Source organism: Lepidochelys kempii, chromosome 8 (assembly GCF_965140265.1).
Source record: "Lepidochelys kempii isolate rLepKem1 chromosome 8, rLepKem1.hap2, whole genome shotgun sequence".
Taxonomy (NCBI): domain Eukaryota; kingdom Metazoa; phylum Chordata; order Testudines; family Cheloniidae; genus Lepidochelys; species Lepidochelys kempii.
The window spans coordinates 78135398-78193591 of NC_133263.1; the positions used below are offsets into that span (position 1 = coordinate 78135398).

At 42.2% G+C, this 58194-nt stretch overlaps 1 protein-coding gene across 1 annotated transcript; it reads right to left on the reverse strand.

The window, feature by feature from the left end:
• Positions 1–1207: 1207 nt before the first annotated feature.
• On the reverse strand, positions 1208–32792 carry LOC140916627 (calcium-activated chloride channel regulator 1-like). Its single transcript, XM_073358300.1, has 14 exons — positions 32643–32792; positions 30749–30889; positions 30124–30274; positions 28315–28432; positions 25370–25547; positions 19472–19699; positions 16448–16672; positions 15338–15515; positions 13725–13831; positions 9190–9420; positions 8359–8629; positions 7160–7324; positions 3728–3964; positions 1208–1706 (listed from the first exon to the last, which is right to left on the reverse strand). The coding sequence occupies exons 1-14, from the start codon at positions 32790–32792 to the stop codon at positions 1282–1284; spliced, it is 2805 nt and encodes a 934-aa protein (XP_073214401.1). The 3' UTR covers positions 1208–1281.
• Between the last annotated feature and the right edge of the window lie 25402 nt (positions 32793–58194).

The following is a 58194-nucleotide window of genomic DNA, read 5'->3' on the forward strand; positions in this document are numbered from 1 at the left end:
GAAGTAAGTGGGTGAAGGAATAAGCCCCCTAACAGTCTTCACTCATGATTTTCACTTAATATGTTTGTAAAAGCTAACATGGACATTCCCCAATGTTTGGTCCAGGCATGGTCCAAATGTGGTAACTACCTTGAGCTGTCAGTTAATTAAAATTATAAAAAATCTGAGTGTAGGCATAGCCATGTTGGTCAATATTACTAGATATACGTCAGTGGAAGCAGCAAGAAACCCCATAATGGACAATTATGAAATAATTTGCACATGGAAAACTTCCTCCTTAGCCCCTGTTAGTGATAAACTGATGACCTGAAGCATGAGGGTTTTTATATCTTATAAAATAATTTGATCCCATCTAATGTAACGATGGATGTTTTCATTATCCAAAGAATAGGCGATCTTTTCCCATTTCTGGAGCGTCACATCACAGATCGTGATATTGCAAATTGGGCTTGCAGGAGATGGGAAAAACCAATGAAAAGTCACCTGGTGAATAGCTTTTCCTCTTGGGTGCTACATGCTGTCGCTTCTGTCACATACTGTAGTAGGTGGAGTTTCTGCTACCTAGAAATTTAGTGTTTTCTCTTCTACTATTTTGCATTTGTTCTATCATTTAGAGTTGAAATGTTGCATGTGTGTTTGATGATTTTGTCAGGTAAAAAGTGTTTTCCATAAGATCATTTGTGGATAACACATGGCCCTGATCCACGAATACTTAAACACCTGCATTAGTCATAGGATGAGAGTTGAGTTATGCATGTACCTAAGCATTTGCAGACTCAGAACCAACAGATGTATACATTTATGTTTCCTACACATTGAATATAACTGAAAGGAATGTATGAAAAGCAAAGATTTCAGATCTAATTTCTTCTTAAATCCTCCTTTCCTGACTGCTAAGCAACTGGAAAACAAAATTAGAAAGATTTTTTTCCTACTTTTAAAAAAACAAAGCATAGAGTACCTAATGTTGCAGAACTCTTGCAAGATTAGAATTAAAGCATACAACTAGAATGTCATTTATATGCTACACTTTATAGTGATGTCTTCATTTACTCAGTACATACTTTTAAATTCACTGTTCAGTCTACATACATGTACTATAACATACTATACACTCATTGAAAGCAGATCAAAATACATCTAAATCCACATTTATTTTAAAGTCAATGACTTAATTTTCAAATCTATTACAAATTTGTTTTCCCTTATGTATTTTGAAAACAACAAATAGAACTAATTAGGATAAATACCTACTGAGCTTTCGTCTTACAATTAGTTCTGTTACATTCTGAGCGCAGGGCCTCCCTTTCCATTTTTCTTATATAAAATACAAACAGTTGTACTTACAACTATTAATACAACTATTACAGCCCCAGTAACAATTAATACTATTTTTGAAACATTGATACCATCACTGATAACATCAGGAGGAAGCGTACCAGGCAAGGATTCCTTTGGAGGAAGAAACAGAGCTGCTTGTGCTATATTAGACACCTCTGAGGTCAGGAAAGCATTATCAATGGCACGTATTGCAAAGTAGATTACGGTGCCATTTTCTATTGTGACACTTTCTGCTTTAAACTGAAATGATTCTTTGGTGCCGGCAGGGTTAGGTATCAGACTAGAGGTATTCACGGAAGTAGCATTCTCAAAGGTGTTTCTTAGGTCCAGAAGACTTTCACTCATTTTTATTATGTATCTGTCAGCTGGAAAAAGAGAGGTATGCAAGTAAGAATGTGTTAGTATGCCTATTATACTATCTGTAAATGTAAGGATAGTACAGGATTTGTAGAATAGTTTTGTATCTTTATAAGAACTCCAATGATACTCCATGACCAACCCGACCATTTTACCCACCCAAATTATTGATGGGCCTGCTTAATTGACTAACATCCTTTCTCTGAAGAGCTCTGGACAGAATTCCTGTTAGAACTTATCAGTTCCACATTTTAGTTGGGTCAACAGTCTACTGTTAACTGATGTGGGGCATTCCTCCCCTTCACGAGCACTAACCACATAATGTTCCCAGCACTCTTAGCTTCTGCTGGGCTGAGCAGCAAGAAACCAAAACCAGGAATTTGAGATGAGTCTTCCACATGGCAGTGCAGAGAACTTCCATTAAACTGCCCCCATCTATGCCTTACTCCCCCACGCTTTACACAAAAGTATTTATAGTACTAAAATAAAAACATAACTTTTGGATGAGAAATGAAAATAGGATTTCTTTCACTTGTCTCTAGGGAGTATCCAGGTCAAGTATAAGACCAAACAGTACATCTGAAAAACACAGCAGTACAGGGACCCTGCATCCTGGTCAACATTCCCTCTCTTAATGTGAGCAGGTTCTAAAGCATAGGCTGAGAGATAGAAAAATGCCTGCTCCATTTGCCAGCATAGTTAGTGTGTCAGGGATCTTGCTGCAAATGTGCCTGGCTTCCCACTGTCCACAGTTGTCATTTCAAGACTCTATGGTTCTGTTCTGCTAGTGGGTTTTCTAGTTCTTTGCTTGATTTGAGTTCTACTTCCTGCTCTGCATCTTCTTTTCTGTCCCTTCAGAGAGGGGGTAAGGGGTAGCATAAGAGTGCTATTCCAGCTCTACACCATCAGAGGATGCTCCTAACTGAGGTTATTCTTCTGTTGCTGGCTACTCTAGCTGTAGGGCTGTTTTGAGCCAGACGAGTAGTGAAAGTAGCCACATAGAAGAACCTAGGCCAGTGTTTTGGGGATTTAATGGAGTTGCTGGTTTGTTCCCTGGTGAGCTGGTTGGCAAGAGCTGTAGGTGTATGTAAAGATTTTAATCTGAAGCTGCTCTCTGTGTGACTGAAGGTTGTCTATCTTAACCTCTCTGGCTTGTGTTGATGTGCACACTATAACATAACCTGGTTACAACACACTTAAAATATATATTATAAACGAGACCTAGCTGTGTCCCCATAAATGGACTAAAGCCTTGGACTGTCCATGTTATAATTGGGACCCCTGACTTGTTTATAGTTGCAGTGTAGACAGTGGCTAAGCCTTGGAAGAGTCACTGGTGAGTGTGGTTTTTGATTTGTTTGCCTTTGTAAACTAGCATAAGGCTGGTTGGTATACAAGTTTTGCATTTTCTGTTGTACCAGGTTTGGGAGCACAGGCACTGACTTTTGGCTTTTCCAGGGGGTGCTCCACCGCCGCTCTGCCCCGAGGCCCCACCCTCACCCCATCTCTTGCCACCCCTACTTTGCCCCCTCCCCCAAGTCCGCACTTCTTCCCATCCTCTTCCCACTATACCCTGCCCCATCCCCTTCTCTTCCCACGACCCCTCCCCCTCGCCATCAAACAGCTGATCGGCAGCCAGCCCCGGGACCCTGCTGAACCACTGTGACTAGTGAGTGCTGAGCCTCCCCTATTTTTTCCATGGTGTTTGAGCCCGGAGCCGCCTCAGAGTTGGTGCCTATGTTTGGGAGTATTCCATGTTTCTTTAAACATTTTTTTTAAAGGATTAAGTGGGACTAATGTGAGTATCATATTGAACAGTGAATTTATTGGTTATTAAGTCCTGGTCTACACTAGGAAATTTTATAGAGAAAATCTAGAGTCGGTCAAGCCATAGCAATGGTCATATTTTTTGCAGATGGGAAAGACAGCTCTTTTCCTCACCTCTCCTTTGCTGGCTCTTCATATGTAATTTCAGATAACTGACAATAATTCATCACTTCCAGCTGACTAAAACAAAACTTCACCTTACCTTGTCCCACATCCAAGTCATTCCCAGGAGCTGTCCAAGACAAGTGAATGTTATCTTCTTCAAACTGAGCCTCGAGGTCAATAATTTTACAGGGTGGGAACACATCAGTAGTTCCTCCTGATGGAACATTCGCCACTACAAAAGAACCTCCTGTTGCAACTCTATTGAAACTTCCTAGCTTTGCTTGAATTTCATCATCACTAACTTCAGGTCTCGGGGCATTCATTTTGATTTCACCTGCCCCAAAAAAGAAAAAAATTGCTCATGCTATTTGAACATTACAAAACTCCAAATTGTAACACACTTTTTATCTAGCATCCTTCTCTCTTTAATCTACTTTTTTTGTTGGCCTATTCAAGCTTAGTGCAAAAATTAGCAAGGCTAAAAACCAAAGTGAACTTCAGGATCCTGCATCCTTGCACAAAACTAAGGCAGACCCCCAAAAGCAAACCAGATTTCAACGGCAGTTGAAAGTAGCAACAGTGCCTATTATCAGTTAGGGTATTTAAGGTATTGAGCAGGTGTCAGTGGGAAGTGGTTGTGATAAGGTAGCTTCCACCCATCTCCTCCTAGGTATTGCAGGCAGCATAAGAATTACAATCTTGTAGGAATTTCCTTATTTTTCTGAGTTTAAGTTGGAGACATTTTTTATGTAGACTTCTTTAATTCAGTATATTCTAATTTTCTAGGAATACAGAAAATTGTCCCTCTGTGTGCACACACACACATGTGCAAGAAAGAGGATATGACATGCAAAAGCTAACAATCTAAAATTAAGGTTGAGAAATCAGGCACTCAAAAGTCAAGAAATTCAAAAAGCTAAGTTTTCTATTACCATATTATATATATATATATACTCCTGAGGGAGCTCTGCATTACTGCATGCATGCATAATTAATGAGCCCCGCAGATTTTTAATTTTTTGTGCAGAAAAAGCTTCTGCCGAAATGTTGCTGCAGTTCTGCCTTTAGCCCACCAGAGGGTGCTGTGGTGATTGAACAAAGCAGCAGTTCACAGCCAGCTAAGGAAGAGAAAGCCTGCCTTATTTACAGTGCCTGTCAGGCCAGGTCAGGAGACAGACATGGGGAGATAGACAGCGTGGGGTGTTGGGGGGATCAGACAGGGGCTCATAAGGGCTAGTGGGGGAGGACAGACTGGGGCAGGGGCTGAATGGGAGTAGAGGCACAAGGCAACAGGAGGAAGGGGTGGAGGGAGGTGCAGGGCCACATGGTGAAGGGGTGCAGAACTACATAGGGACAGGGGGTGGCTGAGTGGGGGCTCAGAGACACTTGGGGACAGGGGATGGGTACAGGGACACAGGGACAGGGGAGTAGCTGGGTGGGGACATAGACACACATGGGACAGGGAAGGGGGTACAGAGCCACATAGGGACAGGGGGAGGGGGTGCAGGGCCACATGGGGATGGGGCGAGGGGTGTCTGAGTGGGGGTGGAGGGACACGTGGACAGGGGGTGCAAGGACACATGGGATGAAGGGACACATGGGGAAAGGGGCAGATATGCCTGACTGCATGGGAGAGGCTAGGGATCAGCCAGGGTCTGCATGGGGGAAGCTCCCTAACAATTCTTCCCCGCTCCCCGCCCCCCCAAACCCCCCGTGTTCCATACTTTTCCCACCCATACTCAACAACCCTCCAAGTTCACACCCAGGCTCCTTCCCAGCAATTTACTTCCCTGTTCTTCAGCTCCTCCATTACCCCTGACTCCCCCAAGCCTTTGCACTGCTTCTGAGGGGTGCAGGAAATATGGTTCTGTACTGTAGTTTAAATGAATTATTACTCAGTATTATTGCCTAGTAAGGAATCTACTTGTCAAAGATTCCCTGAATCTTTTTTGTTGTCTGTATTGTTACAGACATACTTGCTGACAGGTATTTTGAAATAAATGACCAAAAATAATTGAAACTGGTGTGATTATATTGTGTTATTTTGACAAATAAAATATGCAGAATTTTGCAGAATTTTAAAATATTGTGTGCAGAATTTTTAATTTTTTGTTGCTGAATTTTAAATTTTTTGGCACAGAATTCCCCAAGGAGTAATAATATATATATTTACCATCATATTGCACAATTTGCTGGGGTGGGTTTTTTTTTCACGGGCGGGGGGCATGTACTGGTACAAGAAGGTTAAGATGTATATTTAAAAAGGAAAACAGGAATAGGAAATACTACATTGTGCGAACACTGAGTGAACACTGAGGTATAAATCTTAACTGTTGGAACTTCCTGAGGTATTTGGGTGCCTAATATCTCACGCTTAGAGTGTGTTTCTTACTCAGTAGAGCAGGAAGTCTGTCTACCCAGAGTCAAATCTGCTGGATTAAATGGCAAAAAGCAAGTTACTATTTTTTTTCTCCAAACAAACCGTTGTTAACCAAGTTCCATTTGCAGAGCAAACTCTGTAACTAGTGCCTTCAAATTATGCCCCCAGTTACACTTGTGCAATCCCACTGAAGGCCAGAGGACTGCATAGATATACTGAGCATGGCATTTGGCCTGCAGACCCTGGTGACAATTCACAAGCCAGAAAGAACACAATTTGATTTTCAGATCCTAGGCTGAGTCTGCAGGGCTCTGAGTTGTTAACAGCACAGTTGTTCTTTGTAAATAGAACAATTTTCTTCTGGAGTGATTGAGAAAACAAGTGTAGAATTTGACAATACTATTTTTACAAAGTCACTTTTCAGAATAAAACTATATTTTAATGATGAATTAACTGTTTTCTTTGCATTTGATTTCTCTGGGGCCTCTAGATCAAAAGAGAAATGCAAAAGTAGTAGAAAGATGAAAAGATATACTAAGTCACAACACACTCGTAACAGACTCACTGTAAAAGTATCATTAACTGAAGCTCCATTGATTGAGAAGGCTTAAGCAGTAAGACCTGAATAGCAGTATCCATACCTGTGGTTTCTGGAACTGAGAATCTTTAACTCACATGCCTAATGGAAAGAGTCCTGAACAATGTGTCCAGAAAACCCAACAGAAGAACAGAAAAATTCTCATGTGGATGCATTAAACTGATAAATTTAAATTTCCTAACTTTGAAACGGATTCCCTAAAACCTCATTTTTAAGTCTCAGTGAAACATACAAATTTAAAATTTCTAACTTCAGCTGTTTTTTTATATGATTTTCAGTTCCAGGATCTTTGGCAACTCCCATGTGTTCCAAAGAGCACTTAATTATTATAATATATATTTTTTTATAAAATGTGGCACTATACCCATTGCTCAGATATAGCAAAAATGCTGTGGTTCCAGCTACTGTTTTCTAAAAGTATAAACAATAGTGGAAAAGATATATGTAACAAATGTTAAGGTTAAAAAGCTTTTTGTGAAGCTAAATGATCTCCCATTCACCCATATTGAGAGAGAGAGGAGAGAATTTTCTACTTCATAAATGTTTCTTACCATTTTCTATGTAGCCTGGAACATACAAGGCTCGGCTCTGCCTGCGGCCAAGTCTGACAGTCTTATTTCTCCCCTGGATATGCACTTTTAAGTTGTATCTACCATTTCCCTTGAAAGATGTAAAGTACTTTGAATAGATTCCATCATTCTTGGTAATATCAGCACCTTGACATACAAATATTAATAATTACCCATCCAAACAAGGTAGTTTTGTTAAGCAAGGGCATTTTTTGCTGTTCAGTTCATAAACACATAGGGTCTACACCTTCTTCTATTGAAATCAATAAGAGCTTTGATACGGACTTGGGTGAAAACAGGATCTGTCCCATTGTGTTGACATGAGCTCATTACTTATTTAGCTGGAGATAACAATGTAGCATTAAAACATGTTACTGTGTATTTACTGTTGTTTCCAATAGGCCAGCAGTTCTCAACTACTTCTTAGTAGTTCTCCATAGTAGTCTGATCTGTGGAGTCCTTCTTGGTGGTCTGCAGACTAACATACTTTGAGATTGAAGCAATGATGGAATGTGGGGAGGAGAGAGTCTACAGTTTGCATTACATGGTTCAGATAATGGAGAAGGTGGAGAACAATAGAATTATGCATTTGAATCACATCACCTCTGTAGGCACAATAGATTTGAAAAGGAGAATAATAATCCATGTAATTTATACTTTTGAAGGAGATGTTTTTAACATTAGCTATACTGTCTATATAGCATGTGACAAGCTGTAGAAACAGACTCTTGCTCTCCTGTTCTGCCACCCCCATCCCCTCTGCAGGGCAGACCTGTATGAACATAAGTTCAAATGGTGAATATGGCTGAATCAGACCCACAAGGCAATTGACCCCTTTCTGTCTTTGTGCTAGCTATTTGCATGATGAGTAACAGCACAGGAGAGGGAGAAGGCTCTGCACAACCATGACACTTCCCTTCTTCTTGGGCACAGTTTCTCTTTCTCCTCCTTCCTAACACACCCAACAGCGTAAGTGCACCAGCATGTCAGGGCACACATGCTGCACCAGTTTAGACCCAGTGCAGTTTATTCTCATCCTGAAGCTGTGGGGGAGACCAGAGTTACCATCTCCCTCCACTAGATGCCTCTTGTTCTGTGCTCATGGCATAGGCATGGCTGAACCAAAATGGGGAATGTATACATTTCTTGACAAAATGTAAGGAAAGTAATAATCAGATTACCTGAACCATCATCAAGGAGTTTGAGCTCCACTGCAGATCCAGTCTGTGGTTCAACAGTGGCCATCACGGTTGCACCAAGAACAGGCAAAAATCCTTGACTAACTTCTGCATAAATCACCATTGGATGAGGGAAGTTGTTTGTATCCTTATTCATGTGGGCTTTCACAGTCACTGGAGGCACAGTCAAAGATGCTGCTCGAGACGTTACTATCATTGATATGACTTGAGAAACTGTGTGGCTATTTTGAATCCAATATAACCAATCTCCCACCTGGAAATCAAATAGATATAAAAATATAATATAAAAACTTCATTAGTCTAAGGGCAGCTTTGTGTTTCCCTTAGTTAATTATTATCTTAGTTCAGGGGAGATTTCCCAAGGCAAACAGGGCAGTTAAGGTATTGCTACAGGACCACAGCTAAGGTATTTTGCATACCTTACTTGTGATTCTTCATGCTCTCAAATGTTTGGTTTCTTTTAAATTTAACCTTATATCTGAATTTGCTCAGTTTTAATGGTGGATGTTTGAGAATTATCACATTCTTGGAAGGATTAGAACCTGTATATTATAGATATGTACTCTCAAGCTTAATTTCCCCTGAATTCAATATTTTGTCTGGCCGTCTTGTGTACTTGGGATGTGTATAGTGCATAATAAAAAATTAGGAAGAGCACAGACAACCAACTTCCATGGCAAGTCAGTTGAGTTACAGGAAGGATAAAATTGGTTCATTAGGAATATATGTTTATAACTTCTAAAAAGAGAAGGTGCATTTTAGTCTATGAAAATGTTAACATATTTGAATAATAAAACAAAGTTTAGTTTTTACCTCTGCAGTGCCTGCTATATTCAGTCGAGCTGTTCGGAGGTTTAGATTACTAACTGTGAAGCCTGAAGTTCTATATTCTTTTCCTTTGGGGTCCCTCAGTAAAATGTCTGGTGGAGATGTGCTTTGATCCCATGTAACTACAAAGAAGGTGTCATTTCCCACAGTGCTATCTATAGTCACCGTACCATTCATCCACTGCTTGACTGCGACACTCCGAGCTGTACTTTCAAGCTATTAGACAAATAAAATATGTTTTACGGCAAGTTAGCAGATAAACACTTTAAATACCAGTAATTTCAAAGTGGTTCATTTTCCTCTTAAAGGGGAGAACAAATCAATATTTTGTCTATTCAGAGGGCACCTCGACTGGCTGGTGGACAACTGGCCCACTACTGGAAGAGGGGATAGAGGAGCATTAATGCTGTCACAGGCCTGTTGGCACCACGATGAGCAGGTCTCTGCTGTTCTGTGCAGAGCTGAGGGTTGTGCACAGGAGGCAGGAGCCTCCTGACACTGTGCCTCCACACATGGGGAACTAACAGGAGGATGAGGGCCACGTGGATTAGCCATTGAAGGGAGTGGAATGATGAAGGCCTGAGCACATTTTCAGTAATGCCCATTTGCAGAGTACAATTACTTAAGAATGTGAAAGTATAGTAACCAAGCATCTCCTTCCACTGTTATATGTGGTCTATCCACCTACCTATCAAATCACATCTGTGCAGGAGATTAGTGCTACATTTCCTCTCCAGCTCTAAGCCTGTTTCCAGAAAGATCGCACAACAAGAGAGCCATACAACCACACGTAGAGACAACAGAAAAGCAATGATAATTGAAGAGACAGAAATAATAAAACACAGCAAGAACAGAAACAAGATTTCCTTTACCAGCATTGGTATTGCACACGTGGGCCACCAGAATTTACAGATAAGCTATCAATATGAGTTTTATAGTGGCCCACTGGACTACTAGGCTGCCAGTAGATTTGCTCACTTCTCTTTTAGGGATTAGAAAAACTACAAATAGAAAAGTACCTTTTAATAAAATAACTTTCTGTTTAGAATAAAAATGGGAAGCTAGATACTGAAACGCTATTTCAAAGAGCATCCGAGCAGACATTTGAGAGTCAGGTGTTCAGACGGTACTCTAGTGATGAGATTGATATAAGTGCTTAGAAAGTGAGATAAACTGTCTTTTAATAGCAGCTGTTAATAGCCCAGAAAATAAAGAAACATTTTGTTTTCTTTCTCCTGAATAGAGGTGATAGTGGAGCTACAAAAACAGGAAACCTAATAATAATGGGGGATTTCAGCTCTCCCCATATTGGCTGGGAATGAGTCACCTCAGGATGGGATGCAAATATAAAATTTCTAGATATCATTAATGATTTCTTTTTGTAGCAGCTAGTCCAGGAACCCATAAAGGGAGATGCATGTCTTTAACTAGTCCTAAGTGGTTCACAGGATCTGGTCCACGAGGTGAATATAGCTGAACTGCCTGGCAGTAGCACCAATACTGTAATTAAATTTAACATTCTTGTAGGGGAGAAAATACCAGAGATACCCCCTCAGCAGCATTTAACTTTGAAAATGGGAACTAAACAAAAATGAGGAGGTTAAATGGAAATTAAAAGGAACAGTCAAAGGAATGAAATGCCTTCAAATTGCATGCAAACTTTTAAAAAACACAAAGATAGAGGCTCAAAAGAAATGTCTACCTCAAACAAAAAAAATGCTGTTAGTTTTTGTCCCTCTTGCTAGCTGCTCTTCACATTCTTTTTTGGCCTTCCCAATTATACTTCTGCACTTGATTTACAAGGGTTTGTTCTGTTCTATTTTCCTTAGTAGGATTTCACTTCCAATTTTTAAAACATGTCTTTTTGTTTCTAACCACATCTGTTTACTCCGCTGTTTAGTCATGATGGCAGTGTTTTGGTCCTCTTCCTGTTTTGTTTGAGTACATCAGAGGCGGGAAGCCTGCCAAACAATCACTGAAGCCACTGGATGATCAAAGTGCTAAAGGAGCACTCAAGAAAAACCAGACCTTTGTGGAGAAGCTAAATCCATTATTTGCATCAGTCTTCACTGCAGAGGATCTGAGCGAGGTACCCACACCTAAGCCATTCTTTTTAGGTGACAAATTTGAGGAACTATCCCAGACTGAGGTGCCAGTGTAGGAGTTTTTGGAACAAATAGATACATTAAACAGTAATAAGTCGCCAGGACCAGATGGTATTCACCCAAGAGTTCTTAAGGAACTCAAATATGAAATTGCAGAACTACTAACTGTGGTATGTAATCTATTGCTTAAACCAGCCTATATAAATATGACTGCTGGATAGCTAATGCAATGCTGAGTTTTTTAAAAAGCTCCAGAGGCGATCCTTGCAATTACAGGGCAGTAAGCCTAACTCCAGTACCAGGCAAATTGGTTGAAACTAGTAAAGAACAGAATTATCAGATTAATAGATGAATGTGATATGTTGGGCAAGAGTCAATATGGCTTCCGTAAAGGGGAATCATGTCTCACCAATCTACTGTATTAGTATTCTTTGAGGGGGTCAACAATTTTGACACAGTCTCCCACAGTATTCTTGCCAGTAAATTAAAGAAGTATGGACTGGATGAATGGACTATAAGGTGGATAGAAAGCTGGCTAGATTGTTGGGCTCAATGAGTAGTGATCAATGGCTCCATGTCTAGTTGACAGCTGGTATCAAGTGGAGTGCCCCAAGGGTCGGTCCTCGGGCCGGTTTTGTTCAATATCTTCATGAATGATCTGGAGGATGGTGTGGATTGCACCCTCAGCAAGTTTGCAGATGACACCAAACTGGGAGGAGAGGTAGATATGCTGGAGGGTAGGGATAGGATACAGAGGGACCTAGACAAATTGGAGGATTGGGCCAAAAGAAATCTGATGAGGTTCAACAAGGACAGGTGCAGAGACCTGCACTTAAGAAGGAAGAATCCCATGCACCGCTACAGACTAGGGACCGAATGGCTAGGCAGCAGTTCTGCAGAAAAGAACCTAGGGGTTACAGTGGACGAGAAACTGAATATGAGTCAACAGTGTGCCCTTGTTGCCAAGAAGGCCAATGGCATTTTGGGATGTATAAGTAGGGGCATTGCCAGCAGATCGAGGGACGTGATCGTTCCTCTCTATTTGACATTGGTGAGGCCTCATCTGGAGTACTGTGTCCAGTTTTGGGCCTCACACTACAAGAAGGATGTGGAAAAAGGATGTGGAAAACGTCCAGCGGAGGGCAACAAGAATGATTAGGGGTCTGGAACACATGACTTATGAGGAGAGGTTGAGGGAACTGGGATTGTTTAGTCTGCAGAAGAGAAGAATGAGGGGGGACTTGATAGCTGCTTTCAACTACCTGAGAGGTGGTTCCAGAGAGGATAGTTCTAGACTATTCTCAGTGGTAGAAGAGGACAGGACAAGGAGTAATGGTCTCAAGTTGCAGTGGGGGAGGTTTAGGTTGGATATTAGGTAAAACTTTTTCACAAGGAGGGTGGTGAAACACTGAAATGCGTTACCTAGGGAGGTGGTAGAATCTCCTTCCTTAGAAGTTTTAAGGTCAGGCTTGACAAAGCCCTGGCTGGGATGATTTAATTGGGGATTGGTCCTGCTTTGAGCAGGGGGTTGGACTAGATGGCCTCCTGAGGTCCCTTCCAACCCTGATATTCTATGATTCTATGATAAGTTATAAATAGCACAACCCAAGAGCTCTGGTAGAAATAGGAGGAGGGGATAACTCAGTACTACTAGCCTCAATTATTTTGAAGAAATCATCACTGAGTTGAAATAGATCATGAGACATGTCAGGAAAGCTGGGAATCAAAATGTTATCTATTGTTTAGAAGAGAAGCAGTTAAGATAGTTTCCTCATTATTGATAACGTTAGTATAGTAACTATTCTCTGGAAGACAAGATCACTTATTTACAAACATACACATACACATATTCTATTGTTGAGAAAAGCCCACTTCCACTTTAATTGAATTGTCTCGTTAGCACTGACCCCCCACTTGGTAAGGCAACTCCCATCTTTTCATGTACTGTGTATATATACCTGCCTACTGTATTTTCCACTCCATACATCTGATGAAGTGGGTTTTAGCCCATGAAAGCTTATGCCCAAATAAATTTGTTAGTCTCTAAGGTTCCACAAGTACTCCTCGTTTTTGCTGATACAGACTAATACGACTACCACTCTGAAACCTGTCACACATACTATGGTATTTCTGACTACCTCTATCTATATAAGTCCCTTTGCATTAGCTAATTGTGAGAAATTTTAATTTTCTTTGTTTCACAATCTGTTTCATTTTATTGTTAATAACAGACCACACACACACACACACACACAAACACAAAAATTCCCACTGCCATTTCCAAATATCAGTTTATATTTTAAGATCAGTCACTGGCAGTGCAATAGTTAAGATTAGAGACTACTAAAATTACTCTTAATTGATCAGTAACTGATTAATAATGTGAAAAAAACAAACAAAATTTGAAACTCAGACCTGAATAGACTGTTCAGCAGTATTTCCACTTCCTGATGAAATTCCACTGAATGCATCAATTAGGCCATTGGAATCAACTGTATCTGTGGCATACAACTTTAAGCCTCCTGAAATGTGATGGTTAAAATAATCACAATAGTCATTTACTGTAAAACAGTAGGTTTTTGTTATGTGCCTTATGTTTGTTTAGCTGTTGCTATAGAGCACAGTGTTAGTTTGATAAATCAAATTTTGATCTTTTATTATCCTTTATTCATCTCAAAATAAGTGCAGGGAGGAACCACTGTGTGGTGAGGAATCAATTAATACAAACACCCAGAGAGTTCCTGCAAAAAGCAAGTCTGACCTGGGAAATGATCCCATCTGTTCACTTTTTAACTCCACCTAGCTTGGTCTGACTAAGAATTGTCACCTGTAGCACTTCATCAAGTACAGTGCTCACTTGCTCATGGGCTGTTCTTGGTAAGTCTGGACTCTGAGCCATGGACCTATAAAGTGCAATTCCACTCTGAAAAACACCTCTGTAAAAATGACATGGTGGAATTCCAAGATTATTGCTTCTCAGTGACTCAGATCAAATCTGCTTAGTTTACAAATATAACGTTTGGGCCTCTTTTTCATTTGTGCTGAGCACCCATAATGCCAATGGGAACTTCTAGTGCTCAGTGTCTTTGGAAATCTGGCCATTTATTTAAAACAGTGAGCACTGCCCGCTGAGACTGGGCTCTGAAAGACCAGCTGCGTTCTTTCTGGCTCATACAATCATTTAACACTAAAGATTCTGTGATCAGAACATAGTGAACTATTCTGTTATACTACACAAACCAGAACAGAATTCAGGTTGTTCTTCCACAGCCATGTTGGCTGTACAGTGCTAACAAGAGTAAAAAGCAGTGCAATCTTATTTAAGTCCCTGAAGCAAGAAAATGTGACTCTGAATACACAAAATGAGCATCTCTGTTGACTAAGAAGGTGCAATTTATACATAGTCACTATTCAGAGTCAAGCTACATTCTAAATCAACACATGGAATTCCCATTGGTAGTTGCCCTGTACTGCAGCCTCACCCTGAACCCATCTGGCTTTCTTTAAAATGGCTGAAGGTAAAAGTAACAGTGCAGCTCCAACTCAAAAATCCAAAGCAGACCTGACTGAGCCTCCTAGTTGTAAGTGTAGAGCCTGTGGTTGCTAAGTCCTCAGCTAGAACCCTCTAGCTGTGACTATTTGTGAGTTGGTAATTGTTTAACTATTTAGGACATTAATAGATTTGCATATTACTGCTAAGTAAACCTCAGAAATAAAATGTTAATCACTTAAACAGGAGCTTATCTTTTTGTTTAGAGGAACATCCTCCAGTAACATAATTATCAAACCTTGCTATTTAGCAGGGTGTTATCAGGATACAGTTTTTTTAAAGCAAGAACAGATAAAGATAAACAATTGCTCCCAATATTGTTGTGTTTATTCAGCTGAAAATAAACATTCTGTAACTATGACTGGAATTAGCTGATCTTATTTTCTTTTCATATTACAAGCTGTAAACCACTCTAGTTTTACATTTCATGCTTAAGGTGTGCATGCCAAAAGTAGGATTAGTTTATAAACTTACTTACCTGTCATGTCTGAAAATTGTTCTAGTTGTGGAGCAGCACTTGGCCCTAAGGCAATGGTGTGAATGATTGATCCACTTTTTTCTACCTCTGTAAGGCAACTGCTCATACCTGAATCCTCTCCATCCGTCAGCAGTACAAGTTCAGAACCATCAAGATTAGAGTATTTTTGTTTAATCACCTGAATTGATAAGAAAATTTCAGGTATTAGCCATAGGACTTTATTGTAAATGTTAGCTGCTATAACACAGGCAGTGTCTACATCAAGAGAAACTCTTAAAGTTCAAGTTTAAAGCAAAATCTTTTCCTTACAAGTGTGAATTGTGCTGGTGTAGGAGGCTGTGTCATGTGGCAACAGCTGAATTGAAGGAGTCTGAATTACACTGCCTGTACAGGGCAGGATGGTTCACAGGAGAGGTGTCTAAGGGTAGCACACTCCTTACAGTATGCCAAGTAGTAGTAACGTGTGTCTGCTGGCCCCCACTCCAGGTCCTGCAGCCAATGACAGCATATGCACAGGGCATGTGGAAGCCTGTCCATGCCCATTGAAACTATGGAAAATTATCTTTAATACAGTTCTGTTCTGGAAAGTAACTTGAGAAATCATGGAGCATGAAGGTGTCATTTTACATAACCCCGTTTCAGAATAAAACCATGCTTAAACCAATGTTAAAATAAACAAAATTTGGATTTTCTATATGAGAAGTTATATGATTTTGATCTTCTGCACAATTCCTTGAGATTCCGGCAAAGCATTCTTGTAAGATTTTCTCAAAGCAATCTTATTTTTTTGCTCGTATAAACATAACAGGGCCTTGTTAATTTCTTAGCTCAATAGGAGTAGTTTCAGGGCCTAACTTGATTGAGCTTCCTAAGCCTCTCACTATAAAACACATTTTAGAAACCTCTAATTGTTCTTGTAGCTGTCTTTCTGAACCCCTTCCAGTTTCCCCATCCCCTTTGTGGATACCAGAGTCAGTATTCCAGTAATGATCTCAGTACTGCTGTACACAGAGGTGATATCACCTCCCTACTCCTACTCACTATTCTCCTCCTAATTCCATTTCATTATCACTGCATTCCAGGATACATTCCCCCCAAGTTCTCCTTCACCTCAAATCCTTTGCGTACTCCTTTGCAGATGTTAGTTCCTCCACCAGCTGATGTAGGCAGGTGTGCGATAAGATTCTGGCGTATATTATCACTGACTATTTGTTGTAGATTACTTTTAATTTGTGCTGTAGAATGGAATGTGACAATTCCAACCCAGGAACCTATTTCGATAATCTGTAGCAGGAATATCTCCGCAGCTTGGTAAAGACGTTTAATGCGGTTATTCTGCAGGTGAAGAAAGGGATGTACTTAGAACTACCAAGGCTTTTCAAGAGAGATCGCAAAAAGCAAGAATACAGCAATTACTAATGTTGTTCAGTTTGTACCGATAAATGGGAATGTACCTGCCATAGAGTAGATGAGAGATTTGAGGGGAAAATATAGAAAATTAGACAGATACCCAATATCTGGGTACCCCAAACTACCTTACACATCATCCCCCGGCATATTCTTTCCAGACCAGTGGAGATGTACACTGTGTTCTGCTTTCATGGAAGGGTATTTGCATATTGAAACATCTAGGAGATATATAACTGTGTCAGCCAAACAGCATTCTAATAATGTGATGATATTCCTCACAAATACGGGTTTTTCTTTCACATTGTTTAAATAAAATCGCTGCAGCCTCAGAGAACAGTACTCAACCTACTTATGAATTAGGATAGCCCCTCTATTTCACAGTTTCCTGGCATTTTGAAAATTTGATAATTTCAGTGAAAGAATTTATTTTAAATGCAAATATTTTAACAGATTGCTGAAAACCAGCTGAGAAAGTTTACCCTTGGAAGCTTTCCTTTCTCTATAAAACTAGCTGTCATTATTCTTGATCTAGTTAAGGATATTCTTCCTCTCCTATATTAAGATTAAGGGATGGGCTGATTTATATCTTTTATCTCTGGAAATCTAGTACATGTTTGCCACTTAATAGCTTTGGGTTGAATTTGATGCTAATGACAGTAAAATGCTCATAGTACTAGTCTACATAAGCTTTTCCAATCTGAAATCTCTCCAGAAGAAGGAATGCCAGCTGTATCAAAACATTTGGTTGTGAGATGGGTATAAATAATCATTAGAGAACACCACATTCATTTTCACTTGTGATCTAGAATTTGAAGTATTATCTCTAGAGGGAAAAGGTACCTGCTTTCAGACAGTGTTTAGTACTTTACTTTCAAGACCTCTGAATTCCATTCTGCTCAACTGTAGCTCATCACAAAATACATCACTTATTTGAAATCCATACCTTTCTTTGTCCCAAAGAAAATTAAATTATGATTTGATATTGAGAAATACTGAATTACAAAACTGAAAGCATATAAAACATTATATAGTACCCTGTAGGCCACAGAAATACGCCATATGCCATTTTAAACATCTTCCTGTGCATTTTCATTGGATTCATTATTGTGGGTTTGTGTCAAATATTTTAAGAGACACTCACAACCTGTTTAAGCCCCATAAATTATCTTTCTGAGAAAGAAGATGGATACCATACACCATCCTTTGCAAATTCCATACCATAAGCCTAAGATTTTTTTATCAAAACTTCATCATTTGGCTCCTCAGTGGAGTTGTGTTGATTGTTGAACTGAAGACCTAAAATATTAGTATTTTAAAGAAAGCTATAGTAGAACTCTTATTTATACCATATAATCATATATATGGAGTACATGATAGTGTGATATAGCATGAACTGGAGATTCTAATGTTGTTTCTTGATGATGAAATTTTGAGTGACTATATTTGGTATGACAGAAAAAAGTATTTTTAGAATGTTTTAGAGAGGTTTTAATTTTTTTATATTGGGACTACTTTGTATCCCTCCACCTGTAAAGCCAGGTGCCTTTGTTATCATTATTCAACCCACAGAGGGCTCATAAAGTCTTTTAAAAATTACAGAAGTTTTTTTCCAGACATAAAGATGCCACCATTTTAAAGCGAGATATCTGGAGCCTCTCCAGGGCACAAAAGGATGTTGTGCCTCCCACAGGGAACCTGAGGATCTTCTCTTCCCAGAGATATACTGGTGGGAAGGTTCTATTTCTAGCCTTGAAGGTCTGAGATATATCAAACTTGAAAGTTGTAACATATTTGAGAACAGACGTTGTCACTAGCTCAGGATTGAATGTTTGAAACAAATACATTAGGGATGAGGAAATTCTGTATATTAGGGAAAGAATACATCAGAGGTTCATATAAAAAATAGCTCTTGGAAGCTGGGTAGTGGTTTGGAATGTAAGAATAAAACCTGAGGGGATGGATTTATGGGCAGAAGGCAGGTGAAGCTTGAAAAGGTACAGGATAAACTGCAAAAAATGTGGCAAACTTATCATATGACTCTCACTTCTACGTGCTATTTATACATATGAACACATCTTATTCAGGGAGGTTATATTGGATTTACTTTAAGAATGATAAATTTGAGGCCCTAAACAGATTGAGAGTCTCTTTAAAGGCTCATATCACCTGAAGCAGCCTTTACAAGAAGAGAATTGTGTTAAGTTTAAATAAAAAAAAAGCCTCACCCTGGTTAATCCAGCATCACTTTATGACAACCCAAATTTTTGACTCATTAGGATGAATGATTATGAGGAAAGGTATTTCATTTTTATTTTGCTATACCTAGTGACATATATTGATTTTTAAAATAATTTGAGAGAGTCACATATGAATAATATCATGAAACTTCCATCTATGATATATTTTCTGTTTTGGGGAAGTACAGTGGTTCTGTCATTCTGGATCTGAAACTAAAAAGAGGAGCAAAAGTTATCTTTTGTAAAGAAAAAGAGACCAAGTCTGGCATATCATTTTTAGGAATTTGATGAGTTTCCTTTTAGCAATCCCTAAATATGTATAATGGGAGAAATAGTGGCCTCAGTTTTTTCTTAAAGAATAAAGGATGGTTACTGAAATATTGACAAAGGAAAATATTGTCATATATATACACCACATTGTTTTATAACTGCCTAACTGTTTCTAAGCAGTTCTGCTAAAAATAAGAACTTATATGTTTATTCTTACCCCAGTCATGCTCCCAGAAACATCAAGTACTAGACAGACGACTCTGTCTTTGGTCTGCAGCAATGAGAAGGAGGTCTCAAATGGAGGACTTGCGCTATTTATTTGAGAGGTGTTATTGAAGTCAGGAGAGTTCATAATTACTTCCCATGTGCTGTGGTAGTTGCACATTTTGTTCTGCATATTTGTAGCCTTTTCATTATGAGTACTTCGATCACAGAACTCAACCACCTAAAAAAAGCCAATTGGTAGAGAAGAAAAATTATTGAAAAAAGCAAGTGAACACATGTAGTAGCAAATTCCAGTTTACTATTTTTCCATTGCTCACCACAACCACAAATACAGAAATTCTTTGCCTGCTCTAAGGGCTATAGAGAATAAAATCCTTCTATGTCCTGGACCTTGGAAAAAGTCATCAAAGAAGAGCGTTCCCCAAGAATCTGTCTCAGGGGTTACACAGGTATGTCCACACTGCAATCAGAGGTATGAGTGAAGCTCAGGCAGGCATACACATGCTGTCTTTAATCCAGCTAGTGTCTCTACTGATAGCAGTAAAAATGTGGCAACATGGGCTGTAGAAACCTACCCGGAACCCTGGATATATACTTCACATTGCTAGCCTGCACCAGTGTCCATGCCACCATGTCTTCGCTGCTATTTTTAGCCTCACTAGCTAGATTAAAGCTAGCACCAATATGCGTACCTGAGCTTCCATCATACCTCTGATTGCAGTGTAGACATACCTGTATTTAATCACTGTTTTTAAGGATGCCCTGGCAAATCAGACATCATCAGTAAAGTTCACAGTTATGTAGATACCATGAGAAAAGGAGTACTTGTGGCACCTTAGAGACTAACCAATTTATTAGAGCATAAGCTTTCGTGAGCTACAGCTCACTTCCTCAGATGCATATCGTGGAAACTGCAGCAGGCTTTATATATACACAGAGAATATGAAACAATACTTCCTCCCACCCCACTGTCCTGCTGGTAATAGCTTATCTAAAGTGATCATCAGGTGGGCCATTTCCAGCACAAATCCAGGTTTTCTCACCCTCCACCCCCCCACACAAATTCACTCTCCTGCTGGTGATAGCCCATCCAAAGTGACAACTCTTTACACAATGTGCATGACAATCAAGTTGGGCTATTTCCTGCAGGAAATATGTCCTGTAGACATAGGAAATATGTCCTGTAGACATAGCAAAATATCATTAGAGACCTGCAGCTGGATGAATCATACCCTGAAGGGCCACAAGGGGGCAGCCCATTCAGAACAAACTTGGGGAAGAATGCAGACACAGATCCAGCACCGGGGGAAAGGGAAGAGGTCAGGACATTTAAAAAAAAACAAAAAAACCCAGACACATAAGGAAGAGACTCCCCAGCAGTATGGACATGGAGCAATTACTGAAATCAACGGTGGAGCAAAACACCCACCAACACCAGCAGCAACAGCAGATCCCACAGCAACTGGCCCCTCAGTAGCAGCAACTGACTTGAGACTTAGCTGCTCAGCAGCAACAGCAACAAAGGTTGGTGCAACAGGGCATTACCTGACTGCAGCTTCCCACAGTCGCCAAGCTTCTGCCATGGGTCTGGTGGACATAGACCTGGCCTGGGCCCTGGTACCCGTCAGATTCATGAAGATGGGGACTTAAGATGATCCAGTGACTTTTCTTGAAAATTTTCAATGGGTGGCAGGGGTAGCACGGTGGCCGCCAGAGCACTGAGCAGTCTTACCCATCACCTACTTGACCAGGACAGACCACAGGCTGCCTATTGTGGGCTAGACCCAGCGACAGCATGGGATTATGCCTCCAATAGCAAGGTTTATGCCTGTGGCAAGGTGGCCATTTTAAACTCATTGGATATCTCTGTGGGCCTGGTCCTGCCTGGTGGCACAGAAACTACAGGACTTGTGCTGGTGGTGTGGGGTCGGTGGGGGAGCTCGCAGGGCAGGGGACCAATAACAAGTTCTGGAGGGTCTGGGGCGGGCGGGCGGGCGGGGAGCACCCTCCCGCAGGACCCGCTTAAGGAAAAACCGAGAGGCGGGTGATAAGATACACCTCCTGGAGTACACGCTGGAGAGTATGAGGGGTGGAGAGCACTGGCCAAGTGCCAGGGGATCCACCCAGTCCCCCCGGTCATAGTCCAAAAGGTCTCCAAGTCTGGTTGTTCCTGCCAGGACCAACCTTTGGTGCACCAAGTGGGACTCCGCCTCCTGCACACCAAGTTAGGGGGTTGTGTAGCAGGGCCTCTGTGAGGAGATCTGCCGGTGGCCGCCACTGACCTGGTCACCGAAACCAGCTTCCAGGTCTGGAGGAAACCCTGGTAGAGTCTAGCGGAAGACCCATTGGATGCAGATGAAAGTGCTGTCAGTAACATTGGAGCACTCAGATGTGGTGAAGGAAGGCGTGCACCAACGTGCTCCATGCTGAACTAACTGCAGCATAAAGGAGTCTATGCAGGGCCTGGAGGTGGAGGAGATGGACCTGACTGCAAAGGAAGAACAGGTTCTGTCCTTCCCCCTCCAGGGGAAGACTCAAACCCCCCACAGAGACACAGAGCAGTCCTGGCCAAAAGAATTCCAGAGCTAACCTCTGGAGCCGGGCCAGGATATCCAGGACCGGGCTCAGGATGTTGAGCCAGTGCCAGAGCATGGACAGTACCGGCTGGTGGAGCACCAGTGCCCTCCCTGATAGGGAAAGGCACTGGAGCAGTCCTGTCCACCTCCTCAGCCGCTCAGCCACTCTGCCCTTCAAATCTTGCTAGTTCTCTAGTGGAGAGGGATGGGTGGCGGCAAGATAAATGCCCAGATAGAGCAGCGTCCCCACGCTCCACCGAATAACCTGAATCACGGGTGGGAGGGAGTGTCATGGGTGGTGTCCCTGACCACCAGGCCAGAGCTCTTGACCCAGTTGACTGGAGTGGAGAAGGCCACCGAGTAGATAGCCTGGCGGGTCTCCAACCTGCGACAGGTCAGTCAGGTCCTGGACCATGAGGAGTATGTCATCAGCATACGCTGACAGGACCACATGCAACTCTGGCTCACAGAGCACCCACCCTGTTAACCTTCTACAGAGGAGACAGAGGAAGAGCTCAATGGCCAGAGTGTACAGCTGGCCTGATAGTGGACATCCTTGACACACCCCTTGCCCAAAGCTGACAGGTTTGGTCAGAGTCCAGTAGAGCCTGACCAAACACTCCACAGAGGCATACAGGACCTGGAGAAAACCCACAAACTGGGGCCTGAAGCCAAATGCCCACAGATGTCCTGGAGATAACCGTGTTCCACCCTGTCTCCTGGACAAGGGACAGGACGGCAAACGACAGACCATCCCTACACCTTCCATCAAGGAGGTCCCGGACCAGATAAAGATTGTTGAAGATAGCATTGCCTGGGATGGGGCAGGTCTGGTGGGGTGGACCACATCCACCAGCACGGACTCCAACCGCAGCAAGATGGCCTTTGCTATGACCTTGTAGTCCATGATCAGAACCAAGATGGGATGCCAATTCCAAAGGTCACAGAAGTCTCTCTTCTTGGGTAGCAAGATGAGTTCAGCTTGCCTGCACAACAGGAGAGTCACCCCACTTCCACAGGACTCAGCCCAGATGATGGCAAGGTCTGGACTGAGGACGTCCCAGAACATGCGGTAGAACTCCACAGTCAGCCTGTCCATATCTGGAGATTTATTAGTGAGCATCTGATGGAGGGCTTCTGAGAACTTGGTCAGAGTGAGAGGCAGCTCCAGCCGGTTCTGGTCACCTGCGCTGACTGTCAGGACTCCATCCCAGAGAACCCTGTAGGCATCGGTGTCAGTCAGATCAGGGAGAATAGGCTGGAATAGAAGGTCTTGGCCCTCACATGCATCTCCACCAGATCTGTGAGGGAGTGCCATCCTCTGCCAACAGGTGACATGCTTCTTAGCCCCCTTCTTTTTCTCCAGGGAGTAGAAGAAGTGGGAGCCGCGATCCTTCTCCCAAAGTAAATGGATGTGGGATCGAACAAAGGCACCCTGAGCCCCATGGTCTTCAAGGGCCCGAGGGAACCAAGAGCTGAGCCAGTGCTTTGGACACAAACACCAATTAATTCCCCCCCACCCCGGGTGGACTTGACAGAGCCTAATTAGTGGATTAGAATGGGCTGGGGGAGCACTAATGAGCAAATTGGCCCATTAACACAGGAGGTAGAAAAAGGCATAGGAAGGCAGTGCAGGGGTGCGAAAGGCAGACTAGCAGAGCCAAAACCAGGAAGGATCTCTGGGTAGCGAGATCCCTTCCCTTCCCTTCCCTTCCCTTCCCTTCCCTTCCCTTCCCTTCCCTTCCCCCTCCTCTCCTCTCCTCTCCTCTCCTCTCCTCTCCTCTCCTCTCCTCTCCTCAGAGAACTGAGGAGAAACTGAAACTGTAAATAATGATGGTACATGGATCGGTAAGGGTGTGGGAAGAGCAAATGCAAATAAACTGCACAGGGGGGTTTGACAACTTAAGGTTCCTGAGTCTCTGCAGACAGAGAGAAGACAGGATCAGGACATTGCCCTGTCAGAATGTCAATCTCTTAAAGCCATAGAAAGCTGGGGAAGGCCTATCTGTAGCTCATGTGAACCTTCTGCTAGGTGGTGTTAGCAGCAACAAGGGCCAGGTTCAATATCTGAGATAGAGAGCAGCTGAGGAGTGCATAGTCAGGTTCCAAGGCAGAGTCAGTACCAAGGGTCAGAGTCCGAGTCACATTTTGGGGTCCAAGTCAGAAGGTGAAGTCCCAATCAAGCTGAGATTGGAGCAGGGAGAAGTCATGGCATGCTGTTCCCTGGACACTTCCTGGAATGCCCCTTAGATTTATATAGGGTGGGGAGCCAACCAGAAGTCATGGGGCTGCTGTCTGTCAGACCCCTGAAGGTGGGACTTCCCATGGTCTGTGTCCACAGCAGGTCATGGGCAGTGCCTGGCAGGATACGACTACCAGTTTGCAGCAGGGTTCTCATCTATTGTTGCCTTTCTCAATAATCTGCTTAAGAACAGCAGCCTGAGAAAGATCCGTTGAACGGAAACCTGTGAGAAGGTCTTTCAGCAACAAAAGGCTCACCTTTGTACAGAGCCCATTTTATACAGCCAAGAAATTCCTCCTACACACTGATGCTTCTGAAGCTGGATTCGGGGCTGTCTTCTCCCAAGTGGTTAATGGTGAGGAACATCCCATTCTGAGTTACAAATTGTTCCCAAGAGGGGCCTACTCCATTATAGAAAAAGAGGACTTAGCTGTGAAATGGGCCATGGAGGCACTCCAATATTACCTTCTTGGCAATTAATTCACCCTGGTCATGGATCGTGCATCTCTACGATGATTCCATGCCATGAAGGACATCAACCCCCAACTCATGGTGATACCTCTCTCTCCAGACCTTCTCCTTCTGTGTCTGGCATAGGACTGGGTTGCTCACTGAAATACAGACTTTGTCTCTCAGTAGAGGGCAAAGCAGAGACCTAAGTAAGATCCTTTTTGTGTGTGTGCATGTGCACACAGGATGGGTGGGTGATGAGGCAAATAGGCCTGGCAATGACAAGGTTAATGAAAGCCTGTGGATTCACCTCACAATACTTCAGCAAATGTTGGACATGGGGAGGGAAGGACTGGAAATGTTGCTCGGAAAGCAGAGGGGAAGTTTTTTGGGCAGAGTGATGGGTGGAAAAAGGCTTGGAACTGTGAACAAAGAAAGTACCTCCTGTTGTTTGATTCCTGCTATCTTCAGAGTAACAGGACTTTATGTATATTCTTTGTAAACAAACCAGATTGCATCAAAGAAATACTTTACTACATATCAGTTTCTCCTAATGGAAACAACCTACAAGACCCCAAATATTGGCTATCCAGTTGGGTGAAAAAGCAATAACAATACTTACAGAAGGGAGGCTTTGCATGTACATTATAGATGCTAGGGCATTTTGTGTTTTATCTGGTACAAATTTACATCCGGCTTCATACAGCTTTGTCTGTTGATCATATTTGCATTCTCTTGTCGTGCAGCTGTTTCCCGTGCAGCTTTGGACTATGTATTTACCAGTGATATCACCTGAACATCTGAAGGAAGATGAGATAGCAAGAGGCTTAGCTAACAAGCCACATATAATCAACAAATAAGAATCTGTTATTTATTAATTGAATCATTGTAGGCCCAAAGCCTCCAAACATGACTGGCATTAGTTAGACACCATGGGCAGTGGGTGAACCACGGTCTTGGGGAGGCTAGCTAGCTCCTGGGCCACCTCGCCTTTTCTGCCTGGGGCCCCACCCCTCCTGCCCACCTTCCCCCTCTGGAGTGCAGAGGCTCCCCCACTCCCGCCAGCCCCGGGCCACTCGAGCACCTCTCCCTGCCAGTCCTGGAGCGCCCGGTGGGCAGGCAGGCAGCGCAGCCCCTAGCCCCAGAATGGCAGGCAACCAGGCGAGTAGGCAGCTGAGCACGGCCCCCCAGCACAGTGGGTGGGCAGCGCACCTTCCCCTCCCAGAGCGCCAGGTGGGCGGGCGACACGAGTACCGGCTCCAGCCGCCTGGAGTCCCTGGCTGCAGGCCAGCCCCCACCAACCCCAGGGCAAGAATGGGAGGTCTGGAGGCTCCCACCCAAGGTGGAGGCGGAAACAGCCCCCGGCCTGTGTCACAGGCCCCCCGACCTGGGCAGGTGGAGGGTCCCAGGCTCCGCACAGCTGCCTGTGCAGCTCTCCCCGACCTGGCTCCAGCCAGGGTGTGGGGCTTCAGAGCCGCAGCCTGGCCATTATAAGAGCCGGATGGGCAGGTGGAGGGTCCATGGTTCCTCTTAGCTGCCTGCGCAGCTCTTACTGTGGCCAGGCTGCAACTCTGAGGCCCCTCCCGGGTTGGGGAGAACCGTGCGGGCAGCTGTAGGGAGCTGGTGCGGCGTCACAGACCCTCCTCCTCTCCCAGGCAGCCGAGACTCGGGCTGAGGGCTGCTCTCAGCCTCCCCCCCGCACCCTGGGCAGGTCTGCCATGGCTTCCCACAGCTGTCTGGTCTCCCCGGCTGGACTCCGTGCTGGCCTGGACGGGGTTGGGGCTTGAGGGGGGAGGAGGAGGGGAAGGGATGCGGTCCGGCCAGGCCCGTTCACTTTCAAAAAGTGGGAGGGCTATGGCCCCCAGGTCCCCCCTGGTTCTGGTCCTGGGCCCCGGCTACATGAGAAGGAAGAGTCACAACAGAGAGCGGCTGGAAGCAGGAAGGGATCAGGGGGTGGAGTGTGGGCGGGGTTATTTACAGATTGTGTGTCAAACACCATCTATGTGAAGAATAACAATGCAAGTGCCTCCGCTATTCCATCAATATGCATCAATCCAGACATGAAGGACCCTCTCCTGAGGTCAACTGGTACTACATTCTCCATGCCCATTCAATCACTGCCTCTGGGACAGAGTTCTAAGGCTATAGCTCACCCAAGACTCTGATCACTAAGGTACTATCTATTCCCCCTGGAGTGGACTTAACTGGGAGATGGGTGCTCAATGGCTTAATTAGACACAGGGCTGATGTGCTAATGAGAGCAATCAATCCATCAGCTGGGAGTAGTTAAGAGGCAGGACGGAAGTACAAGAGGGAGGATGCCAGGAGATACAGAATGGATACAGAAGCTGAAGAGATCTTTTCCTCTGCCACCCCAGAGAGTGGGCTATGGGGAAGTTTACATACACTGGTATGTTGCTGCCCAAGACTGTACTGATGAACTGGTGGATAAATAAATAAATAACACACTCATGCTTATAAATCTGGAAAGTGTCCAACCAGTTTGTGGTGGTTGAAAGGGCAGAGCAGGGAGCCCTGTCACAGTCTCCTTCAGTGGTGATTGCCAATTGGAGTGCCAATTGCAGTTCAGAAGTTTGGTGATGTTGATACTTGTCCATTAGGAATTGGACTGAAAACACCAATTCATTTCACAGTGGTCAACAAGTGACTGGCTGATAGTGATGAGTTTAAGGCACTACCAAACTGGTTCCAGTTCAGATCAGTGCCTGAGATGTGAAAAGTTCTGTATCCCATTTCCAACCCTCTGAGATATCCAGTCTCACTCTGTTTTTTTGTTTCTCATTGACAGAACTGTACATTTTAAAAACACCACTTAAAAATGCAGAATCTAGAGAACATTATTATAAAATAGTAATAGCACTATAACATGGCAATAATGGGGTGTGCACTTTCACCATGTCCCTTTTTAATATTTAGATAACACTAAACATGAACTAGTAAGAATGTTTTGGAATTTCAAGGATCACCCCCCCCCCCCCCGAGGAACTTGAGAAAACATTCTTATTTACAGGTTTCAGAGTAACAGCCGTGTTAGTCTGTATTCGCAAAAAGAAAAGGAGTACTTGTGGCACCTTAGAGACTAACCAATTTATTTGAGCATGAGAGCTCATGCTCAAATAAATTGGTTAGTCTCTAAGGTGCCACAAGTACTCCTTTTCTTTATTCTTATTTACTACATGCTAACTGCTATTTGATAAAGCCATGGTAAATCAAAATGTAGAGAAGGTAACTCAAATCTGTAAAATTTGCACCTAAATTGCACCTATAAATTGCACCTAAATTAAAAGCTCATTTAGTAATAAAAATGTGACACATTACAAAATGATAGTGATAATTCAATGAGACTGATCTGTAGGCAGCAGTATTGTTAGTTAAACATTATTGTATAATCTTCTTTTTTAATCCTATGAACAAGACTTTCAAGGATTAAAGACTTTTCGCATGGGGCTCAAAGTACAGACTAAACACAGAAAACCAGTATGTGCCAAGTATCACTGAGGTATTTAAAATTTCATCAGCTGAAGATAAAATATAAAACATTGTTACCTAGTTGCTTCAACACTTCCTGTTCCAGAGTTTACAGACACATAGAAAGGTGCATCGTTATTATATTCATCAAATACTCCCCAACGAAGATGGGCCCATTCATGGACAAAAACTTTAGCTGGGGAAGAATAGGATCATTTGTGAATTCTAAATACAACACTTTATAGTTTACTTTATATTTCCATAGATCATTTAAACAAATTTAGGCCCAATCCTACAATTGTCTCTGCTTGGACATACCCCTGTGCCCACACAGGACTCACTGTGGGATCCGGCTTTAAACCCAAATAGATCACTGTGTTCAGATTAATCCTCCCAGAATATTAACAGACCTAAAGTAAAGATCTTTTTCCATACAGTAGCTTCTGACTATTCCAGGTATCAAGCAAGGTTTCTCATGTTACCCATGTCTTTTAAAATAATAATTCTTGGCTCTTATATAACACAAAGGAAAAGGTGTATATTAGAAAACCATACAGAAGTTAGTTTAACTTCAGTTCAGGGTAAAACTAAGGATTACTTAGTAACTTACTTATTAGTAACTTAGTAACTTATTACTTATGTAGATAGTTGAAGGCGGATAAAGTGTAAAAGATTAGACAACCAGAATACTTTTGCAGAAAACCAAACTATCTCACCAAGACAATCTAACCCCTTTCTTGCAGGTGTTGGAAAAGCCATTGACATGGAGAATGTATATAATGTTGTCTAACTAAAGCTTTCAACTAAAGATGGGCCAAGGAAGCAGAGCTCAGATCAGATTAAGTTTAAACCAGAATTCAAGGTTTGAGTTCAATGCTTCACTTGGCTAGAATTTGCGTTTGTATTTGATTTAACTAGAATCCAATGAATTATTCTAAGGAGATTTTTGTCCCAAACTTCCAGAAATCTGATGAGAAAGACTGTTCTTGTGAGACTTCCACCATTTTAGGCCAACAAACCTCTAAATTTTTGATCCAAGCTAATGCAGTTTCGTCTTGGATTTGAATCCCAATAACCTTGCACATTTACCAGGGTTCAGATTTGAGGGGCTGGTTTTGACCTAGCTCTATTTTAAAAGAAACACATAAATGATTTATTCTAACTTGTGTATGGAACAGAGATAAATAAATTGGACAGTATATTGGTTAAATGGACATAGGAGAAAGTCATTGTTAATGACAGGAAGTTACACTGCACAAAACTGAGAGGTCTCTTTTGGGCCTTTTTTATTTGTTTATTAATGGCCTCGCATAGGCAATGCTCATGCAGCCAAAAAATTTGCTGATGAAATCAAAATGGGAATATTGTTAATTCCTTGTGAATGTACACTTACAAGAAGGGTAGTTGGGCAAATGTGATTTTCAGAAGTTCCAATAAAAACCTTCACGTCCTCAGAGCAGGATCCGCTCATGAGCGTTTGGTCTATTCTAGAATCCTCTGAGACTGGTTTTACCGGCGTATTCACCAGGTTACACCCACTGCAACTCTCAGATTAGTTTACTGCACTGTAATGTTAGGATATAGATTATTCCAAGTCAAAGCAATGATTTAAGAGGACAAACAACTCACATTTACTGAAAAAATATTAGCCAGAATTTTCAAGAGACTGGTAATGTTAGGTGCCCCCATTTCTGAGTGTTCAACTTAAGACTCATCCAGGGAGCCTGATGTTCAACACTGTGTGAAAAACCAGGCTCTTTTAAAGTTTTGCAGCTTGGGCAACCAAAAACGGAGGCATCCCAAATCACTAGTCACTCCGGAAAATCTTGGCTATTGCATATTTATAACTACAAAGGCAGAAAATTAAGGTCCAATAGATGGTGCTACCTCGTGATCCATAGATGTTATTCAAATTGTCTTTTAACAGGAAGTCGGGAGTGAAATGAATGTATCGTCCCTTTTCCGCACATCCTCCATATTGCAGCGTGTAGGGATCATCTCCGTACTTCAAGAAAGGATTAGCCACGATAACATCTGCCTAAAAATAAAATAGCCCTTGTTTAAAGAGCAGGAGGAAATAGAGGGTGGTAGATGATTCTGTTGAATGGGCTCATCCTGCAGCTTTTACTCATGCAACACTCCCATTGATTGTTTCCCTGGGTAAGGACTGCAGGACTGAGCACTAGAGGGCAATACAAATTCTAAAAATAGGAATTTATATTCCCTCATTATTGGAAAAACTTAGGTCTTGTCTACGCGGTGGGGTAACACGCACTACCGGGGGATGTGTGTGTGTGATTTCTAAAGTGCAGCACTACATTAAAGTGCATCAGGGAACGCTTAGTGCACACCAGCAGGTTCTACAAGGACCAATTAATGAGCAACACATTAATGTGTTTTAGAAATCATACCTCCATAGTGTGCATTACTCTACCTTGTAGACAAGACCCTACGTCTTAAGCGTATGAACACTACATATATTTTTGATTTATAAGGGCACTCTAAGTCTTACCTTATCATATGACTCTGTTTTTACACTTAAATACTCAGGTTTTGGCAGCCAATGCAGAGGAATTATAATTTTTACAGCCTTGAAAAAAAATCTCTGTTTTGTAGCATGGAACAAGTAAGTAGAAGCCTCTTTGATCATGGCCTGGGAGGGAAAGAAAAGATTTATGAATCACAAATTGAACGGTAGAGGCAATGAGTAGTTTAGCCTGGCCAGGAAAGAAGAGTACATAAAGTAACACTAAATATGTGACGGCATAGAAAGAAACCAATCTTGGCCAAGGGAAGGGCTGGGACAGATTATTTCCCTCATGGAGCAAGGAGAAATCAAATTGTAACTCTGAAAGACTCTGGATTGCTCCTAGGACAGTACAAATATACACTGCTCCTTGCTCAGGGCTATGATAAAAACCAGAATCTATCCCTTAAAATAAAACCTGAAAGAGATCCTTCCAAACATGACATTTCTTCAAAAAAGTTACATGGGCTTGAGGTGATGGATGGTTCAGTCCTGGACTAATCCTTTTCATTAATCTGTAAAGTGTACTGTGGTGCTTGGTTAATAAAATAAAATGATAAATTGTAAGTAATATCCTGTTGTTTCCTTTTTCTTCTCCCTGGGATTCCTCATTTCTCTGTTCTACTTGTATTAGGTTCTACTTTCTTCCTGCCTCTACAGTGGGCACTACTTTGTCACTATTTTCCTGTTTCCCTCCTCCTTGTTCCTTCCCCACCTCTCTTGAGTACTTTGGGGGTCACTAGTTAATGGCTATGCCCTCCTCTGTTTATTGTTCTCTTTACAGCAACTGAATGCTCAATGACCAAATCATGTAAACATGGAGTAAAGATCTACACTGTGACACTGAGAACTTAAAGAATAACGAAAAACAGAAATATCACGATATACATATACACACACACACACGCATACATATACACACAACAAGGGTGTTTAAGAACACAGTGAATGCCTGCAAGGACAGGGAGAAAGGAGGGATAAAAGTAAATGGCAAACTCTGTAATGGAGCTGAAGTAATTGGAAATTAAATATCCATGTTCTGGAGATTCTCTAGTCTAAGTACTCATGTTTTGGAAAGAAGTAATTAAGTTCTGGTCTCTAGTCTAAGTACTCATGTTTTGGAAAGAAGTAATTAAGAAGGAGGTGATACATATTATCAGCCTGACCTTGAGCCATAATATTCCTGTTAAAATTCAAGAGATGAGTACACTTATTTCATTAACAGCAGCATCTGAATAAAAATTCAAGCAAAGAACAAATTTAGTAACCATAGAATTGATCTTGCTCCCATGAAAATAATAATAATAATAAAAAAACCTTGACATTAATAAAAAGAAAAGGAGTACTTGTGTCACCTTAGAGACTAACCAATTTATCTGAGCATAAGCTTTCATGAGCTACAGCTCACTTCATCGGATGCATAAAGTGGAAAATACAGTGAGGAGATTTATATACACACAGACCACGAAAAAATGGGTGTTTATCATACACATTGTAAGGAGAGTGATCACTTAAAATGAGCTATTACCAGCAGGAGACCCCACTCTTAAGTGATCACTCTCCTTACAATGTGTATGATAAACACCCATTTTTTCATGGTCTGTGTGTATATAAATCTCCTCACTGTATTTTCCACTTTATGCATTCAATGAAGTGAGCTGTAGCTCATGAAAGCTTATGCTCAAATAAATTGGTTAGTCTCTAAGGTGCCACAAGTACTCCTTTTCTTTTTGCGAATACAGACTAACACGTCTGCTACTCTGAAACTTGACATTAATGGGAACTGGAACTGGTCTTTTAGGATTACTGCTAATCTAGAGGTAGGAAATAACCTGGAAGTCTGAATATCACTGAATGACAAATATACAAATGTTCTTACCTGTATGTTTCTAATGATATTGTGATCTTCTGGTAACTCAGGGTTAATTGCAATAACAATATCCTCGTAGCCACCATTTTTCAGCTGTACTGTAGAACCTTTCACCATAGGTACTAAAAATAAAAGAACAAAGCTCTTAAACACCCTCATTGTCCCGTTCCCCACAATTTTTTGTTATAAAAATGATGGCACAGCAGTGCTATTTGTACAATTACTGATTCACATGAAGGCTTTGTACATTTTATGGCAAGTATATATGGATCTGCTGTGTAAATACAGGTTGCATAACTGCGTCCAATCTGATGGTGTCAGGTTATATATTAATACACTAGAGAAATTCCCAAAGACTGTAATGATCTAAACCTGAACTACTTCCGTATCTATTTCCAACACATGAAAACAAAATAAGGCACCAAAAGAAGAGTGAGACAATTTGAATTTTTTTATTTAACAAATGCTTTTCTAGCCTTTTTCTGTGCAAATGCACTAATTATTAAGGAAAAATCTAGCTTTTGTGCAATGTCACCGTTGATATTAAGCATGACGATCCCATTCAAATGCTCTTTTCCCATAGTTGAATGTATCAGAGGGGTAGCCGTGTTAGTCTGTATCCACAAAAGCAACGAGGAGTCCAGTGGCACCTTTAAGACTAACAGATTTATTTGGGCATAAGCTTTCATGGGTAAAGAACTCACTTCTTACATCTGAAGAACTTTTTTTTTTATCCATGAAAGCTTATGCCCAAATAAATCTGTTAGTCTTTGAGGTGCCACGGCCTCCTCATTGTTTTTATAGTTGAACCGTGATAGCTCTTTACCTGCTTCAACACATTGAAGGTGTGTTCACCTGAAGCCACTGATGCAGGCAAACTGACAAAAATATGCAATGCAATTGTGATATTCGGAAACACACCAGAGAGTCCAAGTTCAAGTATTTCTTGAAGCAATTCCTTTGGCTTGCAATCCAATTTAAAGTTCGTGGAATATATTCATTTGAGGAAGATGACCTCGTCACTGAGATCTTTTGAGATTTCTTTTTTGTACTGTTACTGAAATTGTTCAGCTGCAGAAAGTAGATCTTCATTACTCAGTCTGTTGAACTGCCAAAGAAACCCAAAAAGGGTACAAATTAGTTGCAGTGACTCAGATCAACGTGTAAGACCTGATTGAATAGATTCAGTGATGACAAGGAAGACATTAACCCTATAATGCTGCTCGGCATTGGATTCAGTAAGTAAGTTGCGATTGATGGAGAACTCAGATGAAATGCCAATATTCTGTGCTACTAATTTGGACTCAGTCAGGATCGCATCCCATTTTTCACAAATCTGTTGAATGTCATTGATAAGACTTTCAATGTTATCCCTCTCAACATCAAGTGTAGCATTGCATGCTTCAACTACCAGATTAGTTTGGTGGATCATTGTAAGTAGCTTCATCCATAAGCCTGTGCAGTGAGACTGAGAGATTGAAGCTCATTTAAAGCCTTTCTCACTGAATTAAAATGCTGCGCATCTGGTTGAACACCATCAATCTGTGCAGACCATCTAGTTTTGGACATCCTATGCAGTGAAACAGGAAGATATTGCTGTAGAATTTCCCACCTTTGTGGACTGCTACTGAAGAGATTGTACATTTGCTGAACAGTCCCAAAGTAAGTAATTGTCTCCTTGCATGATTCAGCACAGTCAACACCTACAAGGTTTAGTGTGTGGTTTCCACAGCTGGAGAAAATACAGTTTGAATTATGCTCAAGCAGAACTTTGTACTTCCCAGCCATATTAGATCCATTGTCATAGGCTTGACCAATGCAGACTTGAAAATCTAACTTAAAACCTTCTAGAATTGCTAGTACTCGATCAGCAATTTCTTTTCCAGTTTTTCTCATGAAATTATTAAAAATAAACCTTTCCTCATGTCATAAATATAAAGGGAAGGGTAAACCCCTTTGAAATCCCTCCTGGCCAGGGGAAAGCTCCTCTCACCTGTAAAGGGTTAAGAAGCTAAAGGTAACCTCGCTGGCACCTGACCAAAATGACCAATGAGGAGACAAGATACTTTCAAAAGCTGGGAGGAGGGAGAGAAACAAAGGGTCTGTGTCTGTCTGTATGCTGGTTTCTGCCAGGGATAGACCAGGAATGGAGCCTTAGAACTTTTAGTAAGTAATCTAGCTAGGTATGTGTTAGATTATGATTTCTTTAAATGGCTGAGAAAAGAATTGTGCTGAATAGAATAACTATTTCTGTCTGTGTATCTTTTTTGTAACTTAAGGTTTTGCCTAGAGGGGTTCTCTATGTTTTTGAATCTAATTACCCTGTAAGATATCTACCATCCTGATTTTACAGGGGGGATTTCTTTATTTCTATTTACTTCTATTTTTTATTAAAAGTCTTCTTGTAAAACACTGAATGCTTTTTCATTGTTCTCAGATCCAAGGGTTTGGGTCTGTGGTCACCTATGCAAATTGGTGAGGCTTTTTATCCAACATTTCCCAGGAAAGGGGAGGTGCAAGTGTTGGGAGGATTGTTCATTGTTCTTAAGATCCAAGGGTCTGGGTCTGTAGTCACCTAGGCAAATTGGTGAGGCTTTTTACCAAACCTTGTCCAGGAAGTGGGGTGCAAGGTTTTGGGAAGTATTTTGGGGGGAAGGACGCGTCCAAACAGCTCTTCCCCAGTAACCAGTATTAGTTTGGTGGTGGTAGCGGCCAGTCCAAGGATAACGGGTGTAATATTTTGTACCTTGGGGAAGTTTTGACCTAAGCTGGTAAAGATAAGCTTAGGAGGTTTTTCATGCAGGTCCCCACATCTGTACCTTAGAGTTCAGAGTGGGGGAGGAACCTTGACACCTCAATTGAAAATTTTGAGCTGCCTACAATCTTAACATATTGAATAACTATAGTAGTCAGTTCCTTGTGAGAACAATCTGGAGAGGCATCAACAATGATCGAAAAATACTTGGCATTTTGAATCTCATCAAGAATTGTTGTTTGTACGAATGACCCACATAGCTCAATAAACTCATTTTGTATGCGTGTGGAGAGATAATGGACTTGCATACGCTTTGACTCTCTTGCGATTCTCAAACACGTTTAACATGCTCTGATAAAAGTGGGTTATATTTGCTGAGGAGCTCAACTATGCCTAGAAAGTTTCCATGTGCACGATCACCAATACGTTGACTGCAACCAAAGAACATCAATCCCCGCTCAGAAAGAAAAAGGATGACATTCAGGATGCGCTCAAGAAGTTTTTTCCAGTTATTAGTTTCTGTAGAGAGTTCAGTCAAGAAGAGTAAATTCTCAACTGAACTTTCAGCTGATGCTGCTTTACTGGCTGATTTCCATGCCACATAATTTTCTTTGTGTGATGTTGAACTCTCATGTGATGGTATTCGGTCTTTCAACTTCCTCCAACCTCTGTTGATGCTCCATCCTGATTGATCAGAGGGAACTGATGCATTTTCAGCACTTTTGTTCAAAATGAAGCAAGGTGCACAGTACAGAGATTGTTTTTCCATACTCCAGCATAACCAGTCTCTTGTGCAGGTCTCATCATTTGGAAGAGTTTTTGTCAGCAGATGAGTAGGGAAAGCATGATTATCAGCATCTTGTGGAATGTTACTTGGAATTTGAAAACAACTAATTTGAAGAAAAGATTGCATTTGTGCAACATTGCTCTTGTCAATAATTCCAGTGTCAGTCACAGTCAAACCCGTTGTACTCATGAATTTCTCTTGCTGCGTAAGATCTACATCTTCTTGTTGCTGTTGAGTTTCTTGATCGTACACAGGATCTTCTGCTGCATCTGTTACTGTTGGCACATCTCCTTCTTGACTACTGTCCTCATGTTCAGGTATTGGCATTGAAATATCACCTGTTGCAGTTGCAGAGTTTTTATTATCTGTAGCATTGTTTGTTGGGTAAGGTGTGTTTTCCAGTGGTTTGAGAAATGAAGTTATTGGCTTTGAGCTCTTAGCTGCTGCTTCACTCAGTTATTTTCGCTGTCTCTTGCTTACACCACTGTCAAATCTCCTCTTCATAGTGATCTATCTGGTCAATATGTAGCCTATCGACACTTGAAATATTCTGCTGTAAATAGGTGGCTTATCTACACTTGTAAACATATACACAAATGCTGATAAGACTTAAAACGAAGGAATACTAATTAAAAACACAAAATGAAACAGTCAGGTTATTATCTTTATCACTGAATCAAAACTCAAGCATGCAAGGTATAATATAACAGGCTGAGCTGAAGACAAAGGAATGACACACACATATATATATAGTAAACACAGACACGGATACAGACAGGGATAATGTCGAAAAATTTCAAACGTGTGTCCTCACGAAACTCACTGTACAAGATTGTTCTCACAAATTTTCATCTTGAATCTGTGCCTATAGACTACAAAAGCCTATGATGATGCCCAAGCTACCAAGCTAGGGCTCAACCAACCAGTCACCTCTTTTAGATACCATATGAAGATAATAATGATGAATTCTCACACATAAATAATTCCTTAGTCAGCTAGACATAAAACTGTAAAGACACTAAAATGTACCAATTCTCTACCTTTCAACACACACTTGATCTGGCACCACCCACTAGTAGTGGTTTGTTTATATGATCAGCTGATCTGAGAGGACACGTTCATCATGGTTTAATATTGTGCCATCAGAACCAATATATTTTTATTAATATTTATGAACATTTTAAACTCTTTAATATGACAAAATCTGTATCAATTAAAAAAATTATGTCTTTTACCAAATCACATCTCTTATTTGCTTAAATTTGTAGATCTAAGCTGAGAGAGTGTGTCACATTTTAGTCTGATAGGGATGTGCATAAAAACAAGTTGCAAAACTTATCAAATGCCAAAAAATTAACAAGTGTCTAAATTTGAGGCCCATTTTGAGCTTGAGGCCCAGGCCAAATGGCCTTTCTGGCCTCCCACTCTGATTGGCCCTGTATGTACTACTGAATGGGACAAATGCAGATTGAGTGGCAAAGGCAGATCAGTGCTAATCTATGTGATTTGAGAGAGAAATTCCATATGGAATGTATCAGAGGACCTATTAGTTTTCATTAGATGCTTTAGTTTAAATAGAACTGTAGAAATTTGTCATACCTGCCAATATTTGAAATCTACTATATAAATAAAATAGGGACAATTGTTATGTACTGTATGTAACTTTATATTCTAATATGTGTAATTTAAATTGCTTTCCTTTTTGTAGAGAGAACACTTCCACTCAGCTTAGCTGTTTTACTTCAACAATGCATATAACTGCAGTCACAATTCATAGATGCATTGATTTTAAGGCCACCAGGGACCATCAGATCATCTAGTCTAACCTTCTGTATAATACAGGTGATGGAATTTTATGATGACTAAAGCATGTCTTCCAGAAAGGCCCAGTCCCAATCTGAAGACTTCAACTGATGGAGAATCCACCACTTCCCTTGGCAGTTTGTTTCAAGGATTTATCACTCACACTGTTAAAAATGTATAACATAGTTCTAATTAGAATTTTTCTGGCTTTAACTTACAGCCCTTGGTTTAATGTCTAGTATATTCTCCCCAGGAAGGTATTTATATACCATAATAAAGTCATCTCTTGATTTTTTTTAAATCAACTAAATACATTGAGCTTCTGAACTCTGTCACACTGAGATATACTTACCAAACTTTGAATAATTCTTGTAGCTATTTTCTGAACTCTTTCCAATTTTCCAACATCCTTTTAAAACTGCAGACACCAGAACTGTACACAGTATTCCGGTATTGGTCTCATCAGTATTGCATACAAAGGCAGCCTTCTCCTTGCTGCTACTCACAACTCCCCCTTTATACACCCAATGATTGAATTAGACCTTTTGGCCAAAGCACAGCACTGGGTGCTCATTTGAATTGTTTGTCCACTCTGACCCCTAAATCCTTTTCACAGTCATTGCTTTCGGAGATACAGTTCCCCATTCTCCATGACCTGCATTCTTTGTTCCTAAATGTATATTACATTTGTCTGCATTCAAATGTATTTTTGTTTGACTCAGCCCAGCTTACCTAGCTATCTAGATCACTCAGTATGACTGGCATGGCCTCATCATTATTTACCACTTTCCCAATCTTTGTGTCATCACTAAATTTTATCTGCAGTGATTTTATTTACTTCCAAATCATTGATAAAAATATTGAATCGTATTGGGTAGAGAACCAAGGCCTGGGTAACCCCACTGACAACACCCTCATTTGATGACGAATCCCCAACAACAATTACTTTCTGAGAGCTATAAGTAAACTAGTTCTTAATCCATTTAATGTGTGCTCTAGTGATAATGTATAGTGCTAATTTTTAATCAGAATGTCATAGAGTGCTACGTCAAACACCTTACAAAATATAAGTAAAAGACAACAGTGTGGATGTCATAATCAACCACACTTGGAATCTTATCAAAAAATGAAATGAGGTTTGTTTGACAAGACCTATTTTCCATAAAATCACTGTGCCATTGCACCCCATAATGCTTTATGAAAATATGCTTATGAATGTATATATGGGACATAACTGAAATATGTTTTATGCTACATATGCTGTGTAACATATCTCTGCAAAGGTTATGATCGACTGAATATATTCATGTATTTGTATGCATGTATCATTTTTGTATTCAAAGTTACGAATATTGGCTGTGTACTTGTTTAATTTTAAGTAGTCTTAGTAAAGCATTTGGTCACCTTCTTTAGAAAGGAATTTGCAAGTTAAGTGCCCAATCAAGAAACACTTAAGCTAACACTGAACTTGGAGACGCCAATCCACATCTGAGCTTTCTCAGGAATGTGGTCTGGCTGGTAAGGAACTCAGTCATGCATGGACATGTTACTTGCCCATGTGATTCCAAAACTCCATCTTGGAGCTGGATTTTGCACAGGAGAGAGGAGGGGTCTCCACCCACTAGAGAAAGTCTATTTAAGCCTTCCATTTTGTCTTCAGCTGGCTCAAGAGATAGCCTCTCCACCCCCAAAGGTTATCTAAAAGAGACGAACAAAGGACAGTAACTACAGGGGGTGTGAGTGATTGCTGGACCCAGATTAGAAGGAGACTAGTCTGTAAAAGAAGCTTACTGGAACATCTCTGAGGGTGTGATTTCATCCGTAATGACTTTCTTACTGTATTAGGCATAGACTTGCTTGTTTTATTTTATTTTGTTTGGTAATTCATTTTGTTCTGTCTGTTACTACTTGGAACCACTTAAATCCTACTTTTTGTATTTAATAAAATAACTTTTTACTTATTAATTAACCCAGAGAATGTATTAATACCTGGGGGGGGGAGGGGGCAAACAGCTGTGCATATCTCTCTATCAGTGTTATAGAGGGCGAACAATTTATGAGTTTATCCTGTATAAGCTTTATACAGGGTAAAACAGATTTATTTGGGGTTTGGACCCCACTGGGAGCTGAGCATCTGAGTGTTAGAGACAAGAACACTTCTTAAGCTGTTTTCAGTTAAGCCTGCAGCTGTTGGGAGATGTGGTTCAAACCTGGGGCTGTGTTTGCAGTAGGCAAACTTGTCTTGCTCAAACCAGGCAGGGCACTGAAGTCCTAAGACGGCAGGGAAAACAGACTCAGAGGTAGTCAAAGCACATCAGGTGGCAGTTCCCAAGGGGTTTTCTGTGATCCAACCCATCACAATCACATCATTTATATTCATTATATTCCCATCATGTAATTCTTTATTGATTGAATCTCATATCGGCTTTTCCATTAATTTGCCCAGGACTGATGTCAGGCTAACCAGCCTATAATTACCCTGTGTGATGGATTAGTATGTGTCTATTTCAATCTGCAAATCCTATTCTGTTTTGTGAACACTATTCTGGTTATAAAATTATGCTGTGCCCTCACTTTGGCACTGCAGCCTTCATCTTGATCTGAAAACACACCTAAGATGTCAGAAAAAATCCTTGCATCTGGCAGCAGGCTAACAATGGAGAGCAAACAAGAGTAATCAATTCTGGATAGTCTTCTATTTCAATGGAAGCATCCTAGAGCAATCTGCTGGCTGCAGTTTCCCAATCTGGACTTCAGGTGGACTGGAACTAAGCAACAAATCACTTGATGAGGGAACTGAAGCTACTCAGAGAAGTCCCCTGATAGACAGAATGGGAATATTATGAAAGGATAAGTTCTGTTCTGAGCTGCTACTCTTTCATTGGCCATCCAATGAGACAAGACCGGGCTGAAGGAGAGGAAGTGTAAAAGAATGCTGTGCTCCCTGGAAGAAATTGAAGATGATCCAAAGGACTCACAGGAGGGATGAGGAAACTGAGCAGCCTTGTGTGGAGCTGTTTAATATTTTCCCATAGATTTGTATATCTCTTGTGATTGTTTAGAAGTGCTTCTGTAAAGCCTGTGTGTTCCTTGTTTTAACTGTCACAATAATCTCTGAAGGGTGAAACACTCATTCTGAGCAGTGTTGGGGAAGGGGACTTCACTGGCACCTGGAGAATTTAAGGTCTACAGCATTTATTTCTCTGATATATCAAATTCCACAGCCATCAGCCAAACCATAATCTCCATCCCATACACCCGCTCTCTCCTCATTGACCACCACTCCCCTAGTCCCCATGGTTGAGGCTGGTGGCACTGCAGAGGTTAAAAATCACACACATTGTAATGCAGGCATGTTTCCTAAAATGGCAGAAGCTCATGGGCTGGATCAGAACTTAGTGACTAAGGAGGAAAGCCCAGCAGCTAAGGACTGGATGGGAGGAGAGTGGGCAGGCTATTCCTGATGTGAGGCAAAAAACTGGCCTTGAGCTAAAAATTGGATGAGGACTCCAGTCTGCCAGAGGCCGTTGGTAGGAGGACAGACCTGACCTGGGTACATGCGTTAACTGGAGCCCAGCAGCTGGCCGTTAGATGGTGAGAGGGCTGTTGCTGCTAGGAACCTGCCTGTAAAGAAGGGGGTTGAAGGCTGAGTTGAGTGGGACTGAAGGCACTGTTGTGTTGATGTTATATTGGACTGGACTACGGGACTCTGTTACCCAGGAAGAAGATGAATGCTTTGAAGTAGCTTGGCCAGAGGGCCAAGTTACCTCTATGGCTGGAGCAGGCTGAAGATCATTGTTGGGAAACTGAGGAAGAGTGCTTGGGATGGTCAGTCTTGTAACAGAGACCATCACTGCTTCTGAGCCATGGACCTATCTGAAGAAGCAGCAATGTCATGGGGAGATATTGCCATGTAACCCCCTTTGACCTGCTGTACAGCCTCACCTACCAATTTCCATAGTCTTACTCCCCTCTCCACTGCAGTAATACAGTAGCACCAAGTAGCATTCCAGCCATGTGAGTGCCATCCCCTTCCTGAAATAGATCAAAGCACTACCCTATTTAAATTTAAGAATGTCATCCAGCCCTATGTAGAAAGTAATCTTATTGCAGCACAGCATATACAGCCAACTGTACAAAACCTGGGGAATGCTATTTTCCATTACAGTGGAAGAAGGAAGTAAGGCCATGCATAGAATGCACTTGTGGACTCTTGCACGCACAAAGTTCTTATATTGCTATTATAGCTGATGTAGCTATATCTTATCAGTAACCTAACCGCACTTTGGAAAGACTGAAAATGCTTTTGCAAAGCTATTTTAAGAGACAAAATTCACCCAGATAGCAGGGTCAACCGTAAATATACTAGTGGCTTTAGCAAGACATTCTTGGTACCTTGATCACCTGAACACACACCATGCCCACAAGATAGAGATTTAGCAAAAAAAAAAAGTTTAAGCATAAAATGGGGTGGCTTTCATTTTCCAGGTTTCAGAGTAGTCTCTAAGGTGCCACAAGTACTCCTTTTCTTTTTTCATTTTCCAGTTATTGCTTCCATTCCCCACTTTTCATCTTCCATTCTCTCACCCCACTTCCCCCTTAATTGTTTTGTTCTCCTCCCTTATGTCAGTTCTGTTCCCGTTTATCTTTCTCTACTCTTTCCTCTGGATCCTATCTTCCGGTGTCTCTAGTATTTCCCCCATCTCTTCCCTACCCAAAGGAATCAGACTGGCTCACAGCGATAGCACAAAATCAAGTGGAATTATTAAAAATAATTCTCCTCATGATGTTTAATGGGGTCTGTTCCTTTAAATCATGCACACAATGGCTTCAGCCCTCCACCACAGGTGTTACAGTTATGCAGTGATACAGTTAACGGCTCATCGTTTGCATTACAAACCTTGATTAATAGTAGAAATGGGCAAAAAAAGGTGATGTGTGGACTACGTTTAGGTTATTGTTTGAGTTGAAACAATCATTTCTTACTCTGAGGTTCAATGGTTCCTAAATCATGGAAGTATTTTTATGAGAGTTTGACTCCAAATGGCTGAAAACAGATTTGCAGCTGCATTTTCTGCATGAAGAAGCTTCTTGGGTTGCAGCATTCCTGGGAAACTTCTTTCACTCATGCTCTTTAGTCTCCACTAAAAATGCAGTACTTGGCTGTCTATGAACCAGCAATCAGATGAGGACCAGCATGAAGCTTTTTCCTGCCTCAACACATCCTCCAACTGGGTGCACATCTAAACCAACTGTTAGCTGGCTGCTTCCTCTGGATGCCATGACATGCATGAGAGCTGAATTATAAAGATGTTCACCGTATGGGCAGCTGCAGGAAACCTCACTGTACATCTTCTTTTGCATATAGATTTAAGACCTTATCTCATTAAATTTAATTACAGCTTTTTCATTATAGTGTACACATAGACTATGTAATCAAGTGGCATAAAGCTTTAAGTGGCATGAGTTTAGGGTGTATATATGCAGTACATACAGTGTCCTTTTAGGGTATGTCTACACTACGGAATAAGGTCGAATTTATAGAAGTCAGTTTTTTAGAAATCGGTTTTATATATTCGAGTGTGTGTGTCCCCACAGAAAATGCTCTAAGTGCATTAAGTGCATTAACTCGGCGGAGCGCTTCCACAGTACCGAGGCTAGAGTCGACTTCCGGAGCATTGCACTGTGGGTAGCTATCCCACAGTTCCCGCAGTCTCTGCTGCCCATTGGAATTCTGTGTTGAGATCCCAATGCCTGATGGGGCTAAAACATTGTCACGGGTGGTTCTGGGTACATATCGTCAGGCCCCCGTTCCCTCCCTCCCTCCGTGAAAGCAAGGGCAGACAATCGTTTTGCGCCTTTTTTCATGAGTTACCTGTGCAGACGCCATACCATGGCAAGCATGGAGCCCGCTCAGGTAACCGTCACCCTATGACTCCTGGGTGCTGGCAGACACGGTACGGCATTGCTACACAGTAGCAGCAACCCCTTGCCTTGTGGCAGCAGACGGTACAGTACGACTGGTAGCCGTCATCGTCATGTCTGAGGTGCTCCTGGCCACGTCGGCTGGGAGCGCCTGGACAGACATGGGCGCAGGGACTAAATTTGGAGTGACTTGACCAGGTCATTCTCTTTAGTCCTGCAGTCAGTCCTATTGAACCGTCTTATGGTGAGCAGGCAGGCGATACGGATTGCTAGCAGTCGTACTGTACCATCTTCTGCCAGGCAGGCAAGAGATGAGGATTGCTAGCAGTCGTATTGTACCATCTTCTGCCAGGCAGGCAAGAGATGAGGATGGCTAGCAGTTGTACTGTACCATCTTCTGCCGAGCAGCCATGAGATGTGGATGGCATGCAGTCCTTCTGCACCGTCTGCTGCCAGCCAAAGATGTAAAAGATAGATGGAGTGGATCAAAACAAGAAATAGATCAGATTTGTTCTGTATTCATTTGCTTCCCCCCACCCCGTCTAGGGGACTCATTCTTCTAGGTCACACTGCAGTCACTCACAGAGAAGGTGCAGCGAGGTAAATCTAGCCATGTATCAATCAGAGGCCAGGCTAACCTTCCTGTTCCAATAAGAACGATAACTTAGGTGCACCATTTCCTATTGGAACCCTCCGTGAAGTCCTGCCTGAAATACTCCTTGATGTAAAGACACCCCCTTTGTTGATTTTAGCTCCCTGAAGCCAACCCTATAAGCCGTGTCGTCAGTCGCCCCTCCCTCCGTCAGAGCAATGGCAGACAATCGTTCCGCGCCTTTTTTTCTGTGCGGATGCCATACCAAGGCAAGCATGGAGGCCGCTCAGCTCACTTTGGCAATTAGGAGCACATTAAACACCACACGCATTATCCAGCCGTATATGCAGCACTGGAACCTGGCAAAGCGATACCGGGCAAGGAGGCGACGTCAGTGCGGTCATGTGAGTGATCAGGACATGGACACAGATTTCTCTGAAAGCATGGGCCCTGCCAATGCATGCATCATGGTGCTAATGGGGCAGGTTCATGCTGTGGAACGCCAATTCTGGGCTCGGGAAACAAGCACAGACTGGTGGGACCGCATAGTGTTGCAGGTCTGGGACGATTCCCAGTGGCTGCGAAACTTTCGCATGCGTAAGGGCACTTTCATGGAACTTTGTGACTTGCTTTCCCTGCCCTGTGGTGCATGAATACCAAGATGAGAGCAGCCCTCACAGTTGAGAAGCGAGTGGCGATAGCCCTGTGGAAGCTTGCAACGCCAGACAGCTACCGGTCAGTTGGGAATCAATTTGGAGTGGGCAAATCTACTGTGGGGGCTGCTGTGATGCAAGTAGCCCACGCAATCAAAGATCTGCTGATATCAAGGGTAGTGACCCTGGGAAATGTGCAGGTCATAGTGGATGGCTTTGCTGCAATGGGATTCGCTAACTGTGGTGGGGCCATAGACGGAACCCATATCCCTATCTTGGCACCGGAGCACCAAGCCGCCGAGTACATAAACCGCAAGGGGTACTTTTCGATAGTGCTGCAAGCTCTGGTGGATCACAAGGGACGTTTCACCAACATCAACGTGGGATGGCCGGGAAAGGTGCATGACGCTCGCATCTTCAGGAACTCTGGTCTGTTTCAAAAGCTGCAGGAAGGGACTTTATTCCCAGACCAGAAAATAACTGTTGGGGATGTTGAAATGCCTATATGTATCCTTGGGGACCCAGCCTACCCCTTAATGCCATGGCTCATGAAGCCGTACACAGGCAGCCTGGACAGTAGTCAGGAGCTGTTCAACTACAGGCTGAGCAAGTGCAGAATGGTGGTAGAATGTGCATTTGGATGTTTAAAGGCGCGCTGGCGCAGTTTACTGACTCGCTTAGACCTCAGCGAAACCAATATTCCCACTGTTATTACTGCTTGCTGTGTGCTCCACAATATCTGTGAGAGTAAGGGGGAGACGTTTATGGCAGGGTGGGAGGTTGAGGCAAATCGCCTGGCTGCTGGTTACGCGCAGCCAGACACCAGGGCGGTTAGAAGAGCACAGGAGGGCGCGGTATGCATCAGAGAAGCTTTGAAAACCAGTTTCATGACTGGCCAGGCTACGGTGTGAAAGTTCTGTTTGTTTCTCCTTGATGAAATCCCCCGCCCCTTGGTTCACTCTACTTCCCTGTAAGCTAACCACCCACCCCTCCTCCCTTCAATCACCGCTTGCAGAGGCAATAAAGTCATTGTTGCTTCACATTCATGCATTCTTTATTCATTCATCACACAAATAGGGGGATGACTACCAAGGTAGCCCAGGCGGGGTGGTGGAGGAGGGAAGGAAAATGCCACACAGCACTTTAAGCACAGCACTTTAAAAGTTTAAAACTTTAAAATTTATTGAATGACAGCCTTCTTTTTTTGGGCAATCCTCTGTGGTGGAGTGGCTGGTTGGCCGGAGGCCCCCCACCGCATTCTTGGGCGTCTGGGTGTGGAGGCTATGGAACTTGGGGAGGAGGGCGGTTGGTTACAGAGGGGCAGCAGTGGCAGTCTGTGCTCCAGCTGCCTTTGCTGCAGCTCAACCATACACTGGAGCATACTGGTTTGGTCCTGCAGCAGCCTCAGCATTGAATCCTGCCTCCTCTCATCACGCTGCCGCCACATTTGAGCTTCAGCCCTGTCTTCAGCCCGCCACTTACTCTCTTCAGCCCGCCACCTCTCCTCCCGGTCATTTTGTGCTTTCCTGCACTCTGACATTATTTGCCTCCACGCATTCGTCTGTGCTCTGTCAATGTGGGAGGACAGCATGAGCTCGGAGAACATTTCATCGCGAGTGCGTTTTTTTTTCTTTCTAAGCTTCACTAGCCTCTGGGAAGGAGAAGATCCTGTGATCATTGAAACACATGCAGCTGGTGGAGAAAAAAAAAGGGACAGCGGTATTTAAAAAGACACATTTTATAAAACAGTGGCTACACTCTTTCAGGGTAAACCTTGCTGTTAACATTACATACATAGCACATGTGCTTTCATTACAAGGTCGCATTTTGCCTCCCCCCACTGCGTGACTACCCCCTCAACCTTCCCCCCTCCCTGTGGCTAACAGCGGGGAACATTTCTGTTTAGCCACAGGCAAACAGCCCAGCAGGAATGGGCTCCTCTGAGTGTCCCCTGAAGAAAAGCACTCTATTTCAACCAGGTGACCATGAATTATATCTCACTCTCCTGAGGATAACACAGAGAGATAAAGAACGGATGTTGTTTGAATGCCAGCAAACATACACTACAATGCTTTGTTCTACAATGATTCCCGAGTACGTGTTACTGGTTTGGAGTGGTAAAGTGTCCTACCATGAAGGACGCAATAAGGCTGCCCTCCCCAGAAACCTTTTGCAAAGGCTTTAGGACTACATCTAGGAGAACCACGAATGCCAGGGCAAAGTAATCCTTTCACATGCTTGCTTTTAAACCATGTATAGTATTTTAAAAGGTACACTCACCGGAGGTCCCTTCTCTGCCTGCTGGGTCCAGGAGGCAGCCTTGGGTGGGTTCGGGGGGTATTGGCTCCAGGTCCAGGGTGAGAAACAGTTCCTGGCTGTTGGGAAAACCGGTTTCTCCGCTTGCTTGCTGTGAGCTATCTACAACCTCATCATCATCATCATCTTCTTCGTCCCCAAAACCTGCTTCCGTATTGCCTCCATCTCCATTGAAGGAGTCAAACAACATGGCTGGGGTAGTGGTGGCTGAACCCCCTAAAATGGCATGCAGCTCATCATAGAAGCGGCATGTTTGGGGCTCTGACCCGGAGCGGCCGTTCGCCTCTCTGGTTTTCTGGTAGGCTTGCCTCAGCTCCTTCAGTTTCACGCGGCACTGCTTCGGGTCCCTGTTATGGCCTCTGTCCTTCATGCCCTAGGAGATTTTGACAAAGGTTTTGGCATTTCGAAAACTGGAACGGAGTTCTGATAGCACGGATTCCTCTCCCCAAACAGCGATCAGATCCCGTACCTCCCGTTCGGTCCATGCTGGAGCTCTTTTGCGATTCTGGGACTCCATCATGGTCACCTGTGCTGATGAGCTCTGCATGGTCACCTGCAGCTTGCCACGCTGGCCAAACAGGAAATGAGATTCAAAAGTTCACGGTTCTTTTCCTGTCTACCTGGCCAATGCATCTGAGTTGAGAGTGCTGTCCAGAGCGGTCACAATGGAGCACTCTGGGATAGCTCCCGGAGGCCAATACCATCAAATTGTGTCCACAGTACCCCAAATTCGAGCCGGCAATGTCGATTTAAGCGCTAATCCACTTGTCAGGGGTGGAGTAAGGAAATCGATTTTAAGAGCCCTTTAAGTCGAAATAAAGGGCTTCATTGTGTGGACAGGTGCAGGTTTACATCGATTTAACGCTGCTAAATTCGACCTAAAGTCCTAGTGTAGACCAGGGCTTAATTTGACCTGGCCATTCAGACATGCGGTGTACATGCAGTATGATACAGTTCTGTATTATGGCTTTCCAACTATTTTATACACCCATTTTCTGTACCAGTGTAATTATTTTTGTGTATTTCTTGAAAGCATCTAACGAATCCTAGAAAAATAAGTGGATGTCATCCAAAGTTTCATCTTAAGTCACAGTAGATTTGTTGCAGTTTCTGTGATAACCACTTTCTTCTTTTACTTTAAAGCACATATGGTTGCATTTATAAGGCAAACTGCTGTTATTAACCCGAATCCTAGCAACACTATATTCAATATTACAAGTGAGATGATCCATTGCAGGAACCAATGTCACTGTTTGTGCTGTATTAGATATATCAGAGTGAAAAGAGGCTTAATCAATGGCATGTACAGCCACATAGATGATGGTGATATTTTCTGTTGCAAAAGCTTCTGGTTTAAATACAAATATTTTCTGCTATCCAGCATGCTGAGGTGTCAGAGGGCAGGTATGCACCAGAATAGCATTATCAAAGTTGCCTCTTACTTTCAGAGGTCTTTCACTTGTTCTTATTTAGAAACTTGCAGCTGAAAATGGAAATATGTCAACAGAAATTATACAGCATGTATTTAACCCTGTAATTAAAACTGTTGATCTGTTCCTTTAGAAGCAGTCAAATTGTTAGCAGCATAAGTGAGCGCCTATTCCAGTTACCCTATTCAACCATCTGATCAGTGAAGGTTGCATGCTGGACAGATCCCATAACAGAACACTTGCTCTGCTAACTTGAGGGAGACTTGAGGAAGCACTTGTGAACTCGAAATCTCACTGAAAACAAAGATTCATGATATTGAATTTAATAGCCAGTATGGGTTAATCCTGTCCTCACCCAAAGCCTCACAGCCCTACCAACATCACTGAATTCAGTCTATAATGAAGAAGTAAAATTACAGTAAAATTATTGAGTCAAAAGCTTTCACTCTTCACTCCACGCTCTCCCTTCACAGTTGGAGACCACATGGCTCCCTTTTGTGGCTGCTCAGAAAGCAATACGACACTATAGTCAAGGTAAGACCTCCCATCACAATTGCAAGCACCACTTCTGCAATTCTTTCAAAATCCATTGGCCAAGTCAGTCCAAAATCACCCCAAAATCAGGAATGAAATCCTGGCTCCATTGAAGTTAATGGCAAAACTCCTACTGATGTCAATAGAATCAGATTTCCCCAGGGACTTGTGTGGTGTACTATGTTTCAGGCTGAGTGACAGGAATGACTCATATAGGTTATTTATGGGTGAACTCTGGTTCGTAATCACATTTTATTCATACTAAAACAACAGAAATATTGGGTCAAATTCTTGGAGTTTCTTCACTTGCTCTCATACTTCAGAAGTGTGTTGGTTTGCACAGGAAAAACCTGTACTGACATTTAAAAAGGCATGTTTTCTCTGTACAAAATGGTTGTGGTTGCAAGTTTTTGTGAGCACAGTTAAGGAGGACCAGTGAAAATCTGCCTCAGTCACTGTGCGGTTTCATTGCAATCAGATGACAAGCAGATAAACCATCAAACATACCTTGCCAGTGGTCAAGATCATCCCCTGATGCTGTCCATGATAAAATAATCATACTGTCAGCTGTTCTGGAATCAAGATAAATAATTTTACATGGTGGAAACACAGCAGTAGTAAGTCTAGTAGGAATGCAGACAATATGAAGGATCCTCCTGAGGCTGTGCTGCAGAAGCCACCGACTCTGATTTGAATATCTTTGTTACTGATAACTGAGGGTCTTGATGGGTTCATCTGGATCTTACCTACAGACATGCACGCACCCCATTGGATTTGTCTCAACATTCTCACATTACGGAGCTCTGCAGATACTGTGACCCCAATTCTGATCTCACTTATATTGCTGTAAATCAGGAATAACTCCATTGAACTCAGTGGAGTTGAGACCAGAATCACTCCATAGTATGTGCTCTGTATCTTCAAGAATACTGAATTAATGAGAATGAAAATAATACCTAAGTGAAGTAGTTGAGACTCAGTATAAAATGCTAAGTGTTTGACATTTCTAAACCTTTGTCGCAATTCTGAATGTAAGATTATTGATTATGATTTTCCAGTGCCATTGGGGTACATGGCACTTTACAGATGTAGAGGCAGGACAACTTTCCATATCTGCTTTTTTCACAGGCAAAATATAAATTCATGTGGATTTATTCCCTCTAAAGTCCCATCCACATCACAAAAGTAGTGTTCTCGGAAATAATGGTTTTAAACTAACTTTAAACACTGATTTAACTACCCCTTTTTTGCTCCTCTGTAGAAAGGGCAGAATTTAGTTAAAACAATTTCTGAAAAGCATCCAAAACTAATATCATCCAGCCGGGCCGATCCTTATACTTATGAAGATCTCTTAGCAAGGATGTCAATGCTCTAATGCCCTTTAACAGTGTTTGAGAGAATGTGATGCAGTTATTTATTCCAGTGTATTCACAATGGAGCTTGTTTTACATGCCTCACCCCGCATTACTCCATCTTACCATTTTCTGTGTAACCGGGTATATACATAGAATGACTCCATGGCACTATGGGGTGTGGTCTGACAGTCTTGCTAGCTCGTTGAACACATACTTTCAAGTTGTATCTGCCATTTTCAAAGAAAGAATAGATGTTCCTAGAATAGACACTATCATTCTTGACAATGTCTGACCCTAGACAGAAAAAACTGAACGAGCACAAAGAAATTACTGCATTAGTTCGTTCTTCATTGTTAGAAGGAAACTAAAAGGCAGGGATGGAGGGAAATTCTGTTCTGACTTATAACCCATGCAACTCCATTGACTTTGGTGCTGTACAATATCAGAGAATAATTTTACACAGGCTGTTTATAAAGTGACCAAAAGAATGCAGTCGGAAGCTAGAATGCTTGCTTATCACCCTGAGGGATGCTGACTGAGGGAGCAGCTGATTTCTCAGCATGGAAGAGTTAAGGGATTTTCATCTCCTGGGCCTATTGCTTCCCAGCATGGATGATCATACAACTGTATCATTAAAGCTAAGTGAGCCAAAGTCAGACCACTGTCAGAAAAAGGCCACACAATCAAACCACACTGCTCAGTTAAAAGACAATGATGCAAGTATTGTGCTTTCAACAGACAGGCACGGTTATGCAACTGGAGGGAGCTCCAGGGAGGTCTTTATTAAAATTCGGCCAAAAGCTGAAGGGAGTTTGGGATGATTTTTCTGTATACAATGATGCTTACTCCCTTTTTGTATATGGCTAACCCATCGCTTTTGGAGATGCATGTTCTTTGTGAGGCCCAGGGAAAAATTATTTTGCCTTGGAATGTACCACACAATAGATATTTTCAAGAAATTTCCCAGATTACCCCCTATTTAAATCTTCATCCACAGCCAACACTTCAAAAAACTCCAGTGCTACACTATCGGTTATACTTAACACATTTTTCATTAAGTAAGTATACCCATTTCCATTAAAGCACAGGTGTCATAAATATAAAGGGAAGGGTAAACCCCTTTGAAATCCCTCCTGGCCAGGGGAAAGCTCCTCTCACCTGTAAAGGGTTAAGAAGCTAAAGGTAACCTCGCTGGCACCTGACCAAAATGACCAATGAGGAGACAAGATACTTTCAAAAGCTGGGAGGAGGGAGAGAAACAAAGGGTCTGTGTCTGTCTGTAGTCGTCTTGGCCGGGGACAGAACAGGAATGGAGTCTTAGAACTTTTAGTAAGTAATCTAGCTAGGTATGTGTTAGATTATGATTTCTTTAAATGGCTGAGAAAAGAATTGTGCTGAATAGAATAACTATTTCTGTCTGTGTATCTTTTTTGTAACTTAAGGTTTTGCCTAGAGGGGTTCTCTATGTTTTTGAATCTAATTACCCTGTAAGATATCTACCATCCTGATTTTACAGGGGGGATTTCTTTATTTCTATTTACTTCTATTTTTTATTAAAAGTCTTCTTGTAAAACACTGAATGCTTTTTCATTGTTCTCAGATCCAAGGGTTTGGGTCTGTGGTCACCTATGCAAATTGGTGAGGCTTTTTATCCAACATTTCCCAGGAAAGGGGGGGTGCAAGTGTTGGGAGGATTGTTCATTTTTCTTAAGATCCAAGGGTCTGGGTCTGTAGTCACCTAGGCAAATTGGTGAGGCTTTTTACCAAACCTTGTCCAGGAAGTGGGGTGCAAGGTTTTGGGAAGTATTTTGGGGGGAAGGACGCATCCAAACAGCTCTTCCCCAGTAACCAGTATTAGTTTGGTGGTGGTAGCGGCCAGTCCAAGGATAACGGGTGTAATATTTTGTACCTTGGGGAAGTTTTGACCTAAGCTGGTAAAGATAAGCTTAGGAGGTTTTTCATGCAGGTCCCCACATCTGTACCCTAGAGTTCAGAGTGGGGGAGGAACCGTGACAACAGGTAACCAAAGTTTGTTAGCCAAGTTGTAGTGTCTCCGTCCTGATTAGTTAAGAGAAAAAGATTAGATTCCTAATTCCCACATACTTCCTTCTTGTAAGCACATTCACACCTGGTAACAGGGTTGCAGTGAAAAATATTTATGGGAATCCTTGTTAACTATTAGCCACACTTCCTTGTTGGCAGGTGATTACTTCATGTGAACTATGAACCAAATATAACCCTAGTTACAGCCTGTTCTGGAAGGCGATGCACATCAGCAAAAGACAGCCCAGAGCACGTTTGTTCCCCTAGCTATACACCATTAAAATCGGTGCAGATGTCAAAAAACCAAATGTGTATACGTTTCAGTAGTCAGTGTAGTCGAATATATTGCATATGACAGATGGCAAGTCAAAAGCACCATTCACATTTGTAAGCAGTCAAGATGAGCTCTACCCTGACAGCTGGTGGCGAGTCATGGTGGGTTGTGGAAAAGAACTTCAGGGGCTGATCTCATTTGCATCGTCACACCCACCTTGCCTAGATGGTCACTTTAGCTGCTGTAGGATCCCCAGTTTCTCTGTTATTGGGGAATGAATAAACCTGTTATTATCCTGATTATGTGAATCAAGGACAGTGGAACTGTACTTGGCCTTTTGTTATGATGGAGGGACTCACCATCAACTAAGCAGCACTCACTAGGCAAGGGTCATGCGTTCCAACTCCCAGTAAATGGAGAGAGGCTGGGGACAGGTATTAATACTTGGTGGTATGGGCCCCCTGGTGAGGGTCTTACATGCTAATTGCACTTCCATCTCTTTCCACTGTAGAATATCAAAGCTAATTTTGATTCCTTTAGGAGTCTAGTTACAGGCTGCTGAGCTGAATTTACTTTGGGCTAATGGTGCACCAGCACTGAGGTTCCCCTACTGCAAGCTGAAATCACAAAACAGCTAAACTTACTAAGAGCTGAAATCACTGAGTGTTGTGTTAAGTAGTAGGGGAGCCCAAAGATATATGGCGGAGCAGTTTGTGGGACAGCTGGCAGAGCAGAGCGGCTGGTGAAGTAGAGCAGTTTGTCGGATGCCTGGAGCAGGCCATGGGGGCAGCGGACAGAGCGGAGCCCCATGGAGAGGTGGGGTAATCAGCTTTGAACCACGTAAGGTGCCCCTTAACCTTCCCCCCCCATCTCCACACAGGTTGGGAGGTAGAACTCTGCAGATTAACTTTTGAACTCTGGGGCTGCCCTGACCAGGGACAGAGACTTTTGGGTCGTTGGACTTTTGGGACTTTGGGTGATTTTGGGTTGCTGGACTCAAGAACCAAAGGGAAACGACATGCCCCAATTTGCTTGGGGTGGGTTTTTTGCTCATGGGTTGTGTTATGAATCCTGTTGGTGGTGTTTCCCCAACATAATGCCACATTGTTTCTCTCTGTTATTAAAAGGCTTTTTGCTACATTCAGACTCTGTGCTTGCGAGAGGGGAAGTATTGCCTCTTGGAGGCGCCCAGTGGGGGTGATATATATTTGTCCCAGGTCACTGGGTGGGGTCTCGAGCCGGTTTTGCATTGTGTTATTGGAATGGATCCCCTAGATACTGAACCCGGCCTTTGTTGCTGCCAACTCTGACGAGCAGAAGGGTTACACATTAAAATCTTTACTCTTCCTGGGCGCCTCTCAGAAACTGTGCTTTGAAAATGATTCAACCTCTACACACTGCAGAAGCAAGAAGCTCAGTGTCATTTCTGAAACAACAGCTAGCCTCACTAAGGGGATGTATCAGTTCATAAATTGCCTTGTTCTATTCATTCCCTCTGAAGCATCTGGGGCCGGCCGCTGTTGGAAGACAGGATAATGGGCTAGATGGACCATTGGTCTGACCCAGTATGGCCGTTCTTATGTTCTTAACAAGACCAGTATACAGTTGCAGACAAGCTAAGTTGTCCATGACCAATTCTATGTTAGCTGCTGCGAATGATTCAGATAAAGTGCAAAACTGGGTCCATAGCTGAGCATTAACAAAGTGAGGGCTGAGTTGTTAAGTTATAAATAGCACAACCCAAGAGCTCTGGTAGAAAGAGGAGGAGGAGAAAACTCAGTACTACTAGCCGCAATTATTTTGAAGAAATTGTTGCTGAGTTGAGATAGATCATGAAAAGTGCCAGGAAAGCTGGGAATCAAAATGCTATCTACTGTTTAGAAGAGAAGTAATTGGGGTATTTTCCTCTTTATTGATAATAGTATTAAGTAAGATGCTCTGGAAGACAAAAATGACTTGTTTACAGCATTCCATACAGGAGTGGCTGAATGTTCTGTGGTATTTCTGCCTACCTCTGTCTATAAGTCCTTTTGCATTAGCTAATCGTGAGAAATTCTAATTTCCTTTCTTTCACTGGCTGTTTCATTTCATTGCTAATATAACAGACCACAGAAATTCCCACAGCCATTTCCAAATATCAGTTTATATTTCAATTTTAAGATCAGTCACTGGCAGTGCAAAAGTTAAGATTACTGACTACTAAAATTACTCTAATTGATCAGTAACTGATTAATAATGTGAAAAAAACCAAAGGTTTGAATTTCAGACCTGAATAGACTGTTCAGAAATATTTCCACTTCCTGATGAAATTCCACTGAATGCATCAATTAGGCCATTGGAATCAATGGTATCTGTGGCATAAAACTTTAAGCCTCCTGAAATGTGATGGTTAAAATAATCAGAATAGTCATTTACTGTAAAACAGTAGGTCTTTGTTATGTGCATTATGGTAGTTGGCTGTTGCTATAAGCACAGTGTTCATTTGATAAATTAAATCTTGTTCCTTTATTATCCTTTATTCATGGGGCAGTGCAGGGAGGAACCACTGGGTGGTGGGGAATCAACTAATACAAACACCTAAAACAGTTCCTGCAAAAAGCTAGTCTGACCTGGGAAATGATCCCATCTGTTCACATTTTAACTCCACCTAGCTTGGTCACATCTAGCACTTCATCCAGCACACTGTGCTGACTCACTTAAAGTCTGTTCTTGGTAAGTCTGGACTTTGAGCCATGCACTACTTGTAAAGTGTAATTCCGTTTTGAAAGACGCCTCTGTAAAAATAACATTGTAGCATTCCATGATTATTGCTTCTCAATGACTCAGATCAAACCTGCTTAGTTTACCAGTATAACATTTGGGCCTCTTTCATATGTGCTGAGCACCCATAACTCCAATGGGAATTTCTGGTGCTCAGTGTCCTTGGAAATCTGGCATTTGTTTCAAACAGGTGAGCCCTGCCCGCTGAGACTGGGCTCTGAAAGACCATCTGGGTTCTTTCTGGCTCACACATCAATCACTAGCACTGAAGATTCTGTGAAAAGCTTGTTCTCCCACAGCCATGTTGGCTGTACAGTGCTAACAAGAGTAAAAAGCAGTACAATCTTATTTAAGTCTCTGAAGCAAGCAGATGTGATTCTGAATACATAAAAGGAGCATCTCTGACTAAAAAGGTGTAATTTATACATAGTCACTATTTTGAGTAAACTTACACTGTAAATCAACACATGGAATTCCCACTGGTAGGTGCCCTGTACTGCAGCATCACCCAGCACTCATCTGGCTTTCCTTAAAATGGCTGAAGTTAAAAGTAACAGTGCAGCTTCCACTGAAAGCAGAGCTGACTGACTCTCCTGATCACTAGTGTAGTGACATTGGTTACAGACTCCTCAGCGAGAGCCCTCCAGCTGTGATGATTTGTGAGGGGGTAATTATTTCACTATTAAGTTTACACACCACTGCCAAGTAAACACCAGAAATACAATGTTAATCATTTCAACACTGAGCTTATCTTTTTGTTTGGAAAAAAATCCTGCAGTAATATCTTTATCAAACCTTGCTACGCCACTAATGATAACCTATAAGTAATGTAGATTAGACAACTAGTAGTGTACTAGACAACCTGGACCCAACCTTCTCGGGCCCACTATAGTGGGAAGTCTGGAACACTAATTGGAATAGGTGTGGTATGTCCCTATAAGGGAAGGTGCAGGGCACTGTACCACACAAGGGGCAATGGGACAGATGGATCATCGACACCTTCCACCTTGATGCCTGGCCCTATCAGGAAGTGTCGCCATATGTCCTATGCTTTTCCAGGGATACCTGGGCAGGAGGATTCCCAAAAGAAAAAGAAAGGGGTGGAGTGTTAGAATATAGATATTCAGGCCTGCCTGCAAAGGCCTATACTTTAAGAACTTAGGTGTATTTTTATCACTTAGCTACTTGTAGAGGTATAAAATCAAAGAATCAAAATCACAAGTCCGCCTGTGTATGGGCCTTCTCTCACTAGGATAGTCTGAGGCCTGGTTCTTAAGTTAAGGCCTTTGTCTAAGCAGCAGGGGCAGTCATAAACTGGGACGCGAACAGTCACATCCTCACATCCCAAGCCAGTCACACTGAAACAAGGTGGTATTGGGTTGTTAGGAAGACAATCCTGTCCTGATAGTTCCCATCACCACCAGATAAAGAAACAGATCTTAAGATGGTTAAAGAAAACTTAGTTTGATAGCATCCTGTCTGGCAATAAATCACTTATTAATGGCTGTGGTTGTGAAACCCTCATTTCTGTATTGTTTTATCTTGATGGCCCCCACTTTTTTATTGTTAATCTGTCTGGTTCTCTAATTGTTTCTGTCTGCTGTATAATGAATTTTGCTAGGTGTAAGTTAAAGAGGGTAGTGGGATATAATTGGTGAGACAATTATATTACAATATATTAGGATTGGTTAGTTAAATTTCAGTAAAATGATTGGTTAAGATATAGCTGTGAATATTCCTATATAAACTGGGGTCAAACAGGAAGTGGAGGGGAAATTGGAATCATGCTTGCTAAGGCAAGGGGAATGGGAACAGGGAATGGGGAACAGGGACAAAGGAAGGCACTGTGGCGTCAGAGCTGGGAAGGGGGACACGGGGTAAATGCTCTGCGGCATCAGAACTGGGAAGGGAGACACTGGGGAACAGACTCTATTGGCATATAGAGATAAGCCTGACTGGTGTGAAGTGCTTCAGAATATGCTTGCTTGTAAACTAACCCCAATAAACATCACGTTGTCTGCACTTCAGACTTCTGGTCTTTTGCTGCTTGGTATCTGCGTGACAAGAACCAGGGAAGTGGGAGGGAGAAGGGAAAGCACGCTAACACTATTTAGCAGGGTGTTACCAGGTTACAGTTTTTTTTTAAAGCGAGGACAGGTAAAGATAAACAATTGTTCCCAATATTGTTGTGTTTATTTAGGTGAAAATAAGCGTTCTGTAAATACGACTGGAATTAGGTGACTAAGTTTACTTTCTTTTCATATTACAAGTTGTAAACCACTCTGTTTTTACATTTCCTGCTTCATGTATGCAAGCCAAAAGCAGGATTAGTTT

Excerpts from the sequence above, each read along its gene's own strand:
- LOC140916627 (XM_073358300.1), bottom strand. The coding sequence starts at position 32,792 with ATGAGGGTGTTTAAGAGCTTTGTTCTTTTATTTTTAGTACCTATGGTG. Across the intron at positions 28,433-30,123 it reads TAACATCTATGGATCACGAG|CTAAAGTTTTTGTCCATGAA; the intron begins GTAGCACCATCT and ends ATTCTTCCCCAG. Across the intron at positions 25,548-28,314 it reads GGAAGTGTTGAAGCAACTAG|ATGTTCAGGTGATATCACTG; the intron begins GTAACAATGTTT and ends ATCTTCCTTCAG.